At 45.4% G+C, this 71,420-nt stretch overlaps 3 protein-coding genes and 1 long non-coding RNA gene across 8 annotated transcripts in view; 3 read left to right on the top strand and 1 right to left on the bottom strand.

The window, feature by feature from the left end:
- The window catches only part of LOC115177156 (uncharacterized), a 15,986-nt gene extending 5,829 nt beyond the window's left edge, over positions 1–10,157 (top strand). The window contains exon 2 of the long non-coding RNA XR_003872360.1: positions 9,711–10,157. This is a non-coding gene — a long non-coding RNA (uncharacterized LOC115177156). The remainder of the gene's footprint in view (positions 1–9,710) is intronic.
- A 4,268-nt stretch (positions 10,158–14,425) lies between these two features.
- LOC115177152 (T-cell activation inhibitor, mitochondrial) lies at positions 14,426–22,063 on the top strand. 3 transcript variants are annotated; one of them, XR_003872358.1, is made up of 11 exons: positions 14,426–14,657; positions 15,012–15,116; positions 15,537–15,669; positions 16,058–16,208; positions 16,433–16,697; positions 16,987–17,109; positions 17,531–17,628; positions 17,796–17,887; positions 17,995–18,227; positions 19,451–19,698; positions 19,818–19,830. XR_003872358.1 is itself a non-coding variant. In XM_029737710.1 (11 exons), exons 2-11 carry the CDS (start codon positions 15,082–15,084, stop codon positions 20,041–20,043), a joined length of 1,488 nt encoding a protein of 495 aa, XP_029593570.1. In that variant the 5' UTR covers positions 14,438–14,562; positions 15,012–15,081; the 3' UTR covers positions 20,044–22,063. The 3 variants fall into 3 exon arrangements, 2 of the variants coding, with proteins under 2 accessions (XP_029593570.1, XP_029593569.1); XM_029737710.1 differs by having other exon boundaries at positions 14,438–14,562; positions 19,567–19,698; positions 19,818–22,063; XM_029737709.1 differs by having other exon boundaries at positions 14,438–14,657; positions 19,567–19,698; positions 19,818–22,063.
- A 3,381-nt stretch (positions 22,064–25,444) lies between these two features.
- Positions 25,445–42,836, top strand: LOC115177147 (E3 ubiquitin-protein ligase TRIM71). Its single transcript, XM_029737700.1, has 4 exons — positions 25,445–26,392; positions 35,750–35,917; positions 40,582–40,716; positions 40,868–42,836. The coding sequence occupies exons 1-4, from the start codon at positions 25,661–25,663 to the stop codon at positions 42,317–42,319; spliced, it is 2,487 nt and encodes an 828-aa protein (XP_029593560.1). The 5' UTR covers positions 25,445–25,660; the 3' UTR covers positions 42,320–42,836.
- A 5,366-nt stretch (positions 42,837–48,202) lies between these two features.
- cnot10 (CCR4-NOT transcription complex, subunit 10) lies at positions 48,203–68,051 on the bottom strand. 3 transcript variants are annotated; one of them, XM_029737704.1, is made up of 19 exons: positions 67,834–68,051; positions 67,164–67,255; positions 66,818–66,979; positions 66,492–66,642; positions 66,155–66,294; positions 65,324–65,410; positions 65,134–65,217; positions 64,704–64,821; positions 61,998–62,156; positions 61,452–61,654; positions 61,223–61,344; positions 60,858–61,037; positions 60,572–60,652; positions 54,035–54,148; positions 50,294–50,424; positions 50,102–50,137; positions 49,598–49,725; positions 49,355–49,430; positions 48,203–48,968 (listed from the first exon to the last, which is right to left on the bottom strand). In XM_029737704.1, the coding sequence occupies exons 1-19, from the start codon at positions 67,850–67,852 to the stop codon at positions 48,802–48,804; spliced, it is 2,250 nt and encodes a 749-aa protein (XP_029593564.1). In that variant the 5' UTR covers positions 67,853–68,051; the 3' UTR covers positions 48,203–48,801. The 3 variants fall into 3 exon arrangements, with proteins under 3 accessions (XP_029593564.1, XP_029593565.1, XP_029593566.1); XM_029737705.1 differs by having other exon boundaries at positions 66,155–66,291; XM_029737706.1 differs by having other exon boundaries at positions 67,164–67,207.
- Between the last annotated feature and the right edge of the window lie 3,369 nt (positions 68,052–71,420).

Genomic DNA, 71,420 nt, shown 5'->3' with positions numbered 1-71,420 from the left:
TACCAAATTCACGTGAAACGAATTAAGAAAAGCAATCCTTTATTGGTATTAGTAATGCATTACCGTCGGCTCTCCATTTTATAAATTACGTCTCAATTTCGGAGAGATACACAGAGAAATATTTAGCACAGCTAGCTGGGGGAGGAGGATGGTGTTGCAGGAAGAGAGAAGTAACATGTTCATTTACTCTCTCTTGATATCCTGTAATGACATTCATCCTTCCTGTTTTAGTCAAGGCACCCGGTATTCACATATACAGTATCTGTCCTCGGGTTGATAGTACAGGTTCTGATCAATGGCTTTTACCTGTTGGTTATTTGATAAGAAATGATGGTGTTTTTGAGTTCAGTGCAGACCGTAGCATTATAGTGGGAATATGGTGTCTCGTGGGACACAGACATAACATTTAAGTCACCTTCAACCTCCCTGAATACTATTAGCAGTGTGTACTACTTCAATCATTGGCATGTAGTGGCCTAGTGCTTTAGTCTGTCTAGACGCATTGTTTACCCCACTAACATCTGTCTATTAACCACATGAACTGGTCCACCTTCCACTGTTTACCCCTACTACCATCTATTAATCACATGAACTGGCCTGTCTACCACTGTTTACCACTACTACCATCTATTAATCACATGAATTGGCCTGTCTTCCACTGTTTACCACTACTACCATCTATTAACCACATGAACTGGTCCACCTTCCACTGTTTACCCCTACTACCATCTATTAACCACATGAACTGGCCTGTCTTCCACTGTTTACCCCTACTACCATCTATTAACCACATGAACTGGTCCACCTTCCACTGTTTACCCCTACTAACATCTGTCTATTAACCACATGAACTGGCCTGTCTTCCACTGTTTACCCCTACTACATCTATTAACCACATGAATTGGCCTGTCTTCCACTGTTTACCACTACTACCATCTATTAACCACATGAACTGGCCTGTCTTCCACTGTTTACCACTACTACCATCTATTAACCACATGAACTGGTCCACCTTCCACTGTTTACCCCTACTACCATCTATTAACCACATGAACTGGCCTGTCTTCCACTGTTTACCCCTACTACCATCTATTAACCACATGAACTGGCCTGTCTTCCACTGTTTACCCCTACTACCATCTATTAACCACATGAACTGGCATGTCTTCCACTGTTTACCACTACTACATCTATTAATCACATGAATTGGCCTGTCTTCCACTGTTTACCACTACTACCATCTATTAACCACATGAACTGGCCTGTCTTCCACTGTTTACCCCTACTACCATCTATTAACCACATGAACTGGCATGTCTTCCACTGTTTACCACTACTACCATCTATTAACCACATGAACTGGCCTGTCTTCCACTGTTTACCCCTACTACCATCTATTAACCACATGAACTGGCCTGTCTTCCACTGTTTACCCCTACTACCATCTATTAACCACATGAACTGGCCTGTCTTCCACTGTTTACCCCTACTACCATCTATTAACCACATGAACTGGTCTGTCTTCCACTGTTTACCCCTATTACCATCTATTAACCACATGAACTGGCCTGCCTTCCACTGTTTACCCCTACTACCATCTATTAACCACATGAACTGGCCTGTCTTCCACTGTTTACCACTACTACCATCTATTAACCACATGAACTGGTCCACCTTCCACTGTTTACCACTACTACCATCTATTAATCACATGAATTGGCCTGTCTTCCACTGTTTACCACTACTACCATCTATTAACCACATGAACTGCTCCACCTTCCACTGTTTACCACTACTACCATCTATTAACCACATGAACTGGCCTGCCTTCCACTGTTTACCACTACTACCATCTATTAATCACATGAATTGGCCTGTCTACCACTGTTTACCCCTACTACCATCTATTAACCACATGAACTGGTCCACCTTCCACTGTTTACCACTACTACCATCTATTAACCACATGAACTGGCCTGTCTTCCACTGTTTACCCCTACTACCATCTATTAACCACATGAACTGGCCTGTCTTCCACTACTACCATCTATTAACCACATGAACTGGTCCACCTTCCACTGTTTACCACTACTACCATCTATTAATCACATGAACTGGCCTGTCTTCCACTGTTTACCCCTACTACCATCTATTAATCACATGAACTGGCCTGTCTTCCACTGTTTACCACTACTACCATCTATTAACCACATGAACTGGTCCACCTTCCACTGTTTACCCCTACTACCATCTATTAACCACATGAACTGGTCTGTCTTCCACTGTTTACCACTACTACCATCTATTAACCACATGAACTGGCCTGCCTTCCACTGTTTACCCCTACTACCATCTATTAACCACATAAATTGGCCTGTCTTCCACTGTTTACCCCTACTACCATCTATTAACCACATGAACTGGCCTGTCTTCCACTGTTTACCCCTACTACCATCTATTACCCACATGAACTGGCCTGTCTTCCACTGTTTACCCCTACTACCATCTATTAACCACATAAATTGGCCTGTCTTCCACTGTTTACCCCTACTACCATCTATTACCCACATGAACTGGCCTGTCTTCCACTGTTTACCCCTACTACCATCTATTAATCAAATCAAATCAAATTTATTTATATAGCCCTTCGTACATCAGCTGAAATCTCAAAGTGCTGTACAGAAACCCAGCCTAAAACCCCAAACAGCAAGCAATGCATGTGAAAGAAGCACGGTGGCTGGGAAAAACTCCCTAGGAAAAACTCCTGAGAAAGGCCAAAAACCTAGGAAGAAACCTAGAGAGGAACCAGGCTATGAGGGGTGGCCAGTCCTCTTCTGGCTGTGCCGGGTGGATATTATAACAGAACATGGTCAAGATGTTAAAATGTTCGTAAATGACCAGCATGGTCAAATAATAATAATCATAGTAATTGTCGAGGGTGCAACAAGCACGTCCGGTGAACAGGTCAGGGTTCCGTAGCCGCAGGCAGAACAGTTGAAACTGGAGCAGCAGCATGGCCAGGTGGACTGGGGACAGCAAGGAGTCATCATGCCTGAACTGGTCCACCTTCCACTGTTTACCACTACTACCATCTATTAACCACATGAACTGGCCTGTCTTCCACTGTTTACCCCTACTACCATCTATTAACCACATGAACTGGCCTGTCTTCCACTGTTTACCCCTACTACCATCTATTAACCACATGAACTGGCCTGTCTTCCACTGTTTACCACTACTACCATCTATTAACCACATGAACTGGTCCACCTTCTACTGTTTACCACTACTACCATCTATTAACCACATGAACTGGCCTGTCTTCCACTGTTTACCCCTACTACCATCTATTAACCACATGAACTGGCCTGTCTTCCACTGTTTACCCCTACTACCATCTATTAATCACATGAACTGGTCTGTCTTCCACTGTTTAACCCTACTACCATCTATTAACCACATGAACTGGCCTGTCTTCCACTGTTTACCCCTACTACCATCTATTAATCACATGAACTGGTCTGTCTTCCACTGTTTAACCCTACTACCATCTATTAACCACATGAACTGGCCTGTCTTCCACTGTTTACCCCTACTACCATCTATTAACCACATGAACTGGCCTATTTACCTCTACTCCTATAAAGCCATGGTGGCTCAGGGGTATGTCTGTGTGTCTGTTACTCTGTCTGTCTGTTATTCTGTCTGTCTGTCTGTGGAGAACAGCTGTTTCCTTCAGCAATGCTGCAGTGCCACACCTGCCAAACACTCAGTGAAATACCATCACAGTCGAGTAGCAGGCAGCCGTGTACATACATCCAACACCCTCTGCAGCTGTAGCACAAAGAAGGCTCCTTTTACTGTTCAGTGCTACTGTCTGTTGGGATGTTGCCTGGCATGTTACAGATGCCAATGGAGTATATTAGATATGTATAAAATCGGTCCATAATGATATCGTGTCAGAGAGGAATGAGGGACAGGAGAGGGATGGAGGACAGAGCTCCAGAGAGGACTGTCTGTCACTGTTAGCCATGTGTTTTGTGGCAGTCTGGGAACCACAATATCATCAGAAGTGTGTGTGTATGTGTCCCACAGAGAAACTAATGAATCCATGCAGAAAGATCCAGACCAGTGGCTCGATCATCACACACACTTCTCCCTATAACTTAATGAGCAGACTGCCGTCTCTGTTCTCCCTATAGTTTAATGAGCAGACTGCCTTCTCTGTTCTCCCTATAACTTAATAAGCAGCCTTCTGGGTTCTCTCTATAGTTTAATGAGCAGACTGCCTTCTCTGTTCTCCCTATAACTTAATAAGCAGCCTTCTGGGTTCTCTCTATAGTTTAATGAGCAGACTGCCTTCTCTGTTCTCCCTATAACTTAATAAGCAGCCTTCTGTGTTCTCTCTATTGTTTAATGAGCAGACTGCCTTCTCTGTTCTCCCTATAACTTAATAAGCAGCCTTCTGTGTTCTCTCTATTGTTTAATGAGCAGACTGCCTTCTCTGTTCTCCCTATAACTTAATAAGCAGCCTTCTGTGTTCTCCCTATAGTTTAATGAGCAGACTGCCTTCTCTGTTCTCCCTATAGATTAATGAGCAGCCTTCTGTGTTCTCTCTATTGTTTAATGAGCAGACTGCCTTCTCTGTTCTCCCTATAACTTAATAAGCAGCCTTCTGTGTTCTCTCTATAGTTTAATGAGCAGACTGCCTTCTCTGTTCTCCCTATAACTTAATGAGCAGACTGCCTTCTCTGTTCTCCCTATAGCTTAATAAGCAGACTGCCTTCTCTGTTCTCCCTATAGATTAATGAGCAGACTGCCTTCTCTTTTCTCCCTATAACTTAATAAGCAGCCTTCTCTGTTCTCTCTATAGTTTAATGAACAGACTGCCTTCTCTGTTCTCCCTATAGATTAATGAGCAGACTGCCTTCTCTTTTCTCCCTATAACTTAATAAGCAGCCTTCTCTGTTCTCTCTATAGTTTAATGAGCAGACTGCCTTCTCTGTTCTCCCTATAACTTAATGAGCAGACTGCCTTCTCTGTTCTCCCTATAGCTTAATAAGCAGCCTTCTGTGTTCTCTCTATAGCTTAATGAGCAGACTGCCTTCCACCGATGGACAGGAACCTCCCGTAAACACTCTCATTACATATTCTTCCTTCTTATTCTCTCTCTCTCTCTCTCTCTCTCTCTCTCTCTCTCTCTCTCTCTCTCTCTCTCTCTCATTTCACTTCATGTTCAGTTTAGGAGTGAAGCATGAAAGCAAATGTTCATCTTTCCGATGTCGAGTTAAGGAAGGAAATAAATATACTGTCATACTGAAATAGTGTTGTTTTAAGTTAGGCTTATAGGAAGGTTGCTGTATATACAGTAAGGGATATGTCAATCAGTCCATTCTGCAGGATTGACAGGCTGTGGGAAGTTTGCTGTAGTGGTGTATATAAGGGATATGTCAATCAGTCCATTGTGCAGGATTGACAGGCTGTGGGAAGGCTGATGAGATGATGCCTTTCTGTTACCTGGGCTGTTCCTGACAGCTGCTGCATCCATGATAAGACATGTCTGTCTGCCAGTCTGTCTGTCTGTCTGTCTTCTCAGAAATTGCAGTCGATATTTCCCCTTCCGTCTAGCAGGCCAAAACAAGTTTCTGTTGAATTTGTTTGGGCTTTTTCTCTTAGTATTTGGAAATGGAAATGCAAAGGAAAGGCAAAACCATTTCAGATTGATTAGGATGATGCATTTCCCATAATACAGGAGATATTATCAGTGAGGGGAATTTCCACATTCATAGAATTTGATACTAACTGTGCAATCTTACAGATTTGCAAATGTTATTATTAGATACAATACCATCGACATGTCCCCTATTACTTGAACACTGTATCACACAGCAGCCAGTCTGTGCTAAAACAAAAACCCCAGACACAGCCAGGGATGCCATACCCTCAGAAAGAGATCAATTACCAAGACGAGGATGATGCCAATGACTTATTTCTGGGTGTACAGAATATAATTGATCTTCCGGGAGGGCTGAAGGTTCCATTAGGAAACAAATGCTTGCTTTCATCCAGTAAGCAAAGTCCCAAAGTCTCTCTCTCCATTCTGCAGGCTAAGCACAGCTGTCTGGGAGGACCGTGAGGGATGGGCTCGTCCATCAGCACAAAGCCAGGCCAGAGGGAGGAAAATGTGACCCGAGGTGGGAGGATGGGTGGGGTAGGCTGGGCTTGTCTGGAGACACAGGGGACACACTGCACATGGTCTGGTCTGGCACCAGGATCATTTAGAAGGGAGGTTTAATTACCGTGAGAAGCTATTAATGCTAACTAATGCCTGCGTTTAGGAAATAGCCCAAGCAAGACAACAAACAAGTCCTTAATTGCTTGTCAAAGGGTCTTCACTCCAAGGAAGGTCTCCTATTTTTTTGCTTGAATTGGCATTATTTTTATTTCTAGATTTTTTACCTCAAATGACTGGTTTAGCCGTTACACATGGACACTTGTACTGGTACTGTGCCACACTACAGTATATCATTATGGGGTCTGTAAGACACTTTTCTTAGCTTGTGAGTGGGATAAGCATCTTGGACTTGAGAATGTATTGATCCTGAATATCTCCAAAGGGAATGCAGGTGCTTACGGCCACATTGAAGCAGTGATTTCAAGGGTTTCTGCTCAGCAAATATTGTAATGAATGGGGGATACGCAAAATGATTCCGGAACTATCCGACGGAAATGTCAAGGAGGCATGTTGCTGTGCCGACTTGACTCCCCCAGAATGGAATCCAATCATGGAATCCACAGAATGGAATACAGCACAGTACAAAGGACATGACATCCCTGAATGTAGATTACATAGAGATCTGATGAAAAGGAAATAGATTTGTTCAGACAATATGGAGGTGTCAGAAATAGTGATGGCCCCTTGTGTGTGAAATGATGCTTGGCTTGGCTATTTGGGAAATGATCATATTTTATATGAGAATAGCAGGAATAAGTACTCTTCTTTGTTCTCAGCTGGAACCTTAGCTCTAGTCCAGGGCATTACGTGCAGCTTTCTGATGTTGAGCCTTCAGCAAGTTGGACTTAACACTCTGGACCAGAGCTTCTAGAAACTATGGTGAATTCTGGCCACTTCCAGAACTTGAGAAAATCTAAATCAGGTCATTAAGTACCCCCCAAAAAAAGCTTTTTTGAAAGGAATATCTGTCTTTAACTTGCCTGTACAGAAATGGAAGTGTGTATGTTAACAGGCCTGTCCAAAATGACCTTTCACACTATGGTGCAGTTCAGATGTAACTGCTCTCATTGTTGCCTTGACAGAAAGTAGTGGGAGCAGACATGCGCAGTACTGAGGCGTGTGGTGGCTGCTTTTTTTTCAGGACAGGGGAGAGCTTTTCTGCCTATTAAGCACACTGACATTCTTTGTCTGAAGGACACTGGCTGCCATCCAAAAACTGGGCGCCCAAGCCGTTTAATTTTAAACCATAAAGAAGTTCTTGGCACAAAAGCCCTTATGTGGGCTTTGTCGCAATTAGATTAACCAGAAAGGGCAACAGAGCGGATAGAACAGGATTGGGCAGAAAGGTATTGCTGGGATATTATGCTGTGTGGCATGTTCAACTGTGGAGGAATTAGCTGGACTTGACCCTCCAGTGATGGAATATGTCCAGGGGAGAGGACAAACTGCAGATTAATAGAGTCGCATTACAGATAACAGTGGTAAAGGTGTTTGGCCCCCAAACCGTGGCAGCTTCAAATGCAGCTACCTACCAGTATCTCTCTCTCTCTCTCTCTCTCTCTCTCTCTCTATGACACCGTTAATATGCTCTTCTCACTTACAACTTGAAGTGTATTTTGATGGCTTTTAGAGTGAGTTTCATATTAATATGTCAACCATGTTTTCACAAAATGGCATCCATTGAGGAGGATCATGGAATGTATCTGTTGATGGTTTGTGCCTGTCTATCAAGAAGAGATTAAGTTGTATGGTGGGATGGAATTAAAGTCAGAGCAACAATATATCAATCACTGTGGTCACTTTGCCCTTTTAAGATGTCCCCTCGATCTGCCCAAGCTGCATCCCAAATGGCACCCTAAGCCCTACATATCGCACTACTTTTGACGAGAGCCGTATGAGCACTACTACATAGGGTGCCATTTTGGACATAGCCTCAGTCTTTATCCACAGTCACTGAGGCAGCAGCCAATAAGAGCCATTGTTTTACTGCTCTGGCTCCACGCAGAAAGTTCCAGTTAAGTATGGCCTCAGCACCTCTGTCCTCTTTCTGACCTCTGTCACACAGTGTGGTGTCAGACAGGCTGCAGAGGCTTAGCTCCTTTAACACAGTTGGCTGAGATGGTGGAGCTATGATTCACAAGATGTTTTCTCTCTCCTGTACGCTCTCCCGTCTCTCTCTGTCTCCGTCTCTCTGTCTCTCTCTCTCTCTCTCCATCTCTGTCTCCGCATAACAACCAGGCCAGTTAGCCAAACCTTCCTCTGGGAATCATTAAATTAGCACAGACAAAAAAGCTTATCCAAATCTCTCTGTAATGGGTCTGCTGCGATTTTGGATGATGTCTCTCACTCTCATTTCCTGTGTAGCATAACCTCCCTCATCGTTAAAGTGGCACTCCAGTCTCCTTTTACCCTCATTTATCACCTGATTAACTTAGCAAAAGGTACATCTCAATATGTGGTCCAGGTATCATGACATGGCACAAGTGGGGTGAGGGGGGGCTTTCTCATCTGTTCTCTATTACTCCTCTATTGTTCCCCCACACAAGGGGGGAGGGCGATGACATCAGAGGGCACCATCAGACCACCTCCTTGAAGTTTTCAGTTGTGTCGAAAAAACTACATTTTGCTCCAAAAAACATTTGTGTGTGTGTGTGTACATTACTGTATTTATACATGGGATATTGTTTTTCAACAGGAAAAGTTCCAAAATAGCAGGAGTGCCTCTTTAATTGAGTCAAATGTCTCTAGTTGGATTTCTAAACTTCACTCTAAATAAATGGACATTTGCACATTATGTGAAACCTCTCCCTCCCAATCATTTTACTTGTCCACCCATCCCAAACCCAGTGTCAACAGAGGTGGATAGAGAACTACAGTCGTGGTCCTCAGTTATTCTCTGCTCCATCTATCTCTGACTTAACCTCAATACACTTCCAGACTCTAAAATAGAAACCTCTGCTCCACTCTGCATGTTGGTACAGTATCTGCCACATCTGAAGACTGCCCCTAATTTACCTGAACCTCCTCACACCCAATACTACACTCTAGATTTGGATAAGTATTTATTGTTTAGACATTGCATTTGTAGCCATGTTAGCAGTTTATTAAAGTGGTGATACATTCTAACCTAAACTTTATTGTAATTATTTTTGCCACTATGGCCTATTTATTGCCTTACCTCCCTAATCTTACTACATTGGCACACACTGTACATAGATTTTTCTATTGTGTTATTGGCTGTACGTTTGTTTATGTGTAACTCTGTGTGGTTATTTTTGTCGTACTGCTTTGCTTTATCTTGGCCAGGTCGCAGTTGTAAATGAGAACTTGTTCTCAACTGGCCTACCTGGTTAAATAAAGGTGAAATAAAATTTAAAAAATGAACTGAATGGCACTGAATAGGAATGAGTGTTTACTGTAATAATAACTGTAATACTGATGAATGAATGAATAATGATGCTGTTGTTTTTATCAGACTTCCAGGTTCTCTGTGGATCAGCCCCTGAGAGCTGTAGGATCCACGCAGGAGGATGCAGGGCCTCAGGAGGAACAGCTCTAGCCAGCTCTGACTTCTGGTGGGGCAGGACAGCTGGTGTTGTGAATCAGGCCGCTATAGTGCCAGACACGGCTTCTTCCCAACACCAGGGTCACACCCCACTGTCCGCAGCACCGAAGCCCCGGAGCCCAGCCCTCTCCCTCACCGGCAGCAAGGCACAGCAGCAGATCACAGGAGGACAGATCAAAATGCATGCCGAGACTAGTGGAGGATGTGTCTTTCAAAAACAGACTAGTCGAAGTTAATTAAAAATAAACTAAATATTCCACTGTGTATCTGGGGCATAAGAGCAGCATTTGAGCATCGTCCGAAGCATAACCACCATTGTTTAATTCTCAATTGTGATTAAAGTAGAGTTGTATTGTATTGACTTGCCCTATGACAGTTTCTGTGTGTCTGCACACTAGGACTAGGATTCAACGTCAGTGAACTATCAGAGCATAAGACAGTACAACTAGAGAGAGGACAGTGCCTCTCTGAACAAGTGTGATGGGAACAGTGGCAGTTCTAGACCATTTCAACTGGGGGGGCCAAGCTGGGGCCAGTTGTACTGTTAGAGGGGCCAGTTACATTAGACGTTATTGTTGTCATATTGTTTTCTTCACTGCATTGCAGGCATTAGCAGGCAAAAGACCATGTTCATAATCATTAGTGTTCCGCGTTGCCACTGTCTAATAACGGATGTAAAAAAAGAAGGATAGCAAAAATTAGTTATGTAAAAATTATTTCATACTCCACAAAGCATGACAAATGAAAGGCTGGGTGTATTCCTTTGTCTGGGATTAAATTGAAAATGGATTTTGATGTTAGTCTCAGTCTTAGTATCAGTACGCTTTGTTGGCCCTCACTCTGTGCTGCTTTTATTTCACTTTATATTATATACTTTTATTAAAACTCATCAAAGGACTTTTTATTTGTTATTCGTTACGGAACGAATGTTATGTTTTCATTGTGTGGTGGTAGTTTGTGAGTGAAAGTGTTTAAGTACAATTGTGAATTAGTTTTTGCATCATTATTCCAATAATAAAGCAGGATACATGTGAACAACTACATCTATGTATCTTGTCATTTATTTGATTATCTTTGCAAATTATTTGAGTATTTTATTGTGTAAATATTATTTCCATTCAGACTGTACGATACATTGGAAATTAATCGTATAATTCATACACCCATTTCATCATAAATTTCCAAATTCCACCCCCAAAGACCTGCAAGCATGTCCACTACCGGTCAAAAGTTTTAGAACACCTACTCATTCAAGGGTTTTTCTTAATTTTACTATTTTCTACATTGTAGAATAATAGTGAAGACATCAAAACTATGAAATAACACATATGGCATCATGTAGTAACCAAAGAAGTGTTAAACAAATCAAAATATATTTTATATTTGAGATTCTTCAAATAGCCACTCTTTGCGTTGATGATGGCTTTGCGCACTCTTGGCATTCTCTCAACCAGCAACACCTGGAATGCTTTTCCAACAGTCTTGAAGGAATTTCCACATATGCTGAGCACTTGTTGGCTGCGTTTTCTTCATTCTGCGGTCCGACTCATCCCAAACCATCTCAATTTGGTTGAGGTTGGGGGATTGTGGAGGCCAGATCATCTGATGCAGCACTCCATCACTCTCCTTCTTGGTGAAATAGCCCTTACACAGCCTGTAGGTGTGTTGGGTCATTGTCCTGTTGAAAAACAAATCATAATCCCACTAAGCCCAACCAGATGAGAAGGCGTATCGCTGCAGAATGCTGTGTTAGCCATGCTGGCTAAGTGTGCCTTGAATTCTAAATAAATCACAGACAGTGTCACCAGCAAAGCACCCCCACACCATAACACCTCCTCCTCCATGCTTTATGGTGGGAAATACACTTGCGGAGATCATCCGTTCACCGACACCGCGTCTCACAAAGACACGGTGGTTGGAACCAAAAATCTCAAATTTGGACTCCAGACCAAAGGACAAATTTCCTCCAGTCTAATGTCCATTGCTCTTGTTTCTTGGCCCAAGCAAGTCTCTTCTTGCTATTGGTGCCCTTTAGTAGTGGTTTCTTTGCAGCAAATCGACCATGAAGGCCTGATTCATTCAGTCTCCTCTGAACAGTTGATGTTGAGATGTGTCTGTTACTTGAACTCTGTGAAGCATTTATTTGGGCTGCAATTTCTGAGGCTGGTAACTCTAATGAACTTATCCTCTGCAGCAGAGGTAACTCTGGGCCTTCCATTCCTATTGTGTTCCTCATGAGAGCTAGTTTCATCATAGCGCTAGATGGTTTTTGCAACTGCACTTGAAGAAACTTTCAAAGTTCTTGAAATGTTCCATATTGACTTTCATGATTTAAAGTAATGATGGACTGTCATTTCTCTTTGCTTATTTGAGCTGATCTTGTCATAATATGGACTTGGTGTTTTACCAAATAAAGCTATCTTCTGTATACCCCCTACCTTGTCACAACACAACTGGCTTAAAGAAGGAAAGAAATTCCACAAATTAACTTTTAACAAGGCACACCTGTTAATTGAAATGCATTCCAGGTGACTACCTCATGAATCTGGTTGAGAGAATGACAAGAGTGTGCAAAGCTGTCATCAAGGCAAAGGGTGGCTATTAGAAGAATCTCAAATATAAAATATATTTTGATTTGTTTAACACTTTTTTGGTTACTATGATTCCATATTTGTTATTTCATAGTTTTGATGTCTTCACTATTATTCTACAATGTAGAAAATAGTAAAGATTTAGAAAACCCTTGAATGAGTAGGTGTTCCAAAACTTTTGACCGGTAGTGTATGTGTTTGGTAAATGTGGAAACACCTCATACATAGTGTGTTGTGGTGAATTACACATTCCTAATGTAGGAGGTATGCATCCTATGGCCTGATTTGAGAATAAAATTGATTTATCTCTATGTAGGATACACTGTATTGTCAAATGTGTAATGAGGAAGAAAACATACGCTACTCTTAGAATATATATTATGCAATTTATTACTTTATAAAAATTGATGTTGAATTGTAAAATAGATTATATTTTGAACATTACATGTTATATTGTTGCGTTTGGGTATATCAAAATATATTTTTGCTAATGTCTTAATACCCTATAATACTTAGCAAACCAAATAGATTTATTTTACAAGCACTTGACCACGAATGTAATCCATTGATATTCACAGCACAGGAGTTGGTGGCACCTTAATTGGGGAGAAAGGGCTTGTGGTAAGGACCTGTGGTGTAAAGTACTTAAGTAAAAATACTTTAAAGTGCTACATAAGTAGTTTTTTGGGGGTATCTGTACCTTACTATTTGTATTTTTGGCAACTTTTACCTTTACTTCACTACATTCCTAAAGAAAATAATGTACTTTTTACTCCTCGGCACCCAAAAGTACTCATTACATTTTGACAATAAAATGGTCCAATTCACACACTTATCAAGAGAACATCCCTGTTCATCCCTACTGCCTCTGATATGGCAGACTCACTAAACACAAATGCTTTGCTTGTAAATTATGTCTGAGTGTTGGAGTTTGCCCCTGGCTACCCGTCAATAAAAATAAAAAAAACGTCTGGTTTGCTTAGTATAATTAAGTTGGAATGATTTATACTTATACTTTTGATACTTAAGTACATTTTAGCAATTCTATTTAGTTTTGATACTTAAGTATATTTAAAACCAAATATTTTTAGTCTTTTCTCAAGTAGTATTTTACTGGATGACTTTCACTTTTACTTGAGTCATTTTCTATTAAGTTATGTTTACTTTTACCAAAGTATGACAATTGAGTACTTTTCCCACCACTAGTAATGACTGGAGTGGAATCACTGGAATGGTATCAAACACATGGTTTTCAGGTGTTCGATGCCATTCCATTTGCTCCGTTCCGGCCATTATTATGAGCCCCTCAGCAGCCTCCTGTAATTCACAGGTATGATGAAGCACAAAATGGGTTTGCTGCAGATGGACAACCTGGACTGGAGGGAAAATGTGACGTTTAAGAAACAAGCCAAAGAAAGGCAGTAAGGAAGGTGTCTAAAAATAATTTTGTAGGTGAAGAAAATGAACATTCATGATCCATCGGAATCTGACATTGGTTAAAGATCCAATACAGCCGTTTTTATATCAATATCAAATAATATCTGGGTATTAACCTTAATGTAATAGATTTCCATTAAAATGGTCAAAAATAAACAAAAATGTTTTTTTTAGCAAAAAACTGTTTCTCAAGCAATATTTTTGCTAGGACATAGTGGTCTGAGTGGGGAGGGGAAACCCCAAAAACTAGCTGTTATTGGCAGAGAGGTTTGGAACTGTCTTTGTTATTGGTCTATTAACTCATTTACCGCCTGATGTCACCATGGAAAAACGAAACTTCACCCATGCAAAAACCTGCTGATTAGGTCCTGTGTCGATTGTAGTTTCAACCAGCAACTATCAGGAAATAACACTGATCACATTTTATCACTCTTTTACGGTGTTCGTTTCATCTGCTGTTGTTGTACAATATCATACAAAATATCGAAAAAAATGAATTTGGACTGCGTTTAGAAGAGGTGCAATGATGAGAGAGATATTGCTTGTAGCTTTCTAAACTCACCAGCAGAGGTCATTAAACGTCCATATCAGAGCTATCGATGCTTTAGTATAGTAGTGCGATTGCTTTTGTCTGTCTGGTTGCTGTGAATGGACCACTAGCTGACATTGGACTCAAAATCTATGTACAAAAATTCATTGCCATGTTACCAATTCAGCAATGCAGTCTTTAGAAGGTAATCTGTATTCATTAATTTTGATAAATTCCCGAGCCAAACACTTATCGACATGTGGTTGCTTATGTTCAGCTCACAGCAAGGAAGCTAGCTAGGTGGGTAAACTAGCTGAACCTGTTTGTTGTTGTGTCTGTCTGTTAGTTATAACAAGTCATACGATTTATTGCTCAGTTTTGTGCTGGAATAAACAGAATGAACTTGCAAGCCATGCGATTTGATAGCGTTGTTGTTTGGAGTGTTTTCCAATGTGTCCCCTTGGCCTTGCCTTAGGCTAGTCCTGTGAATGCCAGATATACTGTAAATAAGACCTATTGAGTTTGCCCCACAAACCAAGGCTTAGCAGGCTAGCTACTGCTGTAGTATAAATGCTACTACAATCTTTATTAAGATTTGTCAGTTTGGACCAGTTAGCCAGTCAGCTCATAATCCGTAAGCTATTTCATCAACAGGAGAGAATCAACACCTGTGGATGTCACAAGTCAGTGATTTGATGGTGTCCAGCTAGACCTAGCTACAGCTATGTCTGTGGCCTCTCTCCTGCGAAGTGCCATGAGGTAAGTAACCCACTATAGTACTTACATTATCATATTTACATCATCACCTGCACTCAGAATTGATTTTGTGAAAAGGACTACTGTTAGTGATGTAATGCATAATTTCCTAAACTCGGTCCTGGGGCCCCCTGGGTGCATGTTTTGGTTTTTGTCCAGGCACTACACAGCTGATTCAAATAACCAACTCATCATCAAGCTTTTACCATTTGAATCAGCTGTGTAGTGCTAGGGGGGGAAAACCAAAACATGCACCCAGGGGGGCCCCAGGACCCCGTTTTGGAAAAGTGGTGCGGCAGAAACCAAAACGTGCACTGGGGGGGCTGAGTTTGGGAGACCCTGATGTAATGCACAGCAGGCTCCCTTTGGACTTCATGGTGACAACCCTTTATCCTCACTCTCTGGTCCATGTTGTTTTTCCAGAGTGGGGAACAGACATGTCGCAGCACATTTGGTCCATCAGAGAGCTCTTTCAGGGGCAGATGCTATCAATGCACTGAGACCTTTCTACTTTGCAGTGCATCCAGACTTCTTTGGCCAGCATCCCAGGGAAAGGGTGAATGATTATGTCCTGTTGTAGGCTAAAAGAGCAATAATGTCCATGTATCATAGAACTATGTCGTAGGGCAATTCCATGGTGACTTAACAATATCCATTTAACAGTTTACAAAAACACATTTACTTGAAGAACAGTGTAGATGCAGCACAAACCGTCATTCTGTTACCAAACTTTGCATCTGCACTGTTATTCAAGTAAATGTGTTTTTGGAACATTTTCAGTGGTAATTGTTAAAAGTAGTCCTTGTGCATAGAGTTGTATGGTTTGTTTAACTTTGCGTTCATTGTTTTTTGTTTGACATTTTAAAGTGAAAAATATGAGCCTCAGAATCATTCTGTTATCGTGGAATTGCCAATCAAAACGTTCTTTGTGGAATTCTCTTCAGGAAGTCAATGAAAATTCCATCAAGAGGCTCAATGGTTATTTGGAAAACCTTCAGAAACCGGGGACCCGCTCAGTCCAACCAACAAAGCTCACCTTTTATGTCAGGGAAATAAAGGACAAGGAAGACATTCAGAAGGACATCCTTCCCCATGGTAATGTGCTTTTAGTCTGCTTAAAATGTAGACTATACAGTATTGGTGTTTCTTGATCATTTGTTTTTTTCATACCGTTTCCTCTGAGAGAGTGAGTATTATGCATGGATGCATTCCAAATGACACCCTATGCACCCTGGTTAAATGTAGTGCACTATATAGAAAACATGGTGCAATTTTGATTTTTTTTGTGACTTTGTAATACATTTGACTACATTTCCCAGGGTTCCGTTTGGTCAGCTTCACTCTGCAGACCAAGGATGTCCTGACCACCGTAATGGACGTGTTGAAGTCCTGCAGTCTGTCCACAGAGCACATGAAGGGACTCAAGGCCAGCTCAGAGTCACCCAAGAGCCGGCAGCCAGTGGCTGGGCATGGGAACCCTTTCTACAGACCCATCAAATGGGACAAAAGCTACTACAGCTTCACTGGCTCCAGAGACCCAGAGCAGGAGCTGGAGCAGGCCAAGAAAGTAGAGCCCACACTAAGGTACTGTATAGTGACTACCTAGCTAAAGCAAACGCTAACTTCTTATGTATGTAGAATGGCACATTAGACATTAGCATCGCTTTAGCTTGATCACTTTTTAACTGTCAACTCAAATTCACAGATGCATTCCGAAGACGGGTTTAAAAAGAAATAAATGATCTTGCTGTCTTCGTCACTGCCTGTGTACTTGCATTCTTCTAGTTGGCTCATTCCACTCACGCCTTGAGAGAAGTGACATGCTCTACAAGCGAGCCATTGGTCTGTCTGAAGAGTTGTCTTTCTGCTGCAGCTTGTGGCTGAGAAACCATGAGAAGGAGGCTACGAAGAAGCAGAACGCCAGTGTCCCTCGACGGGAGGAGCTGAAGAGACTCAAGAAGGAATTGTGTCAGAAATTTGCCTTGGAAGATATCAGGTAATCATCAGCACTCTGAACAACAGCTATTCCATTATGATAGAAGATGAAAACATTGGTGAGTTTCATTAAGTGCACCAACTCCCATGCAGATAGAAAATGGTGCAGAGACACATAGTAAAAATGGAATTGTCACCTGCACCAAATACAACATGACTCTGATGCAAAGTGCTGGTCCTATGAAGTTAAGTGCATAGACCCTTCAGCTTCATAGGGTGCATGTTTGAGTTACTGTTTGACTGGGTTCTACTGGCCTGCGGTACAACAGAAGGTGGTCAATGTCATTCCAAAGTAACGTATTATCAATGTATTATCAATGTTCTGGAGACTTTGAGCCGCCTCCTGTTGTTACATCACGACTGGCGACCTCTGCTTCCACTTGAACACCTGATCTGAGGACAATACCTCCTCCCTCCTGCAGGTGGCAGCGCAGCTGGGGAGTGACTCACAGATGCTGTCAGCTCCAGAGTCTGAGCCGTCTCTCCCAGCAGAACCCTGAGGATGTGCTCAACCTGCGAGGTATACACACCCGGAAGAGAGTCAATAAGGGTCTTTATGTCTTAAGAGTGGGCTTGAATTGTTCTATTCTGTTGACATTTTGAAAGATGTCCTGACTGACAGAGAATGATGAGTGAATTAATATGATGTATGGTAAATTACTTTATGCATTCCTTATTTTCTTTTAGGACACACTATAATATTCACTGACCAATCAGGGATGAATGCCTCAGGTCATGTGATGCTGGGAACAATGGATGTTCATCACCAATGGACAAAAGTAAGGTACATGTTACATTTCAGCTGGAAAAGTTACCAGTCTTTTTTTATTTTCCTTTTGCTCATGTTCCATGTTTGTTTGTGTGTGCGTGTGTACATGTGTCCTAGCTGTTTGTGAGTCTCCCTAGCTACCGTAGCCTGCACCTGCAGACAGAGTGGCTGAAGGAGAGGATCAGCCATGTGTTGGGAGGTATTCAGGTGATTGACATAGAGAGACTGGGACCTGTACAGCCTATAGAGGAACACTTCAGCATCCTCAACACCTTCCATAAGAGACTACTGGCCCGACGCCTAGCCCTGCATCCCAGGAGCCTGCAAGGCCTGGCCATGACCCTGGAGAAGTAAGAGACTCTTCCCTATCCACCCACACCACAGACCATGTACCCGACTGTCTACCACGTACCCGACTGTCTACCACGTACCCGACTGTCTACCACGTACCCGACTGTCTACCACGTACCCGACTGTCTACCACGTACCCGACTGTCTACCACGTACCCGACTGTCTACCACGTACCCGACTGTCTACCAGTGGGCCAAAATACTCTGTTTATGCAGCACATTGCTGTTCAAGGGTGTGATTTTGATGCTACTGTAATACCAGTCTGTAGAGTGGGGGTCCCCAATTACACTGAACAAAAATATAAACGCAACATGCAACAATTTCAATGGTTTTACTGAGTTCATATCAAGAAATCAGTCAATTGAAATAAATGTATTAGGCCCGACTCTATGGATTTCACATGACTGGGCAGGGGCACAGTCATGGGTGGGCCTGGGAGGGCATAGGCCCACCCAGTTGGGAGCCCGGCCCACCCACTGGATAGCCAGGCCCAGCCAATCGGAATGAGTTTTTCCCCGCAAAAGGGCTTTATTACAGACAGAAATACTCCACAGTTTCATCAGCTGTCCAGGTGGATGGTGCATGTGAAAATGCTGGATGTGGAGATCCTGGGCATGCCAATTGCATGCTCCCTCAACTTGAGACATCTGTGGCATTGTGTTGTGTGACAAAACTGCACATTTTATTGTCCCCAGCACAAGGTGCACTTGTGTAATGATCATGCTGTTTAATCAGTTTCTTAATATTCCACACCTGTCAGGTGGATGGATTATCTTGGTAAAAGAGAAATGCTCACTAACAGGGATGTAAACAAATGTGTGCACAACATTTTAGAGAAATAAGCTTTTTGTGCGTATGGAACATTTTCTGGAATCTTTTTCAGCTCCTGAAACATGGGGCCAACACTTTGCATGTTGAGTTTACATTTTTGTTCAGTATACATTTAGCCGTGAGCCGACTTTTCCTGATGGCCGGAACATAGTTAGAAATGATTTGGATCCCAAACAGATATAGTATTTGACAAAAGCAGAATCATTTCAAACCTTGATTACATTGGGATAGGATCACATAAGCCTCGCTATTAATGTGTGGGAATACTTGGGAACAGATTTCCTAAATTAAAATCACGTTGAGCAAATTTCTTTGTGATTTTAGTCTTTTATGTCCAACAACAACAATTCCCAAAAACGTTTTTTATTATTATTGATTTATTTTGCTCAGAGAACTCAGAGGACCAAATGAAATCACCGGCGGGCTGCCTATAGGGGAACCCTGGTGTAGAGGCATGTGAGAGATTCCCCGGCCACTGATGATGTACCTGTGGTGTTTTGTCCCAGTGACCGCTCCAGCCCCAGCCTGCATGAGATGGGTCACTTCATCATCCCAGCCACCTGTGAGCCTAGCAGACTACAGACATTCCTCCAGAGCATGGCCTGGGAGGCCCGACAACGAATCAAACACCGGAACCAGTGAGTGTCTCTGTCAACCTTGTCTTCCTGCCTTCCTACTTCCTACATGTCTGTGTACATTGTTGTATTGATTATCCCTCTGTCTGTGTGTGTGACCCTGACCTGTGTCCGTCCCCCAGGCTGCAGGCGGAGGAGGAGGAGGTACTGCTCCACTGCCTGGAGGGTCTGGCCCTGAGGAATCTGTCCAAGGAGCCCAGTGTCAGACACAACCAGATGATCCCCTGCTGCAGGCGGTTGCTGGAGGAACGCTCCCCACTCATGGAGGGCCTCCGGGTGGAGGTCTCCCACTTCTACTCTGTCATGCAGGACGGGGACTTGTGCATCCCCTGGGACTGGAAGGGCTGAGGGGACAGGGCCAGGGGACATGCTGCAGCACGCCTGGTTGAACCAGACTGAATGCTGTGCTCACCATGTCTACCACCAGGCTACACTGCAGCTGCCACACAGAGAAACAAACCAACCGACTCTCACAAGGTCAATCACGTTATCCTTCTACTGGAGAGGACAGATAAACAGACCTTTTCAAACCAACCGACTCTCACAAGGTCAATCACGTTATCCTTCTACTGGAGAGGACAGATAAACAGACCTTTTCACACTATCGTGCTGAACCAGGGCCCCGTTTCCCAAAAGCATCTTAAGGCTGAGTTCATAGTTAGAACCTTTTGTAGGAGCATTGTTGGATCTCTGACCTGTTTTCCAAAGCCATCCTTACTGAAGTTGCACTTGAAAACGCTTGTTATTTACCGCCTGCCTCAGATCACTCCTAGAACAGCTAGTGTTATTTTCCCCTTCCACTAAACATAGAATCAAGATGCTTATCTGTCTCTCTGTGACCACCGATAACTTCACAACGATGTTGACTACAAATATAAAGTTGCCGATGTCTATGCATTAGAAACAACCAAAGGATAAAATGATGCTTAAAATGAAAACCTATATGACTGCATTCAGATATAAATATCCTACCTACGGTATAGTCTACATAGGCCTATGTTTTATTTATCTATTTGGCTACCGTCTAATTTATGCCTCTATATATTTCATGATGTGTCATCTTGATTTAGTGTATTTATTATAGGGTAAGCATTAGAAAAAGCCGTCTCAATATTTGCAGTCGTACTAGCTGATCTGTTGTCAGTATTGTGGAATCCTGATCCGAGAGCAGCAGTGCTCCGTTTCAATCTTGTCAGTATCGACACACTTAGCGAACGTTCTCTCTGCATGGCGTTACATCTTCGGCTGTTGTAGGAAAGATGCATCGTTAAAACACTCGTAAGCCTAAATTCCATTCCATCGATATCGGGAAACCAGGCCCAGTACTGTGCTGGCTTCCATACGTTGTTTTCATGTCCTTTCCAGCACGTTCCAGTAACTATGGTGGATATGATGGGTAACCAGACTAGCGCAGCTTGGCTTGGTAGTGTGAAAAGATTTGGTCAGAGCAGGCTGGTGCAATAGAGTTAGTTTGTATTAACCAACAAGAAGGTCTAGTATCATGAAGTCAGTCAGTGTTCAGGAGGGTGTGCGTGTGAAGAAACCATCACAGAGTAATAGTATCAATATTTTTATTAGGGGTGTATGAGGGGAAATAATGTTTAATGTAGTACAGTAGCACTTTTTATTGATTGTTATTTTAATGAACATGTGGAGTATTATTTCCGAGACCATCTACAAAGACCACTATAACACTTATTCAAATCTATTACACTTTAAACTGTACAGGAACACACTTTGCTATCACAAAAGAAGAGCTAAGAAAAGAAATGCCTCGGTATTACAAACTGTCTCGTACGATGATCAGACGGGAGATACTGCTGCAGTGTTTAAACTCTCCACTAGATGGAGCGCTCTCACTAAAACCAATGAGCCCCATACTGAGTTTTGTAATGATGTATATTCTTCCGAGTGAGATTTGATGTTCTGGTGTTTCTCAGAGTAGGAGTGTGGATTTAGGATCAGTTTGACCTTTTAGATCACAATAAAAAAAACATTACATGGACAGGAGAGACCTGATTCTAGATCAGATGTTTGATACTTAGAGCCTATGGTCAGTGGTCTACTGTAGGTTGACCTCGACTGAAATGGACAACAGCTATTAGAAGAAGAGCTATAGTACTGGAAGTGGATCCCACCGTGTTGATGCAGCTCTCGGGCGACGGGACAGTCAAATGGAATGGAGACTTTATACTGCAAGATCAAGTAATACTAACTGTATTTTGCATCAGTTACCTGACTAGCTAGAATACTGCCGGGACAGCTGGGAACAGTAATGATGAATATGTTTGTTTTTACCTCATGTTAACTTTAACACAACCAATACCACAGAATAAAGACCTGCTAAAATAAAGTGAGTGATTTCAAGCGTTGGGAGAAGATGGATCATTTATTTCATCTAATATCATTTAGAGACGCTAAATGACTCATGTGTATGACTATTGCTGGATTAACACTATTTTCAACACTCTTGTTTGTTTGCAACACACAAAGTGTGTTGTAACTTGTTGCAGAGCTGACTGACTCCATCCCGAATCAGCTCTGTGCTGAATGGTTGTCAAAAGTCAATTTGATCCAAACACACCCATTCATAAACTCTACATGAACATGTGGATGTCTCTCTCACTCTCCCAGAGGGATAAATGTGTGTTGAATTAGACGATATGAAGTCCCTTCCTCTGTACACTGAGCCAGAACTATATAGATAGATAATGTTCTTTATTTAAATCAGTGGTCAGAACAGCCTCTTCAAAGAAACAACAGATCATAGATCCACCCTGTCTGCCTGTCGGTCTGACTGTCCAACTCCTAGATTCAGGGCCCGTAAAAAGTAGTGCACTAGGGAATAGGGTGCCATTTGGGATGGACCCTGAGGCAGGGTGGGATGGATATTAGCAGAGTAATTCCTAGCTTTTTAGGAGACATTAATAGACAGGGGAGGTTGTGTCCCGCCTGGCATGGGGTTGGCCTTCTAGCAGTGCTAGTGTTAGTCATCCTGCCTCTTCATTGTGCAGGATATGGGTTTGGTTGGTTTATGGCAAGCTGATCCTGATCGGCCACTTCCTCCTAGTTAGAGAGGAACCCCCTCTGAGTTTGAGTGTTGCCATGGAGGTCATGACGCTAAATCAGACTGTTTTGAAACAGGAAAGCCTTTAATGATTTCTACCTGAGCTCCCACTGTTGTTACCATACCTCCCCTGATCTGATGTAGTCTGGGTACCAGTCTGTAGAACTAACATTCCACTCCTTCCCACTCTTGTCTTTGGCAAATGACAGGAGTGTCAAGGAGTGGAATGTTATAACTGAACAGAGACAGCAACCAGGCTAGCTCTAACACGCTGTTATTACCATCCTGCTCCTTCTCTAATACGCTTCCACAGACCTGGGAGGGAGGCGGTCACTATCAATTACCCCATTTGATCATGACAAGAGGCGGTGACCTGACCAGCGTTTGGTCCTCTTGTGACTGTGGTAAAGGTTTTAATCAAGTGCAATAAAGTTGGCCATCATTCTGTAAAATAACAAGGGCCATCAATATCTTGAATGTCAAATGAAAAGTCATGGGGAGACAAACATGCTACCTTTCCTGTTATTTAGGTTGCTGGGAAAATAACTTGAATGTCCCTGGCTACTTCAAAGTAGATCATATTTTTGGTTCTGAACTGAATGTTTCTGATCACTCTACTCTCTTTCACAGCATCATCTTGTTTCCTTTTGTTACCAGAAAATACATCCTGGCATTATGATCAGAACATTCAGTTCAGAACCAGAAATATGATCCACTTTGAAGTAGCCAGGGACATTCAAGTTATTTCCCCAGCAACCTAAGTAACAGGAAAGGTAGCATTTTTATCCACCCGTGACTTTTGATTTGACATTCAGATATTGATTGGGGCTTGGTAGAGTATTACTGGTGTTCATGTGATTCCCATGTTTTATGTCTCCCAGTCTTTCACAGATTTTATTTACCAAGTGTAATATGACTCAGGGAAGGGAGACATCCATGTTAGAAGTCAACACCGTGCCTACCCCGTCCATCAACACAAGTGCAGTGGAACTGTCCTCTTGGTCTAATGGTTCAGATTGGTTGGTTGGTTCCTCCCGTGGGAGACTCGGGTTCAGATCTCGGCTGGTTAGACGGACAACCAAGTTGTCTTTGGCCATTTCCAACACTGACGCTTCTTGACTCTTTCTTTTCATAGTGCCCCAGTCCTAGTAGCCGACACTCTTGGGTTTTTCCTCTGAGCAGGATTGGGCGGGGCCAGCTCCTTATCCAGGACTGGATAATGGGGTCAAACGGTTCCCTTCAGAGCTCTGTCACTCAGGCTGGCATCCCACTGCTTATTTTGGACTGCTAACATGTAAAGGATAAACCTCACTGGGGTTCTCCTGTCCTGGCCACTGTGTGTGTGTGTGTGTGTGTGTGTGTGTGTGTGAGAGAGAGAGATATTCCAGGAGACTAAACCAAAAGCACAACATCAATGGCATGGCATTCACAGAGGCATGCATGAGTAAGCATTGCTTGTCAGTCTGAGACAGGATGAATGGATACAATCATGATCAGCAATTTATTTGTACACATTCAAAGTGGACATTAGAATTGTTTAAATAAAACGTTAGCATTAGGCTACTTACTGCAGTTTAAATAACAATTATTTAGTTTTAGTTGTTTTAAATACACAAGCCAGAGAGAAAGTTTGATTTAGTTTGCCTGGTACCATGGAACCAATGGAATAGTTTCAAAAGTGTCAAATTAAATTAAAGCCACAGTCTATAATTTTTTCCAGGAAATTAAAATATTGAAATAGATCCCTTGTTTTTGCACATCTACTCCACGACATATTGCATACTATACTGTAGCATTTCCAATTCAAATGTTACTGTTAAAAATGGAATGAGTAGGGCGACGCTAGTATGTAACTGCCCAGCCCAGCTGTCCAACAAAGTCCCCGAGTCACCTTCCGTGTGATGAAACGGAAGTATGCTCACGGCTGTAGGATTAGAGACGTTCAGGGTATTTTCGATAAACTCACGCCTTGCAGTTCACATGGCACATGATACACGTATTAGTAAAACCTACGTTGTACCTCTTGATATTTTGTTTAGTTCAACATGCGTAAAACGCGTGCACAAGGACACGGGCGCAAATGAACGCTTCATTGCACCGGACAAATGGATTAATTCTGCGCTGGCGGATGGTCAAGGGAAGCCAGTGGAAAACGCTGTACATTTGATCTCAAGAAAGTGCAGCCTTTTATTAAGCACAACGAATGCATCGCAGAGAGCATTTCGTTCAGAGAAGGTATCATAGAGTAGCAAATCCTTTTTGGGAGACTGTTCAGCAACTGTTTGGCTATTTGATCTTATGCGCGCAAGTATCGCGCTAACTTATTACATCAGATGGATTCATTATTTAATTGTCTTCAACAGTCTCTGTTTGATGCGCATGGTTGGCTACATTTGAAAGAGGTGTGATGGTGGATTAGAATAATTGGACGGACACTTACTGTTAAAACACGTTTGTGCGTAATTGAACAGAGGAATTTATAACGAAAACCGGCAGTGGCCTTTCTCTGTGCTTGGGGAGAATCGGAGTGGGGGACACGCAGACGATTTAATGTTTGCCACAATATTGGTTTATTCCCATTGACGTAAACAAGAACATACAACTCTGTAATATTAAGTTATCATTACTCTCACATTTCAATACGTAAAATGTGAATTATTTATGCAAATAAGGAAGACCTGAAGTTTGTTCTATTCCAAAGAGCTTTCATTGACGTTGACTGCCATTCTAATTTCCTTCAAACGCACGTCCTTCACCGGCAGACCTATTTCATCACTTACCCATTTTATTTGCTGTCAGTGAGTGGATACCAATTTTGCACAATAGGAGCAACATTTAATAGAAACATTTAATCTAGTCTATCGTCATTGCATCTATTTACAAAGGCAACCGTAGGCTATGTCTAAATGCGGATTTAAAGACCCCTATTCCAAAGCAGTCGTGCAAATGGCTTCATTCCCTGACTCCGACTTGAAGACATGCCCCCTATGCAAAGAACTGTGCCGCTCCTCTGCTCCGCTCTCCTCCAACTCGTCTACCTCCTCGTCCTCGTCTCATACCTCAACTAGCTCATCTACCTCATCCTCCAGAAGGCTCCACGTCCTCCCATGCCTCCATGCCTTCTGCAGGCAGTGTCTGGAGGACCAGCGGAACCCCGGAGACCCCTTGAAACTCCGGTGCCCGACTTGTGACCAAAAGGTTCTAATGCCCGTATCAGGAGTAGACGCCTTGCCCTCGTCAAACTTTTTATTTAGCAACATGTTGGATGCCGTGGTAAATTCGTCTGAGGAGCAAATCAACAATACTGTTAGCAGCAGGGGCAACAACTTGTCTCACAGACATAGCAGAGAGCCCCTGTGCAGCTCTTGCAACGAGGGCAACCCCGCTACCTCTCACTGCCGAGACTGCCAGGAGTACCTTTGTAACAACTGTGTATGGGCACACCAGAGGGTCCGGCTTACCAAAGACCATTTAATTGATAGACTAATGGAGAGTCTGTTTCACCAGCACCTGGGGAACCGAACCAACAACTCTAACAACACTCCTACTGCCACTCTGAGCCGGTCGAGTTACTCTCTGCTGCCTGTCTTTCAGGACAGGCTGAGTTTCTGCCAGGAGCATGACAATGCGGTAAGTTTCTCCATCTGAGTCTAACAGCAGTAATGTTGTTTAATATCATCATGAGATAGCCCCCATCCTCCCATATCCTCTGTCTGACCCACCACCTCTTCAAAGCTTGATGTCTGTTTGGGTGTTATTGGACACCTCTTCAAAGCCTAATGTGGGTTTGGGTGTTATTGGACACATCTTCAAAGCCTAACATGGGTTTGGGGGTTATTGGACACCTCTTGAAAGCCTAATGTGGGTTTGGGTGTTATTGGACACCTCTTGAAATCCTAATGTGGGTTTGGGGGTTATTGGACACCTCTTCAAAGCCTAACGTGGGTTTGGGGGTTATTGGACACCTCTTCAAAGCCTAACGTGGGTGTGGGGGTTATTGGACACCTCTTGAAAGCCTAATGTGGGTTTGGGGGTTATTGGACACCTCTTCAAAGCCTAACGTGGGTTTGAGGGTTATTGGACACCTCTTCAAAGCCTAACGTGGGTTTGGGGGTTATTGGACACCTCTTCAAAGCCTAACGTGGGTTTGGGGGTTATTGGACACCTCTTCAAAGCCTAACGTGGGTTTGGGGGTTATTGGACACCTCTTCAAAGCCTAACGTGGGTTTGGGGGTTATTGGACAAACTCAAATGGGATCTACCATTTGGGCTTGACAGTCCATAGCAATATCACAGTCTCATAACACGAATTTCACAGTCTGTCTCATAATACCAAAGTCATGGATAAATAATATATGATATAGAGGTACATTTGGAGAGTAGTTGGAGCAGTGTTTCTGCTGGGGTGTACTTGGACTAAGCAGCAGTGCAGTCCCTCACTCCTGTCCATTGTCTAACGTCACTAGGTGTCATTCTGACGTCACTACTGGGTGTCATTCTGACGTCACTACTGGGCGCCATTCTGACGTCACTACTGGGCGCCATTCTGACGTCACTACTGGGCGCCATTCTGACGTCACTACTGGGCGCCATTCTGACGTCACTACTGGGAGTCATTCTGACGTCACTAGTAGGCGCCATTCTGACGTCACTAGTAGGCGCCATTCTGACGTCACTAGTAGGCGCCATTCTGACGTCACTACTAGGCGCCATTCTGACGTCACTAGGTGCCATTCTGACGTCACTACTAGGTGCCATTCTGACGTCACTAGGTGCCATTCTAATGCAGTTGCCAGGAGCCAGTGCAGACGTGAGACAATACACTCCTGTCCTGACTCCGGTGCAGACAGTGTGGCGGAGGAGTCCATGCTCCCAATAGAGAAACATACAGGAAGCCTTTACTCAGTGGAAGGCCAGTTGGAATGTCATGACGTTAGCCTTCAGCAGAGCAGTCATCTGGGAGACATGTTGAGGATGGGACGACACACACATTCTCTCTGTATTGCCCCGCCCCCACAGACACACTTTCTATTTGTTCTACCCATTCACCCTCTTTTCTACCAATTCTCTCTACAGTCTCTGGTGAGAACGTTGAATGTTACAGAGAACACTGTAACACCAGGTCAGTGAGATGGTTGAACATTCCTGCCTTGTAAGTGGGGCAAAGCCAAAGAAATCCAGCATCTGAATAGCCTTCACAACAAGGAGGTTGGGTTAAAGTTGGCCACCTCAGACATAGTGTACATCCCAAATGGCACCCTATTCCCTAAATAGTGCACTACTTTTGACCAGGGCCCATAGGGTGGACATAGTTTTGGTTAGATTTTTTTACATTTCCCCCATCAGACTTTGACTAGAAACTCAACTCACTACAATACCTTATGTAACTACTAGGAGGCCTATATCCATTCAATGTTTAAGCTGAGAGAATGTTGTTCTCTCTCTCTCTCTCTCTCTCTCTCTCTCTCTCGACTTTGATTCCAACAGAAGGTCACAAGGTGGAAGGGACGGAAGCCCGTCACTGCATTGTCTGTTTTCTCCCTCAGGCTTGGGGTCAGGGGTTACGAGGGCGTGGCCACACTGGTTGCCATGTGGTGACGGTGTAGAACGTTCAGTAAAGACTCACCTAACCCAAACCTTTTTGTAGATTACATTAGGATAGGAAGACTTGATTATTCTATAATGAGGAAATGTGGAAGTTGCTGGTATGTTTAGGCCTTGAGTCATTTGGATAGCCAACCTAGTTTGCTGTGCAGCTTAATGACATGTTAGAGGAATGCATCTAACTCATCCTCTAATCAACAGGACAATAAGGGGTTAGTGGTTAGAGAAGCCTTTTGCATGATGACACTCCCAGCCTGTCACTAACCAGTTTAGTCTGTCTGTAACTCTCATCCAATGGCACGACGATCTGATGAGACACTGCTACAGGCTAGGTAATGTGTTTTCAGATATTGTCTCAGTCACTGAAATAAAAGCCACTGTTGTTGCCGTTATTGACAACACTGACAGCTATGAACATTCAGTCAATGATTCCACAGTACATTAGACAGTTAACTATGGGGAAGGGGGGGGGAGTAGTCTCGTCTCTCATTGACTACACAGGAGGCTGCTGAGGGGAGAACGGCTCATAATAATGGCTGGAATGGAATAGTATCGAACACAAGGAAACCATGGGTCTGATGTGTTTTATACCATTCCATGTTATCCTTTCTAGCCATTACTATGAGCAGCCATTACTATGAGCCTGTCCTCCCCAATGAAGGTGTCAGCTGCCGCTGGTGATTGACTACCATCGCTCCTACCAGTGCAGTGAACTCATGTAAGGAATCTTGTCTGGTTTGTAATTCTGTCTAGCTGGGGATATCCTCTGTGAACCAACCCCAAAAGCCTCCCTGTCAGTCATTATTTTATTATTCTGTTTCAGTTCTTCTTCCCTGTGCCTCTTTTTCAGTTTTAACCCATTTCATGTGAGAGAGGGAGCCCCTCCTGGTGCTTTGATATTGAATCTGGCAGCTAGGGGCACAGACTTAAAACAACCCCACTGCCCTGGTCCAGCCCCAGCTTAGCCCCGGCCCAGCCCCAGCTTAGCCTCGGCTTAGCCCCGGCCCCGGCCCAGCCCCAGCTTAGCCCCGGCCCAGCCCCAGCTTAGCCTCGGCTTAGCCCCGGCCCTGGCCCAGCCCCAGCTTAGCCCCGGCCCAGCCCCAGCTTAGCCTCGGCTTAGCCCCGGCCCTGGTCCAGCCCCAGCTTAGCCCCGGCCCAGCCCCAGCTTAGCCTCGGCTTAGCCCTGGCCCAGCCCCAGCTTAGCCCCGGCCCAGCCCCAGCTTAGCCCCGGCCCAGCCCCAGCTTAGCCTCGGCTTAGCCCCAGCCCCAGCTCAGTCCCGGCTCAGCCCCTGAGGACCAAGATGGGATGGATGGTAGCCATCTGGTGTTGTGGAGCTGCTTGTAGGCTGGGGTCTGTGTCTCAAATTCCACCCTATAGCCTGCATAAAGCCTACCTATTGCCCCATGGGCCCTGGTTAGAAGTAGTGCACAAAAAATGGAATAGGGTGTCATTTGGGACATATCCAGAGAGAGGGGGGTTCCTCTAATGGGGGTACCTTTCCTCCTACGGTAGGACCAGACCTTCATCAGGAATGTGGAACGGTCTTCATTAGGGCTGAGGAGGGAGGCCTGACTGGCAGTATTACTAATAGACCTCTTATGTAACAGAATTAGAAGCCAGACAGAGAAAGTGGAGATCTGTTGTTTTTATTCCCATGGAAAGATCTCTCTATAATGTATCTCTATTCCTCCTAGTTCAGCTGGTTCTGAAGGTGGATGAACATTGCAGATGTAGTCCATATTGATTAGTTCTAGACCAAACCTTTAATACAGTTTAAAGTTCTACTGTAGGCTACACATGCACAACCATTGCACTGGCAGGATTCAGCTTTTTAATGAAAGGAATTATACATCTTTTCTCCCCATGACTGCAAATCTCTGTGTTGAAGAGGCTTTGAAAATAGTTTTAACATGACAGAGTGGACGTTTGGTTTCCCTGCTGGTCAAACAAGGCGGCAGACATCAGCAGACATGGCATTAACGATGGGGCCCAGCCTTCTCATTGGGAATATGAAAACAATGTCTAGCCAAAATAACTCTGTTTATATGTCCCAAATGGCACCCTATTCCCTAGATAGTGCACTACTTTTGGCCCGACCCCTAAGCGAAAGTAGTGCACGATGAAGGGAATAGGGTAACATTTGGAACGTAGACTCTGTGTTGCCATAAAGCAGGCAGCACGGCCGGCGAGTCAGTGGAACATATGTCTGAACATTTAATGCTGTTGTATGAAGAAGACAGATGGAGCAGTCATTCCACCAGTCCAGTCCAGGGAAATAAAGAAAGCAGTTGGAATGGTCTGCAGATTGTGTTTCTGATGAACAGTGGAAAGTAGAAGGGTGATTCACTCAGTGTGGGTCACGTTTTTTCTTCTGCTGAGTCTAGATTTTAGTACAGATGGAATATCACCATTGTTTGAAACAGAATGGGTGTACACACAATCACAGCTGTGTGGAAGTGTTGGAGACATGGATCAGTGTAGAGCTAGAGCTTGTCAAAGAGAGATGTGTCCATGAATGTGTTTTTGTTTTGACCGCCAGGTCTCTGTTTTGGCTCTGGAACTTCCGGGTGCTGGAGAGGACATTCCGTTTAAACACTTCCCTTTAGTTGGGTAGTTCCTTCACTCTTCCATTAACCAGGGGGCTCATATGGGTGTGTGGGGGGGAGGGGACTGTAGGGTAGTTCAGCAGACGCAGGTCTGGCTGCCCCCCTCCCACCAGCACGGCTCACATGGAAGCGCTTTCAGAATTCTATATACAAGAAATGTCTGGCATGGCATCAAAGCAGCTCTCTCTCTGGGATGGGATGGAAGCCCTATTCTTAGACAGCGATGGGCTCCGAAACATCTCATATGTTTCTGGCTCATGGTCAGTCCATGAGGAGGCACAGTTCTTTATTAGGGTTCTGAAAATCTGGGAACTTCCCCAAAAACTTTTCCAGAAATCCTGGTTGGACGATCACTGGAATCGGGAGGGAATAAGCAGGAAATCTAGGAACGCTCCAAACAGGAATGTAGAAAAACCTGTGAGTTTTGGTAAAGTTACAGGAATTTAGCAACCCCAGTGTATCAGAACTGGAGGTCATCAACACACAGAACAACTTGGTGTATTGCTTGTAGTGTTCTATTGTAGAGGCTGAGGCTGAGCCATAGAGATCAAGTCGTGCATGTTACTGGAACACACAAACAAATCAAATACAATTTTATCTTTCACATACACATGGTTAGCAGATATTATTGTGAGTGTAGCGAAATGCTTGTGCTTCTAGTTCCGACCGTGCAGTAATATCTAACAATTTCACAACAACTACCTTATACAAGTGTAAAGGAATGAGTAAGAATATGTACATAAAAATATATAAATGAGTGATGGCCGAACGGCATAGGCAAGATGCAGTAGATAGTATAGAGTACAGTACATACATATGAGATGGGTAATGTAGGGTATGTAAACATTTATATAAAGTGGCATTGTTTAAAGTGGCTAGTGATACATTTATTACATCTAATTGTTAAAGTGGCTAGAGTTGAGTCGGTATGTTGGCAGCAGCCACTCAAAGTTAGTGATGCCTGTTTAACAGTCTGATGGCCTTGAGATAGAAGCTCTTTCTCAGTCTGATGGTGATGCATTGTGCAGACCTCACTATCCTCTTGAGAGCCTTACGGTTATGGGTGGAGCAGTTGCCGTACCAGGCGGTGATACAGCCCGACAGGATGCTCTCGATTGTGCATCTGTAAAAGTTTGAGTGTTTTTGGTGACAAGTCGAATTTCTTCAGCCTCCTGAGGTTGAAGAGGCGCTGCTGCGCCTTCTTCACCACACTGTCTGTGTGGGTGGACCATTTCAGTTTGTCCGTGATGTGTACGCCGAGGAACTTAACTTTCCACCTTCTCTACTACTGTCCCATCGATGTGGATAGGGGGGTTCTCCCTCTGCTGTTTCCTGAAGTCCACGATCATCTCCTTTGTTTTGTTGACATTGAGTGTGAGGTTATTTTCCTGACACCACACTCCAAGGGCCCTCACCTCCTCCCTGTAGGCCGTCTCGTCGTTGTTGGTAATCAAGCCTACCACTGTAGTGTCGTCTGCAAACTTGATGATTGAGTTGGAGGCGTGCATGGCCATGCAGTCATGGGTGAACAAGAGCAGGCTGAGAACGCACCCTTGTGGGGCCCCAGTGTTGAGGATCAGTGGGGTGGAGGTGTTGTTTCCTACCCTCACCACCTGGGGGCGGCCCGTCAGGAAGTCCAGGACCCAGTTGCACAGGGCGGGGTCGAGACCCAGGGTCTCGAGCTTAATGACGAGTTTGGAGGGTACTATGGTGTTAAATGCTGAGCTGGAGTCGATGAAACAGCATTCTTACATAGGTATTCCTCTTGTCCAGTGTGCAGTATGATTGCGCACTGCTGGACAGAGCGGTACACACTCAGTCATGGTGCTCTCTGTCTGTCTCTCTCTCTCAGCTGATATTGTCACCCCATTTGTCTTGATGCGGTGGTCTTGCACACTGTTTTCAGCCTGGCTGTGTTTGTGTGTGCAGCGATGTGCACGTGTGACTTCTGGGAAACCGGATTAGCACGGACAGGGCACCCTCGGGTTGTGTTGATCTGTATGCTCCGTGTGTATTTTACATCAGCCCTGTGTGGGAGTTCTGGGACGTTTGCATTATTCTGTCCCTCTTTAAATGTCCAATAGATCAAGAGGCTAGCGAGGAAACAACTTTAGTTAAATTTACTGTCTGAGATTCTGATGAATCATAATTCCAGATGTTTTCTGATTTAGATGTGTTTTTGAAGTCCACCATCCCAGGGAATGGTTTGACTGTCCCCTTTCTTTCACTTCAGACACATGAAATACCATAACATGGATTTGAACGGGATAACAGCTCTGTCCTGTTCCACAGAAGTTAAAGTGCATCCTGACTTTGGTTCCTTTTACACCAGCTTTGGGTTGTCTTTGGCCACTTCTGTTGGCAGTTTGGTGTTTAAAGGCCCCTCTATTCCTCCCCCCTCCCTCTGTGACGCTGATAGATACAGGATCACAACCTCTGGTACGATAACACAACACTAGGACTGTAACGATCATGGAATTATGGATGACTGTAATTGGCCAGCCAAATGACCGCGGTCACCGTAATAACCGTTTTGAATAACAAACATGTATTATTTTGGCTGCCATTTTTCTCTTCTCCTCTGCTGCTCTGACCTGGGGTCTAAAGACATCAGCATGCTTCAGTTGGGCTGGCTGCTAGCCCAAACCCAATGAGTGTGCTCGCAAACACCTTTAAAAGACCTTCGCATGAAAAACGTGAAAAAAGCGTCAATATTACTGTTTGTTGATTTGAGACCCCGTAGCCAGTATAAACTTCATCAAAATAGTCAGAATGAATTGAAGATAACCCAAGATACCTGACATTCATTTTGACATTGTTATGTTTGGTGCAGCATGAAAAAATGTGTGGCCAAACGGCTGAAAAAACCCTTACCCAAGTCCTGAACGTGGTGTTGAGGGCTGTGTTAAAGGTGTTAGTCAGCGCTGATGGATTGGCCTTTGTGGTGAGGAGAGGAAAGCACCTCCAAACTCCTTCATTTGGTCATTTCATTGAGAGGAATCCGCCTCAGTGATTACTGTCGGATAGATCCGTTGACATTTTCAAATGGCTCACTGGGAAGAGGGAAGGGGCCAATGGGTAAGCTATGTACTCTGACCCATGCTGAGTGGTCCATGTCATTTGAGGGCTTTGTGGTGCTGAGTGGACTAAACACACACTCTCGTACTGAATCTCCAGAACTAACTCAAGAGCATCCAGTCTAAATGAACTCTCATTGTGAAAACTCTCTGACAACTTCACCCCTGCATTAAACCTTAGTATTGTCAGAGTATGTCCCCACACCAGCACCAAATGATATTATGACTGTTGCTATAGAGACATGTACTAGCTAAGTATTATACGGTGCTTGAATGAAGTTCTGGATACATGCCACACATCCATGCACTTTAGTGGTAATACATAGGAACATATCAAAGATAAACATCTTTAGGGGCTCTGTATTGTAAATATTGATGTTCTTGGCAACTGACCAATGTAATTGTTTATTGGCCTCCTTTCTCTATACGATGTAGTGATTGGCCTGCATCGCTCACCCTGCTTTCTCCATCCTATCCTGTACGCTCTACCCTTTCACTCCTGCAGTGGTGGAAAAAGTAGCCAATCGTCATACTTGAGTAAAAGTAAAGATATCTTAATAGAAAATGACTCCGGTGAAAGTCACCCAGTAAAATACTACGTGAGAAAGTCAAAGTATTTGGTTTTAAATATACTTAAGTATCAAAAGTAAAAGTGTAAATAATTTCAAATTCCTTATATTAAGAAAACCAGATGGCATGATTATTAGTTTTTTTATTTATTTACCGATAGCCAGGGGCACACCAGTACTCTGACATAATTTACAAACAAAGCATTTGTGTTTAGTAAATCCACCAGATAAGAGGCCATGGGGACGACCAGGGATGTTCTCTTGATAAGTGTGTGAATGAGACCATTTTCCTTTCCTGCTAAGCATTCAAAATGTAACGAGTACTTTTGGATGTCAGAGAAACTGTATGGAGTAAAAAGTACATTATTTTCTTTAGGAATGTAGTGAAGAAAATGTTGTCAAAAATAAAGTACATATACAAAAAAAAGAACTACTTATGTAGTATTTTAAAGTATTTTTACTTAAGTACCTCACACCACTGTACTCCTGCTTCCCCTCTTCATTATTTCTTACCCTTGTTTCTTCTTTCACTCTACTCTGCTTTAGACAGGACTGTGTCCAAAACACTGAGTATGAGATGCCGTTCAGTACATCGTTGTGCAGACCGAGGCAGAGCCATAGCTTAATGTCATTGTTACTATTATTAAATCTTCAGGACCTGGCAGTCAACATGTTAGATACTGTACAGAATGTAACAATAGAACTGGCTGCGGTTGGTTGTTGCTGTATGTGAGAGGATAGCTGTTCTGTTGCTGACTGTCTGCTTCTGTGCCTGTCCCTCTGCAGGTTCTGTTGCTGACTGTCTGCTTCTGTGCCTGTCCCTCTGCAGGTTCTGTTGCTGACTGTCTGCTTCTGTGCCTGTCCCTCTGCAGGTTCTGTTGCTGACTGTCTGCTTCTGTGCCTGTCCCTCTGCAGGTTCTGTTGCTGACTGTCTGCTTCTGTGCCTGTCCCTCTGCAGGTTCTGTTGCTGACTGTCTGCTTCTGTGCCTGTCCCTCTGCAGGTTCTGTTGCTGACTGTCTGCTTCTGTGCTTGTCCCTGTGCAGGTTCTGTTGCTGACTGTCTGCTTCTGTGCCTGTCCCTGTGCAGGTTCTGTTGCTGACTGTCTGCTTCTGTGCATGTCCCTGTGCAGGTTCTGCATTTGTTCTGTGATACGTGCTCCGTGCCTGTCTGGGGGGAGGGCAGTGTGGGTTGTCACTCGGGCCACAGCCTCCGCTACCTCCAGGATTCCCTGCAGGACTCCAGGACCCTCACCATCCAGCTGCTGGCAGACGCCCAGCGGGGCAGGCATGCTGTACAGGTGGGTACTAGGATGCAGGGCAGGCACGCTGTACAGGTGGGTAATGGGATGCAGGGCAGGCACTCTTTAGGTGGGTGATGCAGGACAGGTACGCTGTACAGGTGGGTACTAGGATGCAGGGCAGGCACTCTTTAGGTGGGTGATGGGATGCAGGGCAGGCACTCTTCAGGTGGGTGATGGGATGCAGGGCAGGCACGCTCTAGGTGGGTGATGGGATGCAGGACAGGTACGCTGTACAGGTGGGTACTAGGATGCAGGGCAGGCACGCTGTACAGGTGGGTAATGGGATGCAGGGCAGGCACTCTTTAGGTGGGTGATGGGATGCAGGGCAGGCACGCTCTAGGTGGGTGATGAGATGCAGGGCAGGCACGCTTTAGGTGGGTGATGGGATGCAGGGCAGGGCAGGCACGCTCTAGGTGGGTGATGGGATGCAGGGCAGGCACGCTCTAGGTGGGTGATGGGATGCAGGGCAGGCACGCTCTAGATGGGTGATGGGATGCAGGGCAGGCACGCTTTAGGTGGGGGATGGGATGCAGGGCAGGCACGCTCTAGGTGGGTGATGGGATGCAGGGCAGGCACGCTCTAGGTGGGTGATGGGATGCAGGGCAGGCACGCTCTAGATGGGTGATGGGATGCAGGGCAGGCACGCTCTAGGTGGGTGATGGGATGCAGGGCAGGCACGCTCTAGGTGGGTGATGGGATGCAGGGCAGGCACGCTCTAGGTGGGTGATGGGATGCAGGGCAGGCACGCTCTAGGTGGGTGATGGGATGCAGACATGCTGTAGGTGGCGGGGACTCCACGTAGATCTACAGGGGGATATACAGCGGGGGACTCTACGTAGATCTATAGGTGGATATACAGCGGGGACTCTACGTAGATCTATAGGGGGATATACAGCGGGGGACTCTACGTAGATCTACAGGGGGATATACAGCGGGGGACTCCACGTAGATCTACAGGGGGATATACAGCGGGGGACTCTACGTAGATCTATAGGGGGATATACAGCGGGGGACTCTACGTAGATCTATAGGTGGATATACAGCGGGGACTCTACGTAGATCTACAGGGGGATATACAGCGGGGACTCTACGTAGATCTATAGGGGGATATACAGCGGGGACTCTATGTAGATCTATAGGGGGATATACAGCGGGGACTCTATGTAGATCTATAGGGGGGATATACAGTGGGGGACTCTACGTAGATCTATAGGTGGATATACGGCGGGGACTCTACGTAGATCTACAGGGGGATATACAGCGGGGACTCTACATAGATCTATAGGGGGATATACAGCGGGGGACTCTACGTAGATCTATAGGGGGATATACAGCGGGGGACTCTACGTACATCTACAGGGGGATATACAGCGGGGACTCTACATAGATCTATAGGGGGATATACGGCGGGGACTCTACGTAGATCTATAGGGGGATATACAGCGGGGACTCTACGTAGATCTATAGGGGGATATACAGCGGGGACTCTACGTAGATCTATAGGGGGATATACAGCGGGGGACTCTACGTAGATCTATAGGGGGATATACAGCGGGGGACTCTACGTACATCTATAGTGGGATATACAGCGAGGGACTCTATGTAGATCTACAAGGGGATATACAGCGGGGACTCTACGTTGGGGTGTGTGTGTGTGTGTGACGGCCACTAGTCAGCTCTGACAGTTTGTATTCAGAGACTTGATGGCATCAGGAGCAGAATGGATCATTAGTGTCCTCTATCACTCCAGCCTCACAGGGCCAGGAGAATGGGAGTGGAAGGGCGGGAGGGAGAAAGGCCATAGTGCCCATTTATAGCCCCTCTAATACCATGCTTACGTCCCAAATGGCACCATGTTCCCTACATAGCGTACTACTTTTGACCAGAGCCCAATGAAGGGAATAGGGTGTCAGCCTTATGAAGGGAGTAGGGTGTCAGCCCTATGAAGGGAGTAGGGTGTCAGCCCTATGAAGGGAGTAGGGTGTCAGCCCTATGAAGGGAATAGGGTGTCAGCCCTATGAAGGGAGTAGGGTGTCAGCCCTATGAAGGGAGTAGGGTGTCAGCACTATGAAGGGAGTAGGGTGTCAGCACTATGAAGGGAGTAGGGTGTCAGCTCTATGAAGGGAGTAGGGTGTCAGCCCTATGAAGGGAGTAGGGTGTCAGCACTATGAAGGGAGTAGGGTGTCAGCTCTATGAAGGGAGTAGGGTGTCAGCACTATGAAGGGAGTAGGGTGTCAGCCCTATGTAGGGTGTCAGCCCTATGAAGGGAATAGGGTGTCAGCCCTATGAAGGGAGTAGGGTGTCAGCCCTATGAAGGGAGTAGGGTGTCAGCACTATGAAGGGAGTAGGGTGTCAGCACTATGAAGGGAGTAGGGTGTCAGCTCTATGAAGGGAGTAGGGTGTCAGCCCAATGAAGGGAGTAGGGTGTCAGCCCAATGAAGGGAGTAGGGTGTCAGCCCAATGAAGGGAGTAGGGTGTCAGCCCTATGAAGGGAGTAGGGTGTCAGCCCTATGAAGGGAGTAGGGTGTCAGCCCAATGAAGGGAATAAGGGTGTCAGCCCAATGAAGGGAATAAGGGTGTCAGCCCAATGAAGGGAATAAGGGTGTCAGCCCAATGAAGGGAATAAGGGTGTCAGCCCAATGAAGGGAATAAGGGTGTCAGCCCAATGAAGGGAATAAGGGTGTCAGCCCAATGAAGGGAATAAGGGTGTCAGCCCAATGAAGGGAATAAGGGTGTCAGCCCAATGAAGGGAGTAGGGTGTCAGCCCAATGAAGGGAATAAGGGTGTCAGCCCAATGAAGGGAATAAGGGTGTCAGCCCAATGAAGGAAATAAGGGTGTCAGCCCAATGAAGGGAATAAGGGTGTCAGCCCAATGAAGGGAATAAGGGTGTCAGCCCAATGAAGGGAATAAGGGTGTCAGCCCAATGAAGGGAATAAGGGTGTCAGCCCAATGAAGGGAATAAGGGTGTCAGCCCAATGAAGGGAATAAGGGTGTCAGCCCAATGAAGGGAATAAGGGTGTCAGCCCAATGAAGGGAATAAGGGTGTCAGCCCAATGAAGGGAATAAGGGTGTCAGCCCAATGAAGGGAATAGGGTGTCAGCCCAATGAAGGGAATAAGGGTGTCAGCCCAATGAAGGGAATAGGGTGTCACTTGGGATGCCGACAACCACTCAGAACATTAGGCCACTCCTCCTTAGGCGGCTGGCTGGGAGGTGGGCTGTCATCCAGCTGTGAATAGAGAGTGAAGGGTGTTGGGAACGGGATGGCTTTGGGAGGACGGACACAATAGAGAGGAATTCTAGGAAGACGCTTCCTTCCCCCACCCTGTCCCCATACACCCCTCTCCCATACACCCCCCTCCCACCCCCCAAACCAACTCACTCACATGCCAATGAAATATGTATGCCCCTCCCCTTTCTCAAAACACAATAGAAAAACACACCTCCCCCTACCCCCTTCAGTCCTGTGACACTCAGTTGGTGTTTTGAGGCTCACTTAACTTGAAGACCTAATTCACCAAATGCTGCTAACTCAATCTAGGCTGAGTGTTTTTAGCTCCTGTGAAGAGGCTGTACTATGACTATGACCAGCCTGATAATCCATTATCTCCTATGAAGAGATCTCATGGTCTGTGTCCCAAATGGCACCCTGTTCCCTATGGGCCCTGGTCAAAAATAGTGCACTACATAGGCAATGGGTGCAATTTGGGACACACATAATGTTCATGGGCTTGAATGGCACAAAGCCCGAGCTGTAGAACTCTGTCCTGAAAGGTAGAAGACCTTTGGCCTAAAGGGTCACATTAAAACACCATAATCTCATTTGCTGCCTTTTTCTGCCCGTTCTGCCACCCCCTTAACCTCTGACCCAGGATTTATTACCCCTATAGATGACGTCATTGGTGCTTCCTCTCTGATTGACACCACCACCCTGGTAGTACCCCTCATTCCATTGGTTGAGCTCAGTCCTGCCGGGACGGATCAGGTTATGGACGGTTGTCAGCTCCCACCTAGTGAGAAGTTAATTTAACATTTCTGTCCTAGTTAGTCACACTTTACATCAAGGCCATTTAGCAGACACTTTTAGACTTAGTCATGCGTGCATACACTGTATTCACTCTCCCAACAGTTAAAGGCCTGTCTGCTGATAAAGCATTTTGATAGCAGATCTTAACACAGTCTTAACTTAACGCTCTGAGCTTTAGTTCCGACCCCTATATCCACCAGAGGTGCCTCTATGGGGGGACTTCATGATGAGGACCAACTACTGGCTGGAACACAGCTGCTGTGTTGGCCTGGGGTCAACAGCCTCTCTCCAGCAGTAGTACTGGAGCCAGTCTGAGGGATTTCATTCACTTAACCAGCTGACCTCATACTGAAAGGACTTTGAGAGGTCACTCATCAGTTCATCCACTGATATGGAGAGGAGGGGAGGAGAGGAGAGCCATTTACACCATAGTCTCATGATACCCAGTAGCTTGCTGGTCCCTGGTGCAAAAAGGTTGAGAAACACTGAACTACTGTATCTGATAAGGAACAATGTGTCACTATTTAAAGGTCTTAACCTGTCAGGACTTAACCTGTGAATAATGTGTCAATGTACCATTCAAAGGTCATGCTTTTGTCCCCACTAAAGCAGTTTCTTAATGATTTACCTGCAGCTGAGCATTGAGAAAGCCCAGGCCGTTGCCGAGCAGGTGGAACTGAAGGCCATGGTGGTCCAGTCAGAGGTCAAAGCCATCACAGAGCGTCATAAGAAGGCCCTGGAGGAACGAGAGTGTGAACTGCTGTGGAAAGTAAGTTGGTTTTCTGCTAATTGGTATCATACTGTAGGACCTACAGTACATTTACACATTCCAGCAGTGTTACAAAACCTAAGACAGGTGTAACTATCTTTTCTTTCTCCCTTCTGTCCCTTTTCCCTCTTCCTCCTGTCGCCCTCTAAAGGTTGAGAAGATCCGTCAGGTGAAAGCCAAGTCCCTCTATCTCCAGTTAGAGAAGCTGCACCAGAACCTGACCAAGCTGGACAGCACCATTGCTACAGTAACCCAGGTCCTAGAGAAGGGCAGTAGTCTGGACCTGCTGCTGGCCAGAGAGAGCATGCTCCTCCAGATCACAGAGCTTAAGGCCCTCAGGGAGCTGTTACTACCGCAGGATGATGATCGCATCCTGTTCACCGCCCCTGACCAGACCTTGCTCCTCGCCATTCAGTCCCTAGGTCTGGTCAGCTCTGGGGCCTTCGCCCCCCTCACCAAGGCCCAGGGAGAGGGGCTATGTCGGGGATTGCAGGGTAAGCAGGCTTCCTTCACTGTGGTGGGGTATGATCATGATGGAGAGCCCAGGCTGTCTGGGGGGGACGGTGTGTCAGCTGTGGTGGTGGCGCCAGATGGTAACCTGCTAGACGCTGAGGTGTCCGACCATCAGAACGGGTTGTACACGGTCAGCTACCTGCCCAAGGTAGAAGGAGAACATCTGGTGTCAGTCCTTATCTGCAACCAGCACATCGAAGGCAGCCCCTTTAAAGCGCTGGTCAAGTCTGGCCGTAGCTATGGAGGTATCCCCTTGCCGGCGGCCTCTTTCGGCAGGGAGGGGGACGGAGACGGGCAGCTGTGTCGCCCCTGGGGGGTGTGTGTGGACAAAGAGGGCTACATAATCGTAGCTGACCGAAGCAACAACAGGGTGCAGATCTTCAAGCCGTGCGGTTCCTTCCACCACAAGTTTGGTACGCTGGGCTCCAGACCAGGCCAGTTGGACCGACCAGCTGGGGTGGCCTGCGACAGCCAGAGGAGAATCATCGTTGCCGACAAGGATAATCACCGCATCCAGATCTTCACCTTTGAAGGCCGGTTCCTCCTCAAGTTCGGGGAGAAGGGAACCAAGACCGGTCAGTTCAGCTACCCCTGGGACGTGGCGGTCAGCTCGGAGGGAAAGATCCTCGTCTCAGACACCCGGAACCACCGCATCCAGCTCTTCAGGCAGGACGGCACCTTCCTCAACAAGTACGGCTTTGAGGGGGCTCTATGGAAACACTTGGACTCCCCCAGGGGTGTGGCCTTTACTCAGGAGGACCACCTGGTGGTGACAGACTTCAACAACCACCGTCTGCTGATCATCCGGTCGGACTGCCAGTCGGCCCACTTCCTGGGATCAGAGGGAACCGGTAACGGTCAGTTCCTGCGACCGCAGGGCGTAGCAGTGGACCAGGAGGACCGCATCGTGGTGGCCGACTCCCGGAACCACCGGATCCAGGTGTTCCAAACCAATGGTAATTTCTTATGCAAGTTGGGGACTCAGGGTAGCAGCTTTGGACAGATGGATCGCCCGTCGGGTATAGCTGTTACTCCAGATGGAAGGATTGTTGCCGTGGACTTTGGAAACAACCGAATCATTATGTTCTAGGCTAGGCAGTTTGTCTACTGGTTTGCAGTTTGTCTACTGGTTTGCAAAGAAAGAAACATTGAAGAGGAGATTTTGAAACACACCCATCAGATGCAAATGTCTTTGTGAGCAAATGGAGACAGTAATATTGAAACTTGACCTTTTCTCTCAGTTATTACCTCTATTTTGAAAGAGCAAATCAATGCAGTACATGAACCAATGCCAACAAGGGGTTATTGTCATAAGCTGACATTTTGAACCCTATAGTAGGCCTTCTGTGACAGTATCTGGCTCGATAGTTGTCTTTGCTCCTGATGTATGTGTCAAAATCTCTGATTTTCTCAGGGAATTTCTTGCATTCTTGAAAGATTTCCACTGCATCATACCTACCTCATGTAGCTGTGTATGAATGTACTCCTTTATTATTTGATGCAGAGATTTCGCCAGTGGAGTTTTGATGAAGTAACTACCTCAATGCAAAAGAAAAGTGTATATAGTTAACATGAAGCAACATTTGGTTGATATTTGCACAGAAAGTGCGCACACATTTTCTCTAATTGTTACTGTGCACATAAAGCGTGTGAAATCCCAGAATGTTGCTGAGAACAATGTATAATAATGACTGTGTTACATACATGTGGAGTCAAACTCAGCAACTGTTATTTTTCCATTTTGTTTTTGAATATGCCTCCATACCTCTGTAAAACCTTTTTACCTCATGTCACGACCACATAGTACCTCAGAACTCCAGTGTCCTCAGGTCGATAGTATGGCCAAGTCCCAAATGGCACCCTATTCCCTAAATAGTGCACTACTTTTGACCAGAGCGCTATGGACCCTGGTCTAAAGTAGTGCACTAAATAGCGAATAGGTTGTAATCTGAGACTCTAAAATGGATTCTCTCCACAAAATGGCTGCTGCCAGTTTGCTATAGGCAGGTTGAATATTTGATATCAGTGACCATTGTCGTTCAGTCAGTCGTGATTTCAGTTAAAGGGAAAAAACATTTAACAAGGAATTGACCACCTTGAATTGGGTGAATCATCAGAAAGTTAACCCACTGGTGTGGGTTATTGTTTTATCCTGGTGGCAAATAAAATAATTTTTAAAAGTAAAACTGACCAGTAAATTAAGTGACAGCATTGATGTTGATCTCCATTGCCTCCATAGTATTTTCAATAGAGATTCTCCATAGTAACCCCTAGCTGCTGGTCAGTTGCCTGATGACCCACTCATGTAGCCTACAGATGGCTGAGTAACCAAAGCAAAAGGCTCCACATAATTAGAATTCCATCAGCTGCTGCTCCCACACCCACATTCACCCTGCTCTGAACTGTGATGGCAGTTCAGAGTTGGTCACATTAGACGTTGTAATTTCAGTCAGCACAGCAGTTCCTCTCTATTGTACCTCCTTCTGAGAGAACATAACCAGGTCATTCATGGTTCCACAGTGGCTATTAACTACAGAACATCAAGAACCAGTAAAAATGCAAATGTTAAAATTGAATTCGTTTTTTCCCCCACTGTAGCCTGCCCTGTGTTATAAGCTATCTGTTCATAGCTATTAATATTGTGCTTATAACTTTAACTGTTAAAGCCAAGTCCCAGCCTCTCCTCCCTGTGTCTCTGACTGCATCTAATGGGCCAGTATTTCCTGTCTGTTGAGCCACATTGCCACAAGTGCTGGTTTACGAGGAGAGCTCGGTTCTTTTCCAAATGGCACACTAATCCCTATATAGTGCACTACTTTTGACCAGAGCTTTATGAGCCCTGGTCAGTAGTAGTGCACTAAATAGGGACTAGGTAACCATTTGGCACACCGCCCTCCTCTGTGAGTTGGTGAGGCACCATAGCTGTCGGTCTCCAGCTGCTCTAACCCCCAGAAGAGTTGGAAGGCATGCCAGACACACCTCATACCTCTTTTACCTTAATAATCACAGCTGGGTGTACAGGGGGACCAGTGAGACGTTGGGCTCCAGACACTGCTTACTCGGTTACATCCTCTTAAAGATTGAACCAAAATGGCCACTTTTTAGATATTGAGTTTCCAGGTGTTTTAGTGAATTATTCACATTGACACTGTTCCAGTGTTGTAGCTTCTGCCTTTTGCTATACAGGAGATAAATTACACTTTCTGGGCCAGTTGTGACCAGCAGGAAAGGCATTGTGACGACAACAAACAGTGTAAATGGACTATTTGAAGTAATAAATATAACTCTTATAAAAATGGCTCACCATCACTGTCATTTAGTTTTTCAGTATTTAATTTTGTCCTTGCTGGTGTGACCCCTGGAATATAAAAAAAAAGTATATATTTAAAAAAAATAATTAACCAGGCAAGTCGGTTAAGAACAAATTCTTATTTACAATGACAACCCACTGTTCTCCGGTAGGCCAACTGCCTTGTCCAGGGGCAGAACGACAGATTTTTACCTTGTCAGCTCAGGGATTCGATTATGCAACCTTTTGGTTACTGGTCCAACGCTCTAACCACTAGGCTACCTGCCACCCCATATATATACCTCTTTATACAGAAAGATATAGGTATAATGTACATCTTTACCTCAGTATTACTGAGCTACGCCCATTACCTCATTGCTGAACTGTTAATACCTCGTTGGCATGGTTGCATTTTTCAAACCTCAGTTGAATTGCAGTTAGATGTGGTCTTATAGTGTACTGTTACACTAGAGAATGGAAAGGGAAACCTCAGTTGAATTGCAGTTAGATGTGGTCTTATAGTGTACTGTTACACTAGAGAATGGAAAGGGAAACCTCAGTTGAATTGCAGTTAGATGTGGTCTTATAGTGTACTGTTACACTAGAGAATGGAAAGGGAAACCTCAGTTGAATTGCAGTTAGATGTGGTCTTATAGTGTACTGTTACACTAGAGAATGGAAAGGCTTGGAGAAGTTATGAACAGTTTGATCAAGTAGATTAAACCGAGGACAATGCTGCTTCAAATCCACACTGATCTGATGTATTTTCAGTACATTGTTGGTTCCTATATTGTTCCTATAGTTTGAACTTAAGTTTGCAGTGAATGTTTCTTAAAATACCTCAAGGTCTTGACACTTAGAAGACAAGACTTGTATATTTTCATTTTAATGCATGATTCAAAAAGTAATTGTGGGAAAGATTTGTCACTGCTTTTTAATTATTTTAGGGTTATATACAGTTATAGTATGTTAGGCTGAGGAGGATGGTTTCCTTTGACTATAAGATTGTGTCTATTTTCTGAACAGCCTTACTGGGCCCAATCAAGTTACCTCATGATGATGTCAAACAACAAGAGTTCAAACAGAAATACATTTGCCTTAAGTATTTCAGTAGGACCCTCATTAGCTACTGCTAAAGCAGTACATAACACTATACTAGTAGAGGACATTCAACATGTACTCTGTCTATACTTCCACAGTTGGAAGTATCACAATTAATCAAGAAAACTACCAAGGGCTTAAAGTAAAGGTAACCTTTGTTGAACTTTGTTATTTACCTGTTTCTGTATCTGCTGTTTGTTTTTTATTGTCAGGTTGCAAAATTCTGGTAACTTCACAGGTTTTCAAGAATTCCAGGTTGGAGGATTCCTAGAATCAGGAGTGGATAAAGAGGGAGGGAATCTTCCAAATGGGATTTCTGGGAATTGGGGGAAAGTTTCTTTGCAACCCTAGCCGCAAGTATACTTTGGGCTCCATTCGATCCGTATGGTGGAAATTCAGCACTGTAGAGAAATTAAAGGCAACGTTCCCACATTTTGTGGAGACTGCATTCATGGTTAACGCTGCATATGTCGACTCAAATCAGAAATGTCCTTTTTACATTTTAATTGCACTATAGCGCTGAACTTCGATACAGATTAAATCGAGCCTCAGTCTATCCAGACTATTAGAAATGCTCTGTGTACAGTCATCTTCAGTAACTTATCTGGTTGATCAGTATGGGAGGATTCCAGCATTAGTACTTTTCCTCTCATGGAGATAAACAACAGAAGCCTATCAGTTCATAAGAACATGGTCTTAGACTAATGTGATCATGTAGTCAATTTAAGTTGAACTCCGGTAGGTATAATGCTAGTGTTCCACGTTTTGAAAAACTCTCAATAAGCAGCTTTTACCTATTCTGATGAAAACATATTTTTTCTAAATGACATAAGATCCAACTTTAAAATGCTTAATAAGATAATTTTTGGTGGAAAAAAATACTGATTATGAGGGAGTGGACTCAAACAGATGTTTTCCTTTTCCAATGTATAATTTTTGTTGGGGTGTGTCTCATAGTATGTGGGGAAAAATGGCTCAAGGAAAAAATATTCTGAATTGTCACAATTCTATGGTGTTGTGAAATATACATTATACTGTCAGATGTCTCTGATCCTGATCCCAGTCAGGCCATTTCAGCATGGTGAATGGGCTTTATTAATTATTTGATACTTTAGGCCATTTACTCTGGAATTGTGTTGAACCCCAAAAAAATCACTATGAAAAACGTTGAGGTCGTTTGACCCTTTTGTGGGGTTTATATAACCTGGAGTCAAGCCTAAATATTGTGCTGTTTCATTTGAAGTGAAATGGAAGGATGCTCCATATGGATTCCACTTATGAGTGTTTGAAAGGGATAGCAGTGAGATTAGGGGACTCTAAACGAGTTCTTCCAATACTCCCTCCTTCCCTATACCCTCTAGTGACTGGTTGGAAGTGTTGGTGTGAGCCCTAAATGCCACCCTGTTCCCTAGAGCACAGGTGTTAAACTCATTCCACGGAGGGCTGTTTGTTTTCACTTCTTCCTTGTACTTGATTGAGGAATTTAGGTCACCTGGTTGTCTTATGTTTTAGCAGACGCTCTTATCCAGAGCGACCTACAATAGTGAGTGCAGTACTCTTGTGTACTGGTCCCCCGTGGGAATGGATCCCACAACCCCGGTGTTGCTAGTGCCATGCTCCACCAACTAGACGCACGGAACCTGGGTTGTCTAGGTCTTATTGAAAGGAAAAACCAAAAACCTGCAGACACTAGACTCGGCCATCCATGGAATGAGTGACACCCCTGCCCTATAGAGGGCACTACTTTTTACTAGTCCTATCAAAAGTTGTGTATTTTATAGGGACTAGGGTGCCATTTGGGACTAAACAAGAAACATTCTGAAGGATGTTAACCTGCCGTCTGCTTCTCGTCTATATGGACTTAACATTTCCTATGCAGTTTGGGATTTCAATAAAATGGGATTCTTGTATCCAACATCTATTTCCTGATCTGTCTTTTTTTGAGTCTATTCAGGCACAGTAGAAAAGCGGTGTGTCCGCATACCAAGAGGGGAGGGCAGTGATCAGGCAAGGCCATTTGTTTTTATTAGTGAGAGTATTCTCATGGCTTAGTCTGTCAGCAGTGAAGGGTCGGCTTTAGAAAGTAACACCCCAGTCTCCTTTATCTCATCACCTGATTTACTTAAGGTACATTACAATGGGTGGTCCAGGTATCATGACATGGCCCATGTGGGGGGAGGGGGCCTTCCTCTATTGTTCAAGTAAGAAGGTGCAAATGAGAGGGCACCATCAGACCAACTCCTTGGATCCCTACTCCATGAAATTTGCATTTGTCTAAAACTTTACTGTTTTGTTTGTGTACATTACAGGAAAAGATCAATAGCTGGAGTGCGTTTAATGGCACCCTATTCCAAAAATGATGGGCCCTGGTCAATCAAGTGTTGTACTATGTACCAATACCAGGTTTTAGTTGTGTGGTCCTTGTGCCCTCCTCTAAAAGGACAGACAGCCAGCTCTTAACCCCTCCCCCACACAAAGCATTAAACACATTCCTCCTGACATGACAGCAGCACAACTCCACCTTCTCCCTCAACGGTCTGAGAACTATTACAGACCCACCAGCCATATAAAATGCAAGTCAGCTTATTTCTGTAAATAAAATTTATTTTTTTATACAGGTATTTCATTTGCCCCAAGCAAAAGTCGGTCAGTATATATCATAACGGATGTTGCTGTCACAAATGGAAAGTTAAAACTCTCAGAGAACAGAGAAAACATGTCAGATCTGCCCCAAAGCCACTGAATAAAGGCTCCGTCCCAAATGGAACCCAGTTCCTTAAATAGGGCACTACTTTTATTAGGGCCCCATAGGGCTCTGGTCAAAAGGAGTGCACTTACATAGAGGATAAGGTGTAATTTGGGCCGCATCCGAGGCGGGTCCATACTGTAAACGCACCCTTCATCCACCCGACAGGAGACCTCTGCATTTCATACCAGGACCTGACCTGGAGGGGCTCTGTCTGGGCTCTGAGGGGTTCAGTTTCCCCTAGGTACAGATCTAGGATCAGCTTCCTCTCCACCAATGTTAACCTTAACCATTAGTGGGAGGAAATGCAAAGCACTGAGTTGGGGTCAGCTTGCCTTAAATAAATAATACACTGAGGTGAAGTGATGAGAGGTGGACAGGTGCGTGTTGATGTGCAATGGGGCAAGGAGGGTTAGGGGAACCAAGGGTTGAGGGCTCATTTGCGCTGGACTGTTGTGAACGGTGAGGGCATCTGGATGGGTGGTTGGACAGGCTGGAAGGAGGAGGGAACGGGCTTCTTTCGTGTGTCTGGAGAGGGCGTCTGGAGCACTGAGGGGAGGAGCTGGTTACGTTTGATGATCTGCAGGGCGAGCTGCGTGTTCCCTGAGAGGGGGGGGAGAATCAAAAAGAGAGGCCGAGGGAAACAGTGAGATCATACACAGCTCTTAGTAAGGTCATAAGGTCCTGACCTTTCTATACAGGACAGAGGTTGACTGACAGCAGTAATCTGTCATCACTGCCTTTGTGCCAGACTGTGGCCTTCGGCATTCTACCTGGAGAATTCTAGAACTGGAATGTCAAGAGTTTGATTGACATCAACCCCAAAACTTCCTTGGAACCCCCTCCAACCTCATACTATGCTAGAAAACAATAGTCAAGAAGAATCTATCAAAGACAACTATCATAAGGGCCAGATTGGGAAACCTGAGGGCCCCACGTCACAACCTTGCAGGTGGGAATGAGAACCCAGAGAGATGTAGCTGACTCACCGTTCTGCAGCTCCAGGTAGACAGCCAGTAAGATGGCTTCAGGAGGAATCTCCTTGGTGTTCACCATGGAGGCGGCCTGGGAGAGAGGAACAGGTTCACAAACATCTAAACAGTCATGTTTGGGACAATAACACATCTGAATGGTTTCAAGAGATAAGTATGTACTGTAGCTGTGTGTGTGTGTGTGTGTGTGTGTGTGTGTGTGTGTGTGTGTGTGTGTGTGTGTGTGTGTGTGTACCGTACCTGATGCAGGCACTTGCGGGCCTTCTCGTACTCACTCCTCAGACAGTAGGCACTGCCCAGGTTGAACAGCATTATGGATCGGGCTGAGCTCACTGTGCTGGGGTAACACAGAGGAGTCTGCTTCCCTGCTGTACCAACACACAACACACAAAACACCCTGTCAACAGAGGAGTCTGCTTCCCTGCTGTACCAACACACCCTGTCAACAGAGGAGTCTGCTTCCCTGCTGTACCAACACACCCTGTCAACAGAGGAGTCTGCTTCCCTGCTGTACCAACACACCCTGTCAACAGAGGAGTCTGCTTCCCTGCTGTACCAACACACCCTGTCAACAGAGGAGTCTGCTTCCCTGCTGTATGAACACACCCTGTCAACAGAGGAGTCTGCTTCCCTGCTGTACCAACACACAACACAACCTGTCAACACTGGATGTCACCTCACACACAGATGGGGAGTCTCTACTGAGACTGCAGGGAGTGTGTGTGTGTGTGTATACACACTCACATGACTCGACAGGCTCCAGATCCCCTTTATCTGGCCCTGTGAACACAAACACACTATCAAACAGTGATCCAGTCATCATGTGACTCAGACATCACACCATCATGTGGTTAAATGGATAGGTCATTTCAGTTAGGGCAGAATACTGGTTGGGGTGCATCGATTGGAGCGAGAGAGGTGGGTGTGAGGACTAACCTTGGTCCTGCTCGCTGGACAACACCCCCATGGAGACATCAGTGATGTTCTCTGGGTTGAGGTGACCGATGGCCTCTGAGATCCGGTCCAGGGATATGAGGGCCTCTGCAGCATACAGGTGGCCCAGGAACCTGGAACAGAGAGACAGAGGATGTACCGTCAGACAGAATTCGATGCACCATTGACTCACTAGTACTGGGGCTTGTTCATGGGGATGTGAACATAAAAAAAATAAATGATAGCAATCATCAGTTTTTATGTCACAAATCCAACATTAAACCTCGTAAACAATGAATGGTAATCTGGTAAACAGTTCATTTTCTGAAATGTCTGCTGTTGCCCGGCTATTAAATGGGACTGGTGGCTATTTGATACTGAGTTTTACAGTATGTACAGGTGCGACCAAATATACTGGCACCCCTGCACTTTCCTTAAATAATTCCCCTATTCTCAAATAAATTTGACATAACGGTTTTTTCCCTTCATACTTTGTTATTGGATTTTCAACATTGCAGAACCAATTTTAGGTTTGTAAACTTAAGCCAAGATAAATTTACAATTTTAATTTAGAAAATAAAGACAAATGACATGGACAAAATGATTGGCACCCCTGAGCTGTAACTTGCACAACCTTTAGCCAAGATAACTGCAGACAAACACTTCTTGTAGCCATCAATGAACTTGCTGCACCTTTCTACTGACAATTTGTCCCCCTTTTCAGCAGCAACCAGCTCTAATTCTTTCATGTTTGAGGGGTGCCCTCCACCAACTGCTGTTTTCAGATCTCACCATAGGTTATGGATGTACAAAAGTTTATATTTCAACTTCTTTTAGAAGAAATACTTTAACCCGCCATATTCTGGGGTGAGGAGGACAGCAGGATACCCCCCCTAGTCTGTCATTAACCCTCCACATTCTGGGGTGAGGATTACAGCAGGATACCCCCCCTAGTCTGTCATTAACCCTCCACATTCTGGGGTGAGGATTACAGCAGGATACCCCCCCTAGTCTGTCATTAACCCTCCACATTCTGGGGTGAGGAGGACAGCAGGATACCCCCCTAGTCTGTCATTAACCCTCCACATTCTGGGGTGAGGAGGACAGCAGGATACCCCCCCTAGTCTGTCATTAACCCTCCACATTCTGGGGTGAGGATTACAGCAGGATACCCCCCCTAGTCTGTCATTAACCCTCCACATTCTGGGGTGAGGAGGACAGCAGGATACCCCCCCCTAGTCTGTCATTAACCCTCCACATTCTGGGGTGAGGAGGACAGCAGGATACCCCCCCTAGTCTGTCATTAACCCTCCACATTCTGGGGTGAGGATTACAGCAGGATACCCCCCCTAGTCTGTCATTAACCCTCCACATTCTGGGGTGAGGAGGACAGCAGGATACCCCCCTAGTCTGTCATTAACCCTCCACATTCTGGGGTGAGGAGGACAGCAGGATACCCCCCCTAGTCTGTCATTAACCCTCCACATTCTGGGGTGAGGATTACAGCAGGATACCCCCCCTAGTCTGTCATTAACCCTCCACATTCTGGGGTGAGGATTACAGCAGGATACCCCCCCTAGTCTGTCATTAACCCTCCACATTCTGGGGTGAGGATTACAGCAGGATACCCCCCCTAGTCTGTCATTAACCCTCCACATTCTGGGGTGGAGGAGGACAGCAGGATACCCCCCCCAGTCTGTCATTAACCCACCACATTCTGGGGTGAGGAGGACAGCAGGATACCCCCCTAGTCTGTCATTAACCCTCCACATTCTGGAGTGAGGAGGACAGCAGTGCAGTCCAGGGACATGGTCTGTAATTAACCCTCCACATTCTGTGGTGAGGAGGACAGCAGTGCAGTCCAGGGACATGGTCTGTAATTAACCCTCCACATTCTGTGGTGAGGAGGACAGCAGGATACCCCCCTAGTCTGTCATTAACCCTCCACATTCTGGGGTGAGGAGGACAGCAGGATACCCCCCCTAGTCTGTCATTAACCCTCCACATTCTGGGGTGAGGATTACAGCAGGATACCCCCCCCCCCTAGTCTGTCATTAACCCTCCACATTCTGGGGTGAGGATTACAGCAGGATACCCCCCTAGTCTGTCATTAACCCTCCACATTCTGGGGTGAGGAGGACAGCAGGATACCCCCCCTAGTCTGTCATTAACCCTCCACATTCTGGGGTCAGGATTACAGCAGGATACCCCCCTAGTCTGTCATTAACCCTCCACATTCTGGGGTGAGGAGGACAGCAGGATACCCCCCTAGTCTGTCATTAACCCTCCACATTCTGGGGTGAGGATTACAGCAGGATACCCCCCCCTAGTCTGTCATTAACCCACCACATTCTGGGGTGAGGAGGACAGCAGGATACCCCCCTAGTCTGTCATTAACCCTCCACATTCTGGGGTGAGGAGGACAGCAGGATACCCCACCTAGTCTGTCATTAACCCTCCACATTCTGGGGTGAGGATTACAGCAGGATACCCCCCCCCCCCCCAATCTGTCATTAACCCTCCACATTCTGGAGTGAGGAGGACAGCAGTGCAGTCCAGGGACATGGTCTGTAATTAACCCTCCACATTCTGGAGTGAGGAGGACAGCAGTGCAGTCCAGGGACATGGTCTGTAATTAACCCTCCACATTCTGTGGTGAGGAGGACAGCAGTGCAGTCCAGGGACATGGTCTGTAATTAACCCTCCACATTCTGTGGTGAGGAGGACAGCAGGATACCCCCCTAGTCTGTCATTAACCCTCCACATTCTGGGGTGAGGAGGACAGCAGGATACCCCCCCTAGTCTGTCATTAACCCTCCACATTCTGGGGTGAGGATTACAGCAGGATACCCCCCCCCCAGTCTGTCATTAACCCTCCACATTCTGGGGTGAGGAGGACAGCAGGACACCCCCCTAGTCTGTCATTAACCCTCCACATTCTGGAGTGAGGAGGACAGCAGTGCAGTCCAGGGACATGGTCTGTAATTAACCCTCCACATTCTGTGGTGAGGAGGACAGCAGTGCAGTCCAGGGACATGGTCTGTAATTAACCCTCCACATTCTGTGGTGAGGAGGACAGCAGTGCAGTCCAGGGACATGGTCTGTAATTAACCCTCCACATTCTGGAGTGAGGAGGACAGCAGTGCAGTCCAGGGACATGGTCTGTAATTAACCCTCCACATTCTGTGGTGAGGAGGACAGCAGTGCAGTCCAGGGCCATGGTCTGTAATTAACCCTCCACATTCTGGAGTGAGGAGGAAAGCAGTGCAGTCCAGGGCCATGGTCTGTAATTAACCCTCCACATTCTGGAGTGAGGAGGAAAGCAGTGCAGTCCAGGGACATGGTCTGTAATTAACCCTCCACATTCTGTGGTGAGGACAGCAGTGCAGTCCAAGGAAGGAGGAGGGACTGAAGGGAAGTCTGTGGTCATGAAGTCATGAAGCAGTCTGAAGAGTCAAGAGGTCTGCTTGGGCCACATTACCATTACCAGACGGTGAGTCATTAAGTGCCGTAAGCTTCGGGGGAGGGGGGGTAAGTCATATGGAGGTTAATGAAGTGATAACAAGAGCTGCATGGATAGCAGGAAGGAGGGGGAAGAGGAAGAAACAGAAAGAGGTGTTGAGAGGGGAAAGGGGGAGTGAGGATGAAAGGTTAAGGGGATAGAGGAATGAAGTCCATCTGGTGTAAGAGTTTATCTGAGTGGGGAGAGAGATAGAGAGAGAGAGGGATGGATAGAGGTCTTACTTGAGTGATCCAGACAGCTTGGTCTGGTGAAGGAGCTTCTCTGCATGGTTCAGGGCCATCAGGTTGTCTCCTAACACCAGGGCCACGTAGGCACTGCAGGCCAGGAGGGAACACCTAGAGAGACAACACCACATAGGAGAACCCAGTCAGCACAGACAGGACAACACATAACAGATCACACCAACCCTGCACTGGGAAACATAGTGGGTTGCATAACATTCAGATATGGGGGAAATTAATTCTATATTGAAATGAATACTAATTAAACAATTCATTCAATTATTTGTGTTAGTTAAAGAAAAGTGCAGGTGGGGAGAGTCTGCACTGTAGTGGTCGTGTCCCTCCCAGGCCTCTCACTGGTTGGCAACAGAACACTCAGGGATTCCAGGAAATAAACCCAAGAAGTTAACGGGGCAGCTCCTAAACTTTCCCTGTGGGGTCAGCCCTTCATTCAGCACATCCTCCCCAACTCTACCCCCTCCTAATGAAAAGTGGAAGGAAGGAGGGCAAGCTTTATCCAATTAGTCCAGAGAACAGAGACTCAGGAGGACCAGGGCAACAGAGACCCAGGAGGACCAGGGCAACAGAGACCCAGGAGGACCAGGGCAACAGAGACCCAGGAGGACCAGGGCAACAGAGACCCAGGAGGACCAGGGCAACAGAGACCCAGGAGGACCAGGGCAACAGAGACCCAGGAGGACCAGGGCAACAGAGACCCAGGAGGACCAGGGCAACAGAGACCCAGGAGGACCAGGGCAACAGAGACCCAGGAGGACCAGGGCAACAGAGACCCAGGAGGACCAGGGCAACACAGAATGGAAAAAAGAAAGAAGAAAGGGGAGACAGGGTTATTAACTGACTGGGGGAGACAGGGTTATTAACTGACTGGGGGAGACAGGGTTATTAACTGACTGGGGGAGACAGGGTTATTAACTGACTGGGGGAGACAGGGTTATTAACTGACTGGGGGAGACAGGGTTATTAACTGACTGGGGGAGACAGGGTTATTAACTGACTGGGGGAGACAGGGTTATTAACTGACTGGGGGGAGACAGGGTTATTAACTGACTGGGGGAGACAGGGTTATTAACTGACTGGGGGAGACAGGGAGGGGAGAGAGGGTTATTAACTGACTGGGGGAGACAGGAAGGGGAGACAGGGTTATTAACTGACTGGGGGAGACAGGGTTATTAACTGACTGGGGGAGACAGGGTTATTAACTGACTGGGGGAGACAGGGAGGGGAGAGAGGGTTATTAACTGACTGGGGGAGACAGGAAGGGGAGGACAGGGTTATTAACTGACTGGGGGAGACAGGGTTATTAACTGACTGGGGGAGACAGCGGGGGGAGACAGGGTTATTACTGACTGGGGGGAGACAGGGGTTATTAACTGACTGGGGGAGACAGGGTTATTAACTGACTGGGGGAGACAGGGTTATTAACTGACTGGGGGAGACAGGGTTATTACTGACTGGGGAGACAGGGTTATTAACTGACTGGGGGAGACAGGGTTATTAACTGACTGGGGGAGACAGGGTTATTAACTGACTGGGGGAGACAGGGTTATTAACTGACTGGGGGAGACAGGGTTATTAACTGACTGGGGGAGACAGGGTTAGTAACTGACTGGGGGAGACAGGGTTATTAACTGACTGGGGGAGACAGGGTTATTAACTGACTGGGGGAGACAGGGTTATTAACTGACTGGGGGAGACAGGGTTATTAACTGACTGGGGGAGAAGGGTTTTTTAACTGACTGGGGGAGACAGGGTTATTAACTGACTGGGGGAGACAGGGTTATTAACTGACTGGGGAGACAGGGTTATTAACTGACTGGGGGAGACAGGGTATTAACTGACTGGGGGAGACAGGGTTATAACTGACTGGGGGAGACAGGGTTATAACTGACTGGGGGAGACAGGGTTATTAACTGACTGGGGGAGACAGGGTATAACTGACTGGGGGAGACAGGGTTATTAACTGACTGGGGGAGACAGGGTTATTAACTGACTGGGGGAGACAGGGTTATTAACTGACTGGGGGAGACAGGGTTATTAACTGACTGGGGGAGACAGGGTTATTAACTGACTGGGGGAGACAGGGTTATTAACTGACCGGGGGAGACAGGGTTATTAACTGACTGGGGGAGACAGGGTTATTAACTGACTGGGGAGACAGGGTTATTAACTGACTGGGGGAGACAGGGTTATTAACTGACTGGGGGAGACAGGGTTATTAACTGACTGTGGGAGACAGGGTTATTAACTGACTGTGGGAGACAGGGAGGGGAGACAGGGTTATTAACTGACTGTGGGAGACAGGGAGGGGAGACAGGGTTATTAACTGACTGGGGGAGACAGGGTTATTAACTGACTGGGGGAGACAGGGTTATTAACTGACTGTGGGAGACAGGGAGGGGAGACAGGGTTATTAACTGACTGGGGGAGACAGGGTTATTAACTGACTGGGGGAGACAGGGTTATTAACTGACTGGGGGAGACAGGGTTATTAACTGACTGGGGGAGACAGGGTTATTAACTGACTGGGGGAGACAGGGTTATTAACTGACTGGGGGAGACAGGGTTATTAACTGACTGGGGGAGACAGGGTTATTAACTGACTGGGGGAGACAGGGTTATTAACTGACTGTGGGAGACAGGGAGGGGAGACAGGGTTATTAACTGACTGTGGGAGACAGGGAGGGGAGACAGGGTTATTAACTGACTGTGGGAGACAGGGAGGGGAGACAGGGTTATTAACTGACTGGGGGAGACAGGGTTATTAACTGACTGGGGGAGACAGGGTTATTAACTGACTGGGGGAGACAGGGTTATTAACTGACTGGGGGAGACAGGGTTATTAACTGACTGGGGGAGACAGGGTTATTAACTGACTGGGGGAGACAGGGTTATTAACTGACTGGGGGAGACAGGGTTATTAACTGACTGGGGGAGACAGGGTTATTAACTGACTGGGGGAGACAGGGTTATTAACTGACTGGGGGAGACAGGGTTATTAACTGACTGGGGGAGACAGGGTTATTAACTGACTGGGGGAGACAGGGTTATTAACTGACTGGGGGAGACAGGGTTATTAACTGACTGGGGGAGACAGGGTTATTAACTGACTGGGGGAGACAGGGTTATTAACTGACTGGGGGAGACAGGGTTATTAACTGACTGGGGGAGACAGGGTTATTAACTGACTGGGGGAGACAGGGTTATTAACTGACTGGGGGAGACAGGGTTATTAACTGACTGGGGGAGACAGGGTTATTAACTGACTGGGGGAGACAGGGTTATTAACTGACTGGGGGAGACAGGGTTATTAACTGACTGGGGGAGACAGGGTTATTAACATGACTGGGGGAGACAGGGTTATTAACTGACTGGGGGAGACCAGGGTATTAACTGACTGGGGGAGACAGGGTTATTAACTGACTGGGGAGACAGGGTTATTAACTGACTGGGGAGACAGGGTTATTAACTGACTGGGGGAGACCAGGGTTATTAACTGACTGGGGAGACAGGGTTCTTACCGACTGGGGGAAGACAGGGTTATTAACTGGACTGGGGGAGACAGGGTTTTTTAACTGACGGGGGGAGACAGGGTTATTAACTGACGGGGGGAGACAGGGTTATTAACTGACTGGGGGAGACAGGGTTATTAACTGACTGGGGGGAGACAGGGTTATTAACTGACTGGGGGAGACAGGGTTATTAACTGACTGGGGGAGGACAGGGTATTAACTGACTGGGGGAGACAGGGTTATTAACTGACTGGGGGAGACAGGGTTATTAACTGACTGTGGGAGACAGGGAGGGGAGACAGGGTTATTAACTGACTGTGGGAGACAGGGAGGGGAGACAGGGTTATTAACTGACTGGGGGAGACAGGGTTATTAACTGACTGGGGGAGACAGGGTTATTAACTGACTGTGGGAGACAGGGTTATTAACTGACTGTGGGAGACAGGGAGGGGAGAGAGGGTTATTAACTGACTGTGGGAGACAGGGAGGGGAGACAGGGTTATTAACTGACTGGGGGAGAGAGGGTTATTAACTGACTGGGGGAGACAGGGTTATTAACTGACTGGGGGAGACAGGGTTATTAACTGACTGGGGGAGACAGGGTTATTAACTGACTGTGGGAGACAGGGTTATTAACTGACTGTGGGAGACAGGGAGGGGAGAGAGGGTTATTAACTGACTGGGGGAGACAGGGAGGGGAGACAGGGTTATTAACTGACTGGGGGAGACAGGGTTATTAACTGACTGGGGGAGACAGGGTTATTAACTGACTTGGGGGGAGACAGGGTTATTAACTGACTGGGGGAGACAGGGTTATTAACTGACTGGGGGAGACAGGGTTATTAACTGACTGGGGGAGACAGGGTTATTAACTGACTGGGGGAGACAGGGTTATTAACTGACTGGGGGAGACAGGGTTATTAACTGACTGGGGGAGACAGGGTTATTAACTGACTGGGGGAGACAGGGTTATTAACTGACTGGGGGAGACAGGGTTATTAACTGACTGGGGGAGACAGGGTTATTAACTGACTGGGGGAGACAGGGTTATTAACTGACTGGGGGAGACAGGGTTATTAACTGACTGGGGGAGACAGGGTTATTAACTGACTGGGGGAGACAGGGTTATTAACTGACTGGGGGAGACAGGGTTATTAACTGACTGGGGGAGACAGGGTTATTAACTGACTGGGGGAGAGAGGGTTATTAACTGACTGGGGGAGACAGGGTTATTAACTGACTGGGGGAGACAGGGTTATTAACTGACTGGGGGAGACAGGGTTATTAACTGACTGGGGGAGACAGGGTTATTAACTGACTGGGGGAGACAGGGTTATTAACTGACTGGGGGAGACAGGGTTATTACTGACTGGGGGAGACAGGGTTATTAACTGACTGGGGAGACAGGGTTATTAACTGACTGGGGGAGACAGGGTTATTAACTGACTGGGGGAGACAGGGTTATTAACTGACTGGGGGAGACAGGGTTATTAACTGACTGGGGGAGACAGGGTTATTAACTGACTGGGGGGGGACAGGGTTATTAACTGACTGGGGGAGACAGGGTTATTAACTGACTGGGGGAGACAGGGTTATTAACTGACTGGGGGAGACAGGGTTATTAACTGACTGGGGGAGACAGGGTTATTAACTGACGGGGGAGACAGGGTTATTAACTGACTGGGGAGACAGGGTTATTAACTGACCGGGGAGACAGGGTTATAACTGACCGGGGGAGACAGGGTTATTAACTGACGGGGGACCTGGGGGAGGACAGGGTTATTAACTGACTGGGGGAGACAGGGTTATTAACTGACTGGGGGAGACAGGGTTATTAACTGACTGGGGGAGACAGGGTTATTAACTGACTGGGGGAGACAGGGTTATTAACTGACTGGGGGAGACAGGGTTATTAACTGACTGGGGGAGACAGGGTTATTAACTGACTGGGGGAGACAGGGTTATTAAACTGACTGGGGAGACAGGGTTATTAACTGACCGGGGGAGACAGGGTTATTAACTGACTGGGGGAGACAGGGTTATTAACTGACTGGGGGAGACAGGGTTATTAACTGACTGGGGGAGACAGGGTTATTAACTGACTGGGGGAGAGAGGGTTATTAACTGACTGGGGGAGACAGGGAGGGAGAGAGGGTTATTAACTGACTGGGGGAGACAGGGAGGGGAGAGAGGGTTATTAACTGACTGGGGGAGACAGGGTTATTAACTGACTGGGGGAGACAGGGTTATTAACTGACTGGGGGAGACAGGAAGGGGAGAGAGGGTTATTAACTGACTGGGGGAGACAGGAAGGGGAGAGAGGGTTATTAACAGACTGGGGGAGACAGGAAGGGGAGAGAGGGTTATTAACAGACTGGGGGAGACAGGAAGGGGAGAGAGGGTTATTAACAGACTGGGGGAGACAGGAAGGGGAGAGAGGGTTATTAACTGACTGGGGGAGACAGGAAGGGGAGAGAGGGTTATTAACTGACTGGGGGAGACAGGGAGGGGAGAGAGGGTTATTAACTGACTGGGGGAGACAGGGAGGGGAGAGAGGGTTATTAACTGACTGGGGGAGACAGGAAGGGGAGAGAGGGTTATTAACTGACTGGGGGAGACAGGAAGAGGAGAGAGGGTTATTAACTGACTGGGGGAGACAGGAAGAGGAGAGAGGGTTATTAACTGACTGGGGGAGACAGGAAGAGGAGAGAGGGTTATTAACTGACTGGGGGAGACAGGGAGGGGAGAGAGGGTTATTAACTGACTGGGGGAGACAGGGAGGGGAGAGAGGGTTATTAACTGACTGGGGGAGACAGGAAGGGGAGAGAGGGTTATTAACTGACTGGGGGAGACAGGGAGGGGAGAGAGGGTTATTAACTGACTGGGGGAGACAGGAAGGGGAGAGAGGGTTATTAACTGACTGGGGGAGACAGGAAGGGGAGAAAGGGTTATTAACTGACTGGGGGAGACAGGGAGGGAGACAGAAAGGAAGAGAGGTCTCTCTTACCTGAGGTTTTCAACCTCCTGTTTCCTCAGAGGTGAAGACGGTGCTGCAGAAAGGAACTTGTCTCCTTCTTGACCCTTCCCACTATCAAACCAACGATAAGGAAGTGGGGGAAATGGACAGAAACATACTCCCTGTAAAGTTCTTCTATAAGAGGACATGGAGAGCTGAATCCTTGTTAATAGTCTATAGCATTAATAACCACAGTGCGCTACAAAAATAGATTTGGAAGATTTGACAAGGCATGTTTTAGCAACAAGCCAATCTCAGGGTGAGATGAGACACTGACCTGCAGGCGTCGCTGTTCTCTGAGCCGCTCTCTGTGCTGCCTGACTGACTGGGTGTCTTGGGGCCGTTCTCTGCCTTGTTCTCCTGCTGCTGGTGATCAGGGAGGAGGACCAGGCCGTTCCTCAGACAGATCGCTGCAAACTCCATACTGGCCACCGGAATGGCTGCAGACTGCCCATCACTACACACACCCACATTTAGGAGAGGAAAGAGTAAACCATGTGGTTAATGGAGATATAGTAATGATCAACATCTTGGGTTGTCTCAGTACCCTCTAATTTCAGCAATCACTACCACGTAAACAAATGTTTTAGCGCCATCTCCTGGACAGTACTGGTTAGGTCCATAGGGAGAGGGAAAAGTGACCTGTAGATTGTGTTCTGGGTGGACTGTGATGCCAGGATGATCTTGCGATGGTAGCCCTGCCCAACGATGGCCTGAACGATACCTTTTTTACTGGGAAGACCCTTGTTGTCTTGTTCTAAGCTCTGGAAAATAACAAAATGCTACATTTGAATGTTGATAAGTTTTATTTCACAGTAAGAAAACAAGTGAGCGTGTGTTTGTGAGTGTGTGTGTTTTTATCACAACTCACACCCTTGTTGGCAGCGATGCAGCACTCAGCCAACCGTAACCAGAGGCCAGGGTTAGAGTGGTACACCTGCACAGCATCCATCAGACAGTCGAAGGCTGCCAGGGGCCGGCCGATGTGCAGCAGCTGGATCCCACAGTTATACAGCAGCTCATAACGCTTGTTGGCTAGCAGCGCACACATGGGGATGCCCGAGAACTGCTTAGCTGGAAGGACAGAGAGACAACAGAGCTAGTCGGCGTACAACAGAGCTCGTCGGCGTACAACAGAGCTCGTCGGCGTACAACAGAGCTCGTCGGCGTACAACAGAGCTCGTCGGCGTACAACAGAGCTAGTCGGCGTACAACAGAGCTAGTCGGCGTACAATGACGGGAGAAACATGTAGGATCAGTTTCCTGGACACAGATTAAACTAGTCCTGCACTAATACACACTTTTGATGGAGAATCTGCATTTAACATACTTTTAAGTCCAAGACTAGGCTTAATCGGTGTCCGAGAAACTGTCCTGCGGCTTTGAAAAGTGTTAAACCCAGTTTATGTTGACTCACATTGCCCGTTACCCGTCGCCCCGCCGTCCCCCAGCTGTGCACACGTGTGGTCGTTCTCCTGCAGGGCCTTTTTGAAGTAGAATATGCCTAGGTTGTGTTTCCCCATGGCAAAGTGTATACAACCCAGATTGTTCCAGAACATACAGCGCACACATTCACCTGATGGTAGAAACAAACAAGACAGAACATTTAGTGGAACTTTCATATAGGGCAGTGGTTCCCAAACGTTTTATAGTCCTGTACCCCTTCAAACATTCAACCTCCAGCTGCGTACCCTCTCTAGCACCAGGGTCAGCACACTCTCAAATGTTTTTTTGCCATCATTGTAAGCCTGCCACACACACACACACACTCACACGTTATACGATAAGTTTATTAAACACCCCCTGTAGCTCAGTTGGTAGAGCATGGTGTTTGCAACACCAGGGTTGTGGGTTCGATTCCCACGGGGGGCCAGCACAGAAAAAAAATGTATGAAATTGTATGAAATGTATACATTCACTACTGTAAGTCGCTCTGGATAAGAGCGTCTGCTAAATGACTAAATTGTAATTGTAATTGTAACATAAGAATGAGTGTGAGTTGTCATCACAGCGCAGCTCGTGGGAAGTGACAAAGAGCTCTTATAGGACCAGGGCACAAATAACATAATAAATCAATATTTTAGCTCTTTATTTAGCTTTCTTACATATAAACTTAATTTGTTCATCAAAAATTGTGAATAACTCACCACAGGTTAATGAGAAGGGTGTGCTTGAAAGGATGCACATAACTCTGCAGTGTTGGGTTGTAATGGAGAGAGTCTCAGTCTTAAATCATTTTTCCACACAAGGTCTGTGCCTGTATTTAGTGTTCATGCTAGTGAGGGCTGAGAATCCACTCTCACATATAGTTATGTGGTTGCAAAGGGCATCAGTGTCTTAACAGCGGGATTTGCCAAGGCAGGATACTCTGAGTGCAGCCCAATCCAGTAATCTGGCAGTGGCTTCTGATTAAATTACATTTTCACAGGACCGCTTGTTGTAATTTCGATGAAGCTCTCTTGTTCAGATATCGGTAAGTGGACTGGAGGCAGGGCATGAAAAGGATAACGAAGCCAGTTGTTTGTGTCGTCCGTTTTAGGAAAGTACTTGCTTAATTGCGCACCCAACTCACTCAGGTGCTTCGCTATATTACACTTGACATTGTCCGTAAGCTTGAGTTCAGTTGCACACAAAAAATCATACAATGATGGAAAGACCTGTGTGTTGTCCTTGTTAATGCAGACAGAGAAGAGCACCAACTTCTTAATCATAGCCTCAATGTTGTCCCGCACACTGCAGATTCAGATCATTCAGGCGAGAAAAAACATCACCCAGATAGGCCAGTCGTGTGAGAAACTCATCATCATGCAAGCAGTCAGACACGTGAAAATTATGGTCAGTAATGAAAACTTTAAGCTTGTCTCTCGACAAAAAAAAAACGTGTCAATACTTTGCCCCTTAATAACCAGCGCACTTCTGTATGTTGTAAAAGCGTTACATGGTCGCTGCCCATATCATTGCATAATGCAGAAAATACACGAGAGTTCAGGGGCCTTGCTTTAACAAAGTTAACCATTTTCACTGTAGTGTCCAAAACGTCTTTCAAGCTAGCTGTCAGGCATTCCTTTGGCAGCAAGAGCCTCTTGGTGGATGCTGCATTGTACCACTCCACTGTCTCCCTGTCATGGCTTTTGCGCCATCAGTACAGATACCATCACATCTTAACCACCAAAGTCCATTTGATGTCACAAAGCTGTCCAGTACTTTAAAAATATCCTCTCATGTTGTCCTGGTTTCCAGAAGAAGATGTCTTCCTTAATTGACCCCCCATAAACGTAACGGACATATACTAGGAGCTGTGCCTGGCCCGCCACGTCTGTTGACTCATCCAGCTGTAACACATATAATTCACTGGCTTGTATAAGAAGCAGTAATTGTTTCAAAACATCTCCTGCCATGTCACTGATGTGCTGTGAAACAGTGTTGTTTGATGAAGGCAATGTCTGTATAGTTTTAGGTTTTAGGGGCCTTTTCCCCAGCATTGTCCCAGTCATCCACAATAGTATGGGGCTTGCCTGTCCTAGCCACTCGGTAGCTCACCATATAAGACTCTTCTAGCCCCTTCTTATTAGTGGTACCTGTTGCTTTATACATGTCTTACGACTCGAAAGTAGTCTTTATTCTCGCTCAAAAACTCCTGTTGCTTATTTTTGAAATTGTCATGTTTCGTTTCCAAATGTCTGCGCAAGAGTGGAGGTCTCCCACGAGAGACTAGGCTACCTGTATTAGACATTGTGTTGTTATTTCGCTGAACACCAGATGGTTTCATTTTATTTCTGTTATTGAAACGAGGCTACTCAGACGAGAAAAAGACCCTCACCCAAATGTATAGACCCATTGGAAAAAAAGAAAAGTACTGTTCACATTTTTTTTAAAATGTGAATTACATTTTTATTTGGCGTACCCCCGACGGCATTGCGTGTACCCCAGTTTGGGAATACCTGATATAGGTAATACTCAATTGTGCTCTGTCGCTGACAGGACAGTCTGAAACCCTTTTCACACCATCTAGCCAACCTGATCCATAGTCCTGAATCGGATATATACTTTTACATTGTATTTTCTAGCACGGTCCAACAACTATGTTGGATGTATAACCAGGTAAGCAGGGGTCTAAACGTACCTGTTTTGATGGCCCCAGGGTGCTCTGCGATGTTGGAGCTGTTTAAGAGCTTCACTGCTTTGCGGTAGTTTCCTCTCAGGTACTCAAAGTTACTCTTGAGGAAGAGTGAGGAAGCAGACTAGTGGGAGATGAAGGAAAAACAGGTTGGCATGGAAACATTGACATTCTAGTCATTTAGCAGATGCTCTCATCCAAAATGACTTACAATCAGTGCATTCGACTGAAGCAGGGAAAGGTAGGAAGGGGATGTTTGGGAAAGAGCAGGTTTAGTAAGGCAGTTTAATAACCTGGTTCCAGATCGTTTCGTGCCGTCTTGCCAACTCCTGTGGTCATTGTCACGCCATTGACCATAGGAGTTGGTAAGACAGCACAAACAGACCTGGAACCAGGCTAGTTTAGTCATGTGTTTAGCAACGCAAACATGACTCACATTCCCTGCTGTGTTCATCACAGACTTGATCTCCCTTTTGCATGCCTTTGATGACTTCATCTGAATGTACGCTCGCACTTTGTACTGTGAACGAGAAGAACAAGAAGTGTGAAACAAAAGCAGCAATACAAAAGCTGCTTTCCCGTCTTCATTTCCGCCCCCTCAGGAAAAGGATTGGTGTTACACGTACCTGGTGCATTTTGGATTTTGCTGCTTCGATCATGCCAATGAACTCTGCCTTCTGGTTCCGACCATCTTTGTTGGCGCTGTTGACACTCTGCAATATCAAGATAGACACCAACGTTTGAAAATAACCACATTCCATTAACAAACTATAGACTTCAAATGTCTTCTCATCTCATAGTAAGTGAAGTTTAAAACCATTAGTAAAATAGCCTGCACTCAGATGTAACTAGCGTAACTGCATAACCTCAGTAAGATATTTTTTTGGGGCAGGCAAAAATGACGTGGACATCCAAAGTAGGAGTGTGTTGTGTTTGGTTCTAAAGGCACCTTTACACTGACCCAACATTGACCAACGCTCCAACATTTGCCAACAACCACCAAATCACATCTATCCAATTCTGTGTTTGTTGGTCAATGTTGTGTCAGTGTGTAAGCGCCTGAAGTATATTTTAGTAACCTGTCCTCCAGTAAGCTCCCTGAGATTGTCCTGAATGAGGTCTGCTGCCTCCACTACCGGGTCCCTGTGAATGTAGAACTTGCACTGTGCCTGAAATATTACCTGGACATGACAGACAACCTCAATGTAAGTACATACGCAGCAGCACATCTTTGCTCTCAACACAAGAACACTGATATCTCACAACTTTACAGTTGCCACCAATAATAACAATAACATAACTGCTTAGGAAGAACAGTCATTTCTCTAAGAGGTGGAAAATAACATTCAACATACATGAGCACAGTAACAAACATCAGAACATCATTGGTCAAAGTCAGAAACATGACACCCGAGAATGGTGCATGCTAGCACACCCCTCTTTAGAGGGACACGTACCTCCCCTTTGCCGTTCTTGTTGTTTCCCTGTACAGACAGTTTCTCCAGCACAGCAAGGAGATGGAGGGCCTTCTCTGGCTGGTACGTTAGCAGGTACAGATCCACCAGCAAGAAGCAGACCGCCAGAGCAAACTTCTCTTCTAGGACAAATAACACCATCAAGCCATGCTAAACTGTGGGGCTGCAAAGGCCAATTCATCAGGAACATTGCCAGTTGCTGTGACTAAGTGTATATGCGTACTGTGTAGTCATGCAATACATTTCAATGTTTGTGTTCTCTGACAAATGCTTATAGTCTGACAAATACGAATGTCCATATAAAAACACCAAAACCTACCAAACGGCTCCAGAAACTGGTACAGCCTCTCTCCAATAGCAATAGCTTCGGAGTACTGTCTCATGTGGTAGTGAATGATAGCTTGATTGTAGTAGAGCAGACTGTTTTCTACATCATCCAAACCATCAATATCCTCCATTGAAGTGTGAACCTTGATAGACAAAAAAATGCATGAATGTTAAGGATTAGCCAACTTAATGACTGAACTATTGTGTGCATGTGTGAATATATTGATGAAGAGTCAAGACATTTAAAACTAGAATATGTTTAACATTTATTTGGCATGTCATTGAGAGAACTGGATAAAAGGTTTCAACGATAGTCACCTGGTTTTTCATTGCAATAAGAGTCTGCTTCAGGGTGCATGTGGTGGTTTGGCCGCTCTTGTAGAATTCAGCTATTGCTTTATTCAAAGCAATCTTGTAGTCCTCCTTGTTCAACTCTTGTAGCTTCCCAAGGTGTTTCAAAGATTCCTCATAGTTTCCGGCCTGCGAGTAAACATATTAAAATCAACAAATGTAACAAAAAACTTGTGAATAGTTGCATCAACAAATGTAAACAAACATTGTAAATCAGATAGGTTTGACAGATGGAGTTGTAGCCAAGTTGGCCAACTCCCTAGGATTGCACGATTTGCAGCAAACTGTTGATGGTAAATAAATGCGACGTTACCGTAAACGCCTCCAACGCATTTGCAGCTATTGCTTTTTCTTGGTCTGAAATCCCAGGGGAAGAAGTGTTATCATGCTTGACTTCATTTAATTCTGGTTGAATAAAAAAACAACAATATACAGCCCATTTAGCTAGCTAATAATGCCAACTGTTTGCTGCCAAGCCATAACATAATGTTAAAACAAGTTAGTTAACGTAAGCTAGCTAGGTCAAAATTCTGGTGGGCGTGTGTTGACAGTTAGCATTCATGACACGCTAGTCAAGATTGTTGACATGACAAGTTTGGGAACTTGCTAGCTAGTGCATAGTTAGTCGAGTGTGCCAATGTTGGTTACACGTGACACAAGTAACAACTAACTAGCTAGACAACTAAATAGTTGTTTATTGGCATGTTTAGTTAGTAAATATCAATTCATAGCTAGTTAACTACCAACGCAGCTAGAGCAAGGACACTGGAAGGATAGCTAGCTAGCAACACTGGCGTTTGCTAATATTAGCTAGCAAACCGATGGTTGGTTAAATGTAAAGCCCATGTAAATGCAAGTGGATTAAAACTAGTGTTTGTACTAGCTAGCTATCCGTATATAGTTAGCAAGATAGAAATAACCTAGTTAGCATACCACTTTAGTTAACACATATTAGCTAGCTAGCAAGCTAGTCACTCTCCCACCTGTGTTGTTATCTGCCATTTCGGGGATCTCGTGCTTTAATTGTTGGAAATGCCCCAGCCAGAAGGTTTACTAAGAGAAATATTGGGACAAAACGATTCGTTTACTATGTTAGCTAGCCAAGATGATAAATTGAAGTACTCCGCTCGTTCGTAACTTGAACAAGATATCCGAAATCTGACCGCTCTCAAATGCTTTTTTTCAGTGTTCCGCCATTGAAATGACGCTGAAGTAAACAAATCTGAAAGAAGGGCAGCTCGTGACGCAGATGCCTGTCAACACAGATAAATAGCACCATCTACCGGTATGGAGGGAAAATGCAAGAAAAGTGCATCTACTCAAAGCCTGGTCCCCATTCCATACATCAAATAATGTGGTCACTCTCACTGTCAAATAAAATAATCCTGCGTATTAATTTGCGTTACCGGGTTATCAGAAGACATACATGATCTGCTCAACTTACTAAAAAACCAAAGCATCAGTTTTCAATAACTCGTACCCCTAACTTATCTCCACAAGGTGGCAGTAAATTATCATTATTGATACATGATGATGCCCTGCAGACTGGTAAGTAAGAAAGTCAGAAAAACTAAAATAAAGTATAAAGTAGGCCTGATCGTTGCATTGCTTCGCTTCACAATCATGCATATTTGACACCATTTCAAATATGATGTAAAATGTTGTTTACAAAATTATGTTTTCTCACTATAAAAGGGCTGCACTATACTGTCGTGAAGCTCCAGGGAGGACAATATAACTAACAAAGTAAACCAATTGTGTACTGCAGGCTAATAATGAAAATCAATTAAGCATCGTTACAGAATCTCTCTCTCTCCATCTCTCTCTGTCTCATCAAAAAGGAAGTTAATAAAAAAACACTAATGGCTTTTTAATTGTATTTCACTCAAGCAATTCCACACAGTCTGTGGTTCTTTGAATAAAGGAACCAGAGTAAGATCGGTTATTTGACAAAGTCAAAAAGAAATAGAAGATGCTGAAAGATGTTTGAAACCCAGTGGCAGTTCCTGCTCTCAATAGTGAAGACTTGAAGGAGAGACTTGGCAAGAACAGCTCAAATATGCAAAGGGTTATGACAGTCCATCATTACTTTAAGACATGAAGGTCAGTCAATCCGGAAAATGTCAAGAACGTAGAAAGTTTCTTAAAGTGCAGTCGCAAAAACCATCAAGCGCTATGATGAAACTGGCGCTCATGAGGACCTCCACAGGAAATGAAGACCCAGAGTTACCTTTGCTGCAGAAGATAAGTTCATTAGAGTTACCAGTCTCAGAAATTGCAGCCCAAATAAATGCTTCACAGAGTTCAAGTAACAGACACATCTCAACATCAACTGTTCAGAGGAGACTGCGTGAATCAGGCCTTCACGGTTGAATTGCTGCAAAGAAACCACGACTAAAGGACACAAATAATAAGAAGAGACTTGCTTGGGCCAAGAAACACGAGCAATGGACATTAGACCAGTGGAAATCTGTCCTTTGGTCTGATGAGTCCAAATTTTATGAGACGCAGAGTAGGTGAACGGATGATCTCTGTGTGTGTGATTTCCACTGTGAAGCATGGAGGAAGAGGTGTGATGGTGTGGGGGTACTTTGCTTGTGACACTGTCAGTGATTTATTTAGAATTCAAGGCACACTTAGCCAGCATGGCTACCACAGCATTCTGCAGCGATACGCCATCCCATATGATTTCCGCTTAGTGGGACTATCATTTGTTTTTCAACAATATAATGACCCAACACACATCAAATCAAATCAAATCAAATGTTATTAGTCTCATGCGCCGAATACAACAGCGAAATGCTTACTTACGAGCCCCTAACCAACAATGCAGTTTAAAAAAAATACGGATAAGAATAATAAGGAAAAGTAACAAGTAATTAAAGAGCAGCAGTAAAATAACAATAGCGAGACTATATACGGGGGGTACCGGTACAGAGTCAATGTGTAGGGGCACCGGTTAGTTGATGTAATATGTACATGTAGGTAGAGTTATTAAAGTGACTATGCATAGATGATAACAACAGAGAGTAGCAGCGGTGTGGAAGAGGGGGAGGGGGGGGGCAATGCAAATAGTCTGGGCAACCATATGATTAGATGTTCAGGAGTCTTATGGCTTGGGGGTAGAAGCTGTTTAGAAACCTCTTGGACCTAAACTTAGTGCTCTGGTACCACTTGCTGTGCGGTAGCAGAGAGAACAGTCTATGACTAGGGTGGCTGGAGTCTTTGACAAATTTTAGGGCCTTCCTCTGACACCGCCTGGTATAGAGGTCCTGGATGGCAGGAAGCTTGGCCCCAGTGATGTACTGGGTCGTTCACACTACCCTCTGTAGTGCTTTGCGGTGGGAGGCCGAGCAGTTACCATACCAGGCAGTGATGCAACCAGTCAGGATGCTCTCTATAGTGCAGCTGTAGAACCTTTTGAGGATCTGAGGACCCATGCCAAATCTTTTCAGTCTCCTGAGGGGGAATAGGTTTTGTCGCTTCACTCTTCACGACTGTCTTGGTGTGCTTGGACCATGTTAGTTTGTTGGTGATGTGGACACCAAGGAACTTGAAGCTCTCAACCTGCTCCACTGCAGCCCCGTCGATGAGAATGGGGGCATGCTCGGTCCTCTCCTCTAGGCTGTGTAAGGGCTATTTGAACAAGAAGGAGAGTGATGGAGTGCTGCATCAGATGACCTGTCCTCCACAATCACCCGACCTCAACCAAATTGAGATCGTTTGGGATGAGTTGGATCGCAGAGTGAAGGAAAGCAACCAACAAGTGCTCAGCATATGTGGGAACTCCTTCAAGACAGTTGGAAAAGCATTCCAGGTGAAGCTGGTTGAGAGAATGCCGAGAGTGTGCAAACCTGTCATCAAGGCAAAGGGTGGCTACTTTGAAGAATCTAAAATCTAAAATATTTTTTATTTGTTTTTTGGTTTCTACATGATTCTATGTGTGTTATGTCATAGTGTTGATGTCTTCACTATTATTCTACAATGTAGAAAATATTAAAAATAAAGAAAAACCCTTGAATGAGTGTGTCCAAACTTTTGACTGGTACTGTATTTCGAAGTTTAATATGTGAACCAAATAATAACTATCTTGATTCAAGCATAAACATTTTAGGATTTTTTTTTCCATCAATAAAATAGTTTGAAAGTGAATGATAACAATATGGAACATCTGTAATATTACTCTCTAGAACCACTGTTTAGAATCATTGAGATCCTAATTATACAGTCTCACCACACTGATGGCTATGTTTGTATGTATTACCAGTAGGAAATTCCTGTATTCCTTGTTCCTGGAGTATTCTAACCCATGAGGGTCTCATCCAGTTCTCACTATACAACACAATGGCTCCCCATGAGTGAGGACCAGCAGACTGTGTATGGGGATTGGTTAGATTCATATGCAGCTCAGCTCTGCAATGTAGTATATGGTTAAGCCCACAGATACCCACAGCTTTTTGAGTTGTTATTTATTTTTGATTAACATTTTTTTAACCTTTATTTAACTAGGCAAGTTAGTTAAGAACATATTCTTATTTGCAATGACAGCCTAGGAACAGTGCGCTAACTG

The sequence above is a fragment of the Salmo trutta genome, chromosome 37 (assembly GCF_901001165.1).
Source record: "Salmo trutta chromosome 37, fSalTru1.1, whole genome shotgun sequence".
Classification (NCBI taxonomy): Eukaryota; Metazoa; Chordata; class Actinopteri; order Salmoniformes; family Salmonidae; genus Salmo; species Salmo trutta.
This window is presented reverse-complemented; position numbering and strand designations above follow the sequence as displayed.

Coding starts and splice junctions, on each gene's coding strand:
- LOC115177152 (XM_029737710.1), top strand. CDS start 15,082: ATGTCTGTGGCCTCTCTCCTGCGAAGTGCCATGAG. Junction 18,228..19,566: donor CTGGCCATGACCCTGGAGAA/GTAAGAGACTCT, acceptor GTTTTGTCCCAG/TGACCGCTCCAGCCCCAGCC. Junction 19,699..19,817: donor CGAATCAAACACCGGAACCA/GTGAGTGTCTCT, acceptor TCCGTCCCCCAG/GCTGCAGGCGGAGGAGGAGG.
- LOC115177147 (XM_029737700.1), top strand. CDS start 25,661: ATGTCTAAATGCGGATTTAAAGACCCCTATTCCAAAGCAGTCGTGCAA. Junction 26,393..35,749: donor GCCAGGAGCATGACAATGCG/GTAAGTTTCTCC, acceptor GTCCCTGTGCAG/GTTCTGCATTTGTTCTGTGA. Junction 40,717..40,867: donor AGTGTGAACTGCTGTGGAAA/GTAAGTTGGTTT, acceptor CGCCCTCTAAAG/GTTGAGAAGATCCGTCAGGT.
- cnot10 (XM_029737704.1), bottom strand. Junction 61,345..61,451: donor GCATCGCTGCCAACAAGGGT/GTGAGTTGTGAT, acceptor GTTATTTTCCAG/AGCTTAGAACAAGACAACAA. Junction 54,149..60,571: donor CAGGAGGTTGAAAACCTCAG/GTAAGAGAGACC, acceptor TTGTCTCTCTAG/GTGTTCCCTCCTGGCCTGCA.